Source organism: Amblyomma mixtum, chromosome 7 (genome assembly GCF_055824585.1).
Source record: "Amblyomma mixtum isolate Tamu chromosome 7, ASM5582458v1, whole genome shotgun sequence".
Lineage (NCBI taxonomy): Eukaryota > Metazoa > Arthropoda > Arachnida > Ixodida > Ixodidae > Amblyomma > Amblyomma mixtum.
This window is the reverse complement of record NC_143018.1, coordinates 131,987,163-132,047,993: the sequence shown is the minus strand read 5'-3', so window position 1 is coordinate 132,047,993 and position 60,831 is coordinate 131,987,163. Positions and strand designations below refer to the sequence as shown.

The following is a 60,831-nucleotide window of genomic DNA, read 5'->3' as shown; positions in this document are numbered from 1 at the left end:
TTTGCGCTCCATTATCGACCGCCTCAATTCCACTCCGTCTGATCCCTCGATGCGGCGCTTTGTGCTCTCTGACGGAATCTTGTACCGCCGCAGCCTCAATCCGGATGGCCCCAACCTTCTACTAGTTGTCCCCAAGCACCTTCGTCCTGCTATCCTTCATGAACTCCATGATCTCCCCACTGCTGGCCACTTGGGTGTATCGCGTACATACGACCGTGCGCGACGTCGCTTCTTTTGGCCCGGCCTGTTCCGCTCCGTACGCCGCTATGTTGCAGCCTGTGATGAGTGTCAGCGCCGGAAACGCCCTGCTACTCTCCCAGCTGGCACACTTCAACCTATTGACGTGCCCCCAGAACCTTTCCATCGCGTCGGCTTGGATCTTCTGGGTCCGTTTCCAGAGTCCACCTCCGGCAACAAATGGGTTGCAGTTGCCACGGACTACGCCACCCGTTATGCGATCACGCGGACACTGCCAACCAGTACAGCTACAGATGTTGCGGACTTTTTGCTATACGACCTCATATTGCACCATGGTGCTCCCCGCCAACTTCTTACAGACCGCGGCCGCTGCTTTCTGTCCAAGGTTTTCTACGACATTCTTCGGTCCTGCTCTACTAAGCACAAGCTCACCACCGCCTATCACCCGCAGACAAACGGACTTACTGAGCGTCTCAACCGCATTCTGACCGATATGCTCGCTATGTACGTTTCCCCCGATCACCGCGACTGGGACCTCGCTCTCCCGTATGTTACATTCGCATACAACTCCTCCCGCCATGATATGGCCGGTTACTCCCCTTTTTACCTTTTATACGGCCGCGAGTCCCTATTGCCTTTGGACACGCTACTGCCTACTCCTGCTGCTCCGTCCTCTGAATACGCCCAAGACGCCATTGCCCGTGCTGACTACGCCCGTCAACTTGCACGCTCCCGACTTCTCGCCTCTCTGGCCTCCCAGCAGGAGTTCTACAACCGCCGTCACCGCACAGTCTCTTTCTCTCCTGGCTCCCTCGTCTTGCTTTGGTCCCCATCTCGCCGCGTCGGCCTCTCCGAAAAACTTCTGTCCCGTTATGTTGGCCCGTACCGTGTCCTGCGCCAGGTAACCGCTGTCACTTACGAGATCGCTCCGGCCTTCCAGCACGCTTCCTCCCGCCACCTTCAACGTGATATCGTCCACGTCTCTCGCCTGAAACCCTACCTCTCGCCATGCCCCTCAACGTCATCCAGTACATCGTGATGGTGTTTTTCCGGACGGGGGGCCATGCAACGGATATTCACAGAAGACGATGAGAAGGAAGTGCCTGACTGGTGTGCGCGCGCTAGTGTTCGGTGTCTCCTGTGTTGTTCGCTCTGCGCTCCGGTCGCCCTTGCTTGTGACTAGCCTTTCGGGCAACGTAACAATATGCTTGGATCAAAGGTCGTTGATTTTTTTATTATCACTTAAGGATGCCTGTGAACATAAGGTCCTGAAAACACAGCGGCAGGACTACTAAGGTCGCAGGGCAAGTAACTACGTCTGTTCAGCAGCACTCGAGCAAAATATTGTCCATTTAGAAATCGACGAACTTTAGGGATCGAATGCAGTGTGAAACGCGCAGGTAAAGAATTCGAAATCCTTTAAGGCTAGCATTTGAAATGGTGACGCAAACGCTGATTAAAATCTCTATGATTCAAGCTTCTCCACTGGAAACTGCGCCTAGTGTGAGGGCTCATGATTTTGTCATCGGAAGTATCCGTAAATTTCAATCCATAAGCGCTTGCTTTGAAATAAAAACCAATGCCACCAAAGGCAAATCCCACCGAGAGTTGTTTGCCAGCATCAAACGAAGCACGGCAGGGTTTGGTTGACGGCAGCGGCAATCTGAAATTTTTTTCCGTTAAGTGACGCCGAACTTGCCCGCACTTCGCCAGTGCTTTGTGAAGAAGCCTAAAGTTAACTGTTGATCACGTCACTTTTTTGAACACAAGCGCAAAAGCACTTGTCATACTTAAGCTACAGCCTATATAGATTTGTGTCTTTGAATATCGGGCAATTCTAGAAATGTAGTGCAGTTGCTCTTTAAAGCGTATGTGGGCCGTTCCTGCTGTGTGGATTCGAGGCCCGTCGTGAACGAACATGACTTTAATCGGGATAGCTGCAGACAGTCCACTGAGGGCAGTTTAGCCTCTCTTGACTGCCAGGTCGGTAACCTTGCGGCCGTGAAATTGCACTCTAGTGTCGATTATTACCATCAAAATACACGCTGGCCTCTGAGTAGGGTCCGTGCAGCGTCGCGCATCGAAACATGACTCGGGCATGTCGCCCTAGTGTTTCTGATTTGCACCATTTGAGACTTCCTTCACGTCACTTTCACGCTATATTTCATGTGCGGTGTTGTCGCAGTGGAATGAGGCATTGCCATTCGTTTTCCTCGGGGAAAAGTCTTGAAAACTCAGCTCTCGGGAGCCGCAAATCACGCAAGCAAACTCGAACCCGATGACTGTCACAAAACGCCCCAGGCGCAGTTCAGAGATAAGTGATTTTAATTGCAGAGCCCGCAGATCCACTCTAGACAAATGTGATCGATACAGTTTTTAACAGACTGTCGTAAGCGATAGCAACTAGCGCATTCTACGGTTTTCAGAGACCACTGCCGACAACTGCTCTCAGACGCACCCAAAATTTAAAACTGCCAAGAGAACTTTCGAAGTAAGGTCGCAATATAATGGCTTCTACCTAGCACGACTTCAAAGCGCTTGCGCATAACTGCAATAACTCGAGATAAAAGCCGCCGCCGTGGCTCAGTGATTATACGCTCGGCTGCTGACCCGAAAGACGCAGGTTCGACCCCGACCGCAGCGGACGAATTTCGATGGGGATGAAATTCGTCCGGCCGGTGTATTGTGGAATATCAGAGCACGTTAAAGAACACCAGGAGGCCGAAATTTCCGGAGCGCTTCCCTACGGAGTTCCTATAGGCTTAGTCGCCTTGGCACATCAACCACATAAACCCACTCGAGATAAATATGGTCGTGCCTTGCGTCATAAAGTCAAAGCCCCGTAACAAGGTTATGAAGACACAAACATTACAAAAACATCGCGGTATTCACGGTACACTAATAATGACGCAGCTTCTTCCGTTCGCTTCGTGCTCTAGAATTCTACCAGCCGCAGCTAAAAATATACGCCGAGTTTGCAACGCTCGAAATGGCTCGCTGAGCGAAAGCTGATGCAGCAATTTTTTAGTTGAAAGAATGCACATTTCCGGTGCTTTCCACTTTTATTCCGCACCGGAATTCTCGAGAGTAGTTGTGCAGAAAATGCATTTGATGAAATCTGCCTGGATGTATACAGAACGCGGCTGCTAGTATAGGGCACGTAGGAAAGAGTGCGCCTTTCCGCGAAACACGCACAATAAACACCAACCGAGCGATGTGCAAGAGAACAGATGTACTCACGAAGGGTCTCCCCAGATTAGCGTCTTCAGCGTCCTTGTCCTGCTTGGTCGTTCAAGGTAAAGTGGGCGCTGCACAGCGAGGTAGAATGGCTTTTGTTAGTTGCCTGCGAAAAGCATAGCCAAGTTGTGAGAGCGAAAAAGTTCATTTTTCGACTGCTGCGCCACACCAAGGGCAAGGAACCAGAAGCAACACTGCGGTGCGCGTGTTAGGCCACACCTCGTTTTGCAGACGTAAACTGGGTAGGAATAGCTGGTGCACTTTCCAGTGGTGCTCCAGCCATTTCAAGTTCTGGAGCAATTTTTGGAGCAGACAAATATCCATTCTGGAGCACATTTGTATCAGAACGATAACCCTGGAGCAATATGGGAACAGCATGAGCGGAATAAAGGAGTCACAAAGAGTTTGTTCCTAACGAGATAAGGTTCAGCCATGCGTAGCGAGGAAAAAAACAATCACAAAAACAGAGAAAATATTTTATTAATGCTCACACTGCCTTGCACGCAAGTTCAACCAAACGTGCTTGGCTAAAAGTCCAGGGAAGATATTTACTAGAATCATTCTTTTTTCATGTTGGCTCTACAGTTAAACGTGGTCATAACGAAATTTTTTAAAAGTCTGAGATTTTTCTTTACATCCAGGTTTTCGTTACATGTAGGTATCGCGAAGTGAGTCAAAAGGACACTGCAGAACGGGAACCGAAATAAGAAATAAAAGTAGGTGCAATCACCTTGAAAACATTTACACAAAGCATTGTTACTCGAAAGTCATAAACGTGGAGCAACTTTTTGCGATCACGCTCATAGTGCGACTGCAGCAGCAGCTGCCGCCACCTCCGCCGCGACCCGCGCAAGGCGGGGGCACCGCGACCGAGCTGGAGAGGAACGCGTGCGGCCGTGCCGCTGCCGTAGACCAACCGCGGAGGTTCTTCCCCGCTGCTCCCTCGCTGTAGCCTCACCTTGCGTCGCCGGCGATCTCCGCCGTCCCCGCTCCTGACACGCCAAAGTTATCGGCACCGGAATCGCGCGAGCAACCACGCGGCAGTCATGGCCACGCACTGCTCGTGTCTTTTTTTTTTTTTTGCTATGCCCTATCATTTTTCGCTGCTTTTGAGCATGAACAGTTGTAACGCCACGAGGTATGACGTTCCAAAAGAGAAAGAGCCGGAGATGCGCCAACGGCGCTGGAACACGGCGCGTTGCGCCAACGGCAGCGGCTCGATGCGATAGGCGTTCCTCTCATGTCAGTTCGTGCTTTATCGTCACGGAACTTTCGCGTGGTTCTAACAAATTTTGAGTGGCTCAGCACTAACATATAGAGGGCGTAGCCAGTTCGTTACATCAATGTAAACTCCCGCAACACCTTTACTACATGAAGGTCTGAAATACACGCACTTCAATGGGGGCTGCGATGGTCTTTATTACCAGGCTTCACCAGACACTCCCTGCTCAGTTTTTTTCCCTACGGCAGCCTGTTTCAAAAAATGTGAAGTAACAACCTCTCCCGAGTTCTTTCCTTCCTCCATAAAAACTGGCTGCTAAATTCTACCACAAGGCAGCCCAAAAAAACGCCCTAGGTTGCCAACTGCGAAAACGTTTTAGTGGGTTGTCAACCGAAATCCTGAATGGCTCTAAATATAGTTGCTTTCCCGCGACTGTGTCTTCTTATTGGAGCAGCTAAGGCGCAATATTGATCAATTTGCCACTTTTGGAGCAGACTGGTGCAGCAAAATGCAAATGTATCAAAATGGAGCAAATGGAGGAGCTGGAGCACCACGGACTTTCATAAAACAGAGCGAAAAGGACGGGCATATGAGCAGATAGACGGAAGAAACGCTGATTTCGACCATACCATTTATGTCATCTATCGGCGCTAGAAACATAGCTATAACGCAACCCGAGCACAAAAAAAAATTCAGGGGGCACTTTGACTGTCTAAAGTGGGTAGAGGCGGAAGCGTTTTCCGCACCACCTTCGCTTTTTCTGTGGCACCGGTGGCGTCACATATATTTGAGTACTAATTACTAAGTGATGACAAATCACTAATTAATGGTAAATTACTGATTAATGCCTGAATACTAATTAACTGCTAATTAATGAGGCTTAAGCTTCGCCTTTAGGAGTGGAACGCGACAGCGCGTTGTAGCGCTGCCAGGGAGTCCACAGAACACCACCCGTTCAGCGCGATGCCTTGCCCTTTGAACGCAACGCTTTTTGAGGAAAGGAAATGGGGCAGTAATTCTCTCTCATCTCGGTGGACACCTGAACCGCACCGTAGAGGAAGGGAGGAAGTGGGAGTGAAAGAAGATAGATAAAGAGGAGCCGTAATGAATAAAATGAAAATTGTATTTGAGGAAAGGAAATTACGCAGTAACTGTCTCACAAAATTCAGGGGGTCCCCCTCGCTCCGCGATCATATAATTTGGCAATGCCCTGGATCCCCGGGTGCTGAGGACAATATTAAGAGTAGAGAAGCCTGGGAGGCCCTTCTGCGAAGCGAGGTCCCCGCCGACCACAAACGAGCTGTCCGCCTGGCGGCTGAAGCCGCGAAGAGACAATGTATCTTCGCCAGTCTTTAGTCGCGGAGGTCCCGTCCCCCGTCCCCTAGGCCTGCCTGCCAGGGACGGGGAGTAGGGGGCCTCCTACATCGGTGGAAATAAAAGTTGTTATCACCATCATCATCACAAAATTCAGGGGGGCACTTTTTTGACCTAAAGTGTGGTCACTGATGCCCCTAAGAGTGGAACGCGACAGCGTCTTGCAACGGTGCCAAGGAGTCCATAGAACGCCATCGCCCATTCGGTTCTACGCCTCGCTCGTCAGTAAATTGGTTTTTGAGGAAAGGAAATGTATCTGTCTCTCATTTGTCGGTGGACACCTAAACCTCGCGGGAAGGGAATGGAGGAGGATGAGAGTGAGTGAAGACACCGTATTCACTAGACGCGCCTTTGTTCATTCCAAACCATCGAGCAGGCATGGCGGAGTGGTCTTCACTTCCGGCCACCGCAGTGTTCGGACGTGCGATCATGGGCTCCGTAGGAGCGGCTTCAGCGGCCTTGTCTGGCCGCGGAAACAGGGTTACTGAACAGGAAAGTTCCTACCAGGTTGTTCTGCCAGGTCTGCCTACAGGGCGTTTTGTTTTAAACACCGTTTTTTTGCACGCGGACATCACGGCCCGTCCTTACCGGGTGGAAGATTTCCGAGACGCGTTAGCCCAGCATGCGCTGCTCCCTGACGTTATCGCCCTGGGGCCGTATCGCATGAGCCACGTCTGGGCTATCACAATGAAGGATGCCGATGCAGCGCGGAAGATTGCAGGCGTCGGTGAGCTGCTCGTGAAGGAACGCCGCTGCTTAGTGATCGACCCGACGAACCAGGACGTGCGCCTCAAGCTCCATTGGCTGCTCCATAACGTGCCCGACGAGGATGTGCGTGTCGCCCTTGCGCCGTATGGGAAGGTCGCAGAAGTGGCCCGGGAACGCTGGCGCGTGAAAGGCGTCTCAGAGAAGGGGTCGACCACAAGGCTTGTCACCCTGATGTTGAAGGCCGGTGTTAAACTTGACGATTTGCCTCACCAGCTGATCGTCGGAGGTGAGTTGGCACTTGTTGTGGTACCCGGAAGACCCCCTTTGTGTCTTCGCTGCCGAAGTACGGGCCACATTCGTCGGGAGTGCCGAGTCCCGCGTTGCGGAACCTGTCGGCGTTTTGGCCATGAAGTTTGGCCATGGCTTTTTGGCGTTTTGGCCAGTGTTCTCGCACTTATGCAAACATCGTAGGATCTGGGACCAGTGAAGATGCGTCCGAGCATCTGATGGATGAGGCGGACGCGGAAGAGGCAGCCAAAACAACTGGGCAACCAGTTGTGCAGGATGGACCTACGTTGACGCCTCTTCAAAAACAAGTGACGACGTCGACCAGTAAAGTAGCAGCTGCAGCATCAGTGGAGCATGGCTCTCAACAGGACGACAGTGGCCGGGAGACGGACGCGACGGAAGTCGCGTTCGACACCCCGAGTAGCGTGGAGAGTGATGACAACGTCGCCATGGACATAAGCAAGGAAGAGGCCGCTATGACAGCTGCGAAGCGGTCGCATGACGATAGCGTAGGCGAGAAGATGCCGCCTGATGGAGGCAATGATGAACCGCCGCCGAAGACATCGGGAGTCAGACGCTCGACGCTACGGCCACGGCCGCACTTTTCGGCCGACACGCGGCAGGCGGGTAAACCGCCTCCGTAGCTCTAGTGAGACCATGTTGGTGTGAATGTTACCTCTTTGTCGATAATCTTCAAGATGGTCCGGCAGCGGCGATGTGTCTGTGTCTGAAAAAAAAAATCGAGCTTGCTCCTCCGACGTGCTTCCAATCGCCACCGGACGTTACTTTGGGAAGCCGCATGGTCATGCGGACGCTGCGGACCTTCCACCGACGAAAGCCACACCGACCACGGAGGTAGGAACGCGACGGCCAGAAGCGTGTTTTCTCTCTCTATAACACATAGTATTTAAGCTGGACACACCACTTCGTGTAGCTACACTGAATGGCAGAGGGCTTGGAGCAAGAAGGCGGCAGTACCAGCTTCACCGCCTCCTTTTAGACAATGATCTAGACCTGATAGCAGTCCAAGAGTCTAAGATACAGTCAGACGAGCATGCCGGCCGCATGGTGGTTCCTTTTCAGGCAAATTTTTGTGTGTGCGTTTGCCATTCTGTAGGTGCATCTGGTGGATGCCTCTTATTTATACGCAACACTTTGGGTATATGCGTGGAGTCGGTTTTTTCTTGTGAAAGTGGCCGTCTTTTGGTTGTTGATTTCACCTTTTCGAAATTATGTTGGCGTGTTATTTGTGTATATGCTCCGAATGTGGAAAGAGAGCGTCAGAATTTTTTTGAATCCTTGGAGTCATGGTTCAAGTGCGACAAAATTTTGGTTGTTCTTGGGGACTTCAATTGCGTGTGCATGGCTGTTGACAGAGCTAAGTGCAGAAAATTTAGAGATAAGAGTGCTGAAATGCTGACCGCATTTGTTAGTGACTACAGCTTAGAGGATATTGGAAGTGTGTTCTTCACTGGGAGCTGTCCGGAATACACGCATTTTCAGCGCGATAGTCATGCGCGATTGGACAGAGTATATGTGTCAGTTGATCTTGTTCCCTTATGCTGTAGTTATCATGTACAACCAGTGACTTTCAGTGATCATTGTCTTGTGAGTGCCACTTTTGGAAAAAAGAGCAGGAAAGCACACTTTAACTGGCACTTGTGGAAACTGAATGCCAAACTTTTGGAGGATGAAGAATTCGTGATGAAAATTAAGGCTGATTTTGAGAACATTCTTATTGCCGAACCAGTTTCTTTTGCAATTGAATGGGAAAGATTCAAAGAGCAGGTGAAGATTAAAGCAATAGAAAGGAGCAGTGTGATTAGGTATAAAGAGAAAGAAAAAGAAAGAACCCTGCGCGCTGAACTGGAATGCTTGCTGAACATGGAAAGCACAGCTCCTGGAATGTTCACAAAAGAAATCAGAGATGTGAAATGCGAACTGCAACGCAATGACGCAGAAAAATATAAAGCTGCTGTCGTACGTGCAAGGTCCGAAAAATTTTTGGCAGGCGAAACGCCTACAAAGCGAGCGCTCGCGGACGAAAAACGGTACGCTTGCCAGAAAGAAATCAGAAAGATAAGATACGGAGACGCAATTACCAGCGATCCAGGAGATATTCAGAACGCCTTTGTGGACCACTTCACAGAACTTTTCAGTAACAAGCGCCAGACTTTAGAAGGTTTTCATGTAAACTTCTTACAATTGATGCCAACACTTGGCGATGAAATCAAGCAGTGCCTAGAGCTGCCCATTACTTTGCAGGAGATAGAAAAAGCAATAGACGACCTACCATCTGGGAAAGCCCCTGGGCCAGATGGGTTGAGTGCTATATTCTTCAAAACATTCAAACACTACGTCGCTCAACTTATGCTCAAAGTATTAACAGAAGCTTATGAAAATAATCAAGTTCCATTGTCTTTTACTACCTCCCACATTGTTTTAATTCCCAAGACTGATGACACGGAGAAACGTATGTTGGTGGGGTCCTATAGACCAATCAGCCTCACAAATGTGGATTACAAGGTGTTCGTGAAGATTTTAGCCAGCAGATTGCAAAGTGTAATCACCAAGTCAGTTGCGCCGCATCAAACCTGTGGCATCAAAGGTCGCAGCATTGCCACAAATATACATGTTGCACGAAGCGTATTAGAATGCGTTGACGCGCTTGGCAGTCAAGTAGCTATGATGCAGCTAGATTTAGCAAAAGCTTTCGACCCTGTTTCTCATGACATTCTTTTCTCCATTCTAGAGCATGCCAACCTGGGTAACGTAATAGTAGAAGGGGTAAAAATGGCTTACGCAAATTGTACGACGAGAATTATAGTTAACGGCGAACTTACCAACAGCCTCATAGTACGCTCGTCGGTGAGACAAGGATGCCCGCTCTCTCCCCTGCTTTTTGCAGTATATCTCGAGCCGTTGTGCTTGGCCATTCTTAACAGTGACTGCATTTCTGGATTCAAGCTTCAGGCAACCGAAGTGAAAATCCTTGCATACGCGGACGACATAGCGGTATTTTGCACAAACAGAGACATCATTCGTGAAGCTACGAATGTGGTCGAAAAGTTCTGCGACCAAACTGGATATCAGATAAACTGGGGAAAAAGCTCAGGATATTGGCATGGGGAATGGTATATTTCACCAGATTTTTTTTCTCGACTGCAATGGACTGACCTACCGAAGCGGTACCTTGGGGTGCCCCTAAAAAGTTATCGCGATCCCAGCACACACTGGAACGAGGAGACGTTAAAGGCAAGAGAGAAAGCGGACGCGTGGCAAGGAAGGCAGCTGTCAATCTTTTCACGTGCCTTTGTGTGCAATGTTTTCTTGATTTCTAAGATATGGTACGTGATGAATGTGCTCTGTGCGTCGCGCAGCAATATTCAAAAAATCCATCGAGTGTTTGCAGTTTTTCTTTGGGCGTCGACCTGGGAGGAAACCAGGCGAACAAACTTGTTTATTTCAGTCAAAAGCGGTGGCGTTGGACTGGTTCATTTGTTTTTGCGTCAAGTGGTGTCACCCTTTATTTTCCTTCGTGATCAAAATCACATATTTTTGCGAACTGTTATGCAAATGCGGTTGCAAAGGCTGCTCCCCGGAATCATTGTGTCATCGTGTGAAAGCATGTGTGGTGCTGTAAACGGATATTTGCGTGAGGTTGTCCTTTCCTTCAGGTTGTTGGAAGTACGTTTCTCACTAGAATACCTGTATAACGTTCCCAAAAAGAAGCTGTATAAGGATCAGGTTGATATTATGCTGCCGCCACCTTTGTATCGTGCGCCTTACCGTGGAGGGCCAGGGCAGGATATTTTAAAACGGGTGAAAATGATGCCGGTCCGGCCGACAGTGAAAACATTCTTTTTCAAATTGCACTCTAATACACTACCCGTTAAAACTTGGCTCCATGAAAAAGGAATATTTGTCCCATGGACAACAAATTGCCTGTTATGTAAGCAGCCGGAGACAATGGAACATGTTTTCCTAGACTGCTGGGACGCCATACTTTTCTGGGATGTCCTGCAGAGAACCATCAAGAAAGAACTACCACTGCACCCTTATGGGATCAGATTTCTACCCGTTGATCGCAAAGAGGTACCCTATGACTTATTAATGCTTCTTGGCCTCCACAGCTTGTGGAAAACGCGAATGCAAGTAAGGCATGCTGATATAAACACTCGTAGTACACGTGAGAACTTCGTTGAAAGTGCTGTTTATCTGCGGGAATGTTACCAGGCGCAGCGTGACCCACCCCAGTGGGTAACACTTCTAGATGATCTAGTGAAACTTAAGAAATTTTAACTTCACCCGTATCAGCTCAAGTGTAGCTGAAGTTGTCTTATTGTTTTCATGTCAATCTCGAAAATAAAGAAAAAAAAGCAGGCATGGCGGAGTGGGTAGCATGCTCGTCTCTCACGCCGAACACCGGGGTTCGATTCCTGAGCTCGACCAATTTCTTAATCGGTTTTATATTTTATATGGTCTGACTAGTAAAGCTAATTAGGCTAATTGGGTAACTAAGCAATTAACTAAGCTCAGTCCCACTTACTTGGAGCATCACTATACGATCCCTTCAATTGGTTGCATGGTTACTAGCCAAAGTACAATTGGCCCGGTTTGAAATTCGCGCACTGTAACGTCACGACCGTTTCCACCAATTGAAAAGCGTGACATTTTCTGTCGACAACTGCTGCTTGCAACGATGAGACATTAAAGGCTTCCGCCTTAATACAGGAGGTGCACAATGCGTAAAAGACTCACACTCTTTCTGCCTAGAGCTGGGTTTTCGGCGTTCAAGTCCTTCTCAAAGCAAGTTTAGAACTGCGTCACTAAATAACCAGTGTACCCGCTAGACACCATCACGTATGTTGAAAAGTTCGTTGCCTACCTGTTGCGCCCCGTACTGTTTGTCTGAGCACCACGCCCCCGGTCTCTAAAGTTTTTACTGTGGCGCCATCAAGTGGCAACCACGAGGAACAAGGCTGCACAATGTGCTTGCTTTTCTCCTTTTTTTATTTATCACTGCCCGCCTCCTTTTGGTAGCCAAAGCAGGAGCGCGTGTATGACGTGTACAAATACATGGTCTATAACAGATAACAAACAACAAGAAAGGCAAGGAAATGGGCATACAGTCAAATTTCTGCGGAAGAAGTCAGCCCACAAACAGAAAGAAAAAAGCGCCGCAGTTACATGCAGGGCAGGAAGCATAAAAAATCGTTCCAATAACGAAGCGAAGTACATAAAACTTACTGGCTTCATCTTACTGCAGATAAAAATGATTCGGGTGATGATAGGGTGGCCACATCACGAGTAAACAATTCTAATAGGCTATCGTACTTGAAAAGAACATCTCGTACGCACTTGTTCTGACTGAGGGACTGCAATTGTTTTGTCATATTGTGTTATACTGCATATAAGCCTGAAATTCTTTTTTTGAATGATAATTGACGGTGGTAAAGAACATTATCAAATGATGCATTTTTCCGGAATATTCAAAGGTAGGCAAACCCGAGCGGCTGAGAAGTTGATAACGATACCTGTTTTCATGACATATAAATCGCAGGGTTTTTTTATCACCCCTCTTCATCCCCCCCCCCCCCCCCCCCCGCAAGATTTCTGGCGTCCCCTTTTCCTATGCGGATACCATTCCAAATCTACACGGCGTTGTGGGCAAGTGCTGTAGAGATACCTAATACAATCTAATTAAACACACCAAAACGGAGCCTCAAGGTGATAAAAAAATTATGGGGCCGCTTAACGCAACTTAAGTGGGCAATGCGATAGCTATGTGCGCTGCGTCCATTGCACACGGATAGAATTTTGTGAGAACGGCGACATCAAAAGTACACAGATTGGCAAGCACGGCAGTGTAGACTGGAACATCAGATTGGCAGTTAAACACGCGGGATGTGGAGCTGCTTCCAATGTTACTAGATTAATTTTTTTTTTTTTGCGGCGATGGTGTAGTCGTCTAATGCAGGGGCCACTGAAGCCGTTCTATAAGTGCCACCGCGAGTTCGAAACCCATTCCCAGCCATGAAGTCTTCATTTTATCTGTTTACCCCCCTCCTCCCCCCCCCCTTGTTCTACCTGACACGCCCTCGCTAAGCTTGCCCTCTCCTATAGTGATGTCGATACTGCCGCAGCGTCCCAGCTCCTTCGGAGGTGATGGGTTTTGAAATTTAGCTCTATCCTGTGATCGGTTCTTTGATGCCACGTGACCTTAATGACTGCACAACTCTCTCCATCAATCACTGAATTCTGTGACACAAAACGCCAGGGTTTTGCATCCACGTCAGCTTAAATAGTACCGCTTAAGTGAGACAAGAAATACCAAGCTGAACCTAAGTATTTATTACATGCAACGTGGGATATGTACTGCTCACAAAAACAGGAATCCCACTTGAACCTTTGGCTTATGTGTACGGCTTTTGATCCCATGGACAGTGGATAAAATTGCGGCTGCAGCGTCCACATTTAGTTCAAGCGAAAAGCAACGACGCCTATTTACTGTGTTGTGTTGCCACACGGTAAACTTGCATATGCAGTCCGAGTTTTTCTGAAGCCTACAATACAGCGACCCTGTCAACTATCTGTAAACTTGATGCCGCTTGTTACATACGACAAAACGGCAAAACACTATCCAGAGTGTCCTGGCTAAGATCGACCAATATTTGTAATGCAGACTGAAAGGCAGTGAATCTTGTCAGCAGCTATGCAAAGTGCTCGCTGGTATAATTTTTTTATTTCGCTTACTTTAACAATTACTACACAATAATTATTTAACTTCTTAAATGCTACTCCAAACGCTCAAGCGTTACTAGTAAATTTGCCCAGCACCATCAGAATGGCCCAACCATGTTCTTGCGACTAAGTACCCTTAGCATAGCTTTTTCTACTGCACAAAAAAAAAGGCCAGCGAAATTTAATCAATAGCGCATAACAACGCGCTCCCCGCGCCACGATGTGCCATCATTACAGCGCTCTCGTATGCGGCTTCGTAAAGTGTCCGTCTTTTGTGCTTTCTTAGCTGCGTAGGAAGTAGCTTCGCAGTGGGCCTGGTTCCGAGATAAGCGCCAGCAGATGCAGACTGTAGAGGAAAGGCTGCGCAAAGACAGTACACTTGGTGGTAAACGCTCAATTATGCTGGAAGAATGCACTCAGGAGTACAGTGAAAATATCGTCTATTTGCAGTTATACAGCGCGACAGTAACGAGCAGCGATGCGCATTAACGTGAAGGAAAGCAATCGGTAAATGCATCGTTTCTTACGAAAGAAAAGAATGACGACATAGCTATGACTTGGCGTTTGCTGTTTTTTGTCGTGGGTAGGGCACTTTTAATTTCATTCTACGTCATTTTGCACGAACCTCTGTAACAGACATGGGTTCCACGGAGCCTTAAGCAGCGATGTTTGCATGGAGAGTGTGCACGGATCCCCCGCATTTTGTAGCAATCAACAAAGGTACCTGTGAACACGAGGTTGCTGATGAGACTACGGGGTATCTCGTTGCAGTGTTTCGCAATTTCAGCCTTCAGGCTTGTGGCGTAGTTGTCAGGATGCAGTAGACATGGTGATTCAGATAAGCCTTCAGAAATCTAAAAGATTGATGTCAGGTAACGTTGCTGGCCAGACCACTGTTCATTCCACCCGGTCGACTGGTTTTGAAAGCTCCTTCAAGCCAAGCTCATGCAAGGCATTTATTTTTGACGGCAGGATTCGGTAAAACGGTCGCTTCGTCGTAAATGTGTCGCTTTCCTACTCAATTTTAGGCCCAAGCATTCGTTCAGAGGGCGGGTCTCACCAGGGGTTGGAGGTGCTCTTCCAACTCTGCGCTTACCAGATATGCGGGGTTTTCAACAGAGCGTCCGAATTTTCAGCACCTCTTCATTCGTACATACCTAGTTTCACTTTCACAGTTGTTCGTAGTATCTGAAATACAGTCTTCAGTGCCTAATGCAGATTTTGATGGTAGCACTACCCAGATTCTAAATAAGCGAGCGTTCGTTATAATGCGGTTGTTATGAGCGGGCTCTGCTGTATATCTACGGCATAAAGTATTCTCAATGGGTGCGTGTACGGCGCGCGTAAGGTAAGAGTGACGGTACAGCGATGCCTGCAAAGGGCGAAAGTGCGGGCGTGCGCCGTAAGGAGTTCCAAAACGTACTTTTGACACACTTTCCCATGTACCCCAATTTTCTGTTCGCCACTGTACTTAACAGCTTCGCGGCGGCGATAGCAACAAGTGCATTTTGCTGTCCTCGAAGAACAAATGACCTCTGCTCTCAGGCGCGCTAAATTTAAGAGAGAGAGAGAGAGAGAGAAAAGGACGGAAAGGCAGGGAGGTTAACCAGGCGATGCGCAGTTGGCTACCCTACACTTGGGGAGGGGAACAAAGGGGAAAAAAGGAAAAAGAGCAGCAATGAAATGAGTTTAAAGCTCACAGTAGACTTTCTAGGTGAGGTGCAAAACGTAATGGCTACAATTTCGCGCCATGTACAACCAGCAGCGCATAACTGTTATTATCTTCGCAGCAATATTGCTACGGGTCGACTCAGAGAAGATGAGGCAGACGAAGTGAGAGGGCGCTTGGCGCGTGCTCGGGCTCCTGTGGAGTGGCCTGTGTTTTGGCATCCGGTGCGCCCTGTGCTTGTGTTCTGTTCAGCGTGAGTGCACCAGTGTTCTGCGTGGTGTGAACGCCTCCTGCCACGTAACATCTTGGTGGAGGTGAGGACTTTCCGCTTCCTCTCGTTCTGGCCTATTCCATCACGGAGCTTCGCAGCGGTCGCTACACCGAGACCGCTACAATGACGCAGCCCGGTGACTCGCCAAGTCCCACTGCCACTACATTCATGGTCATGGCTCATCCCCGTGACCCCGACATCTTTTCCGGTGCCTCAACTTAAAACGTCGAGAGATGGATCTCGATGTACGAACGTGTCAGCACCCTTAACAGGTGGGACCCCACCGTCATGCTGGCAAACGTAATTTTCTGTTTATCTGGCATAGCAAGGCAATGGTACGACACCCACGAGGACGAATTAACGAGTTGGGACATCTTCAAGGAAAAGCTTCGCGCTCTCTTCGGACCTCCAGATGCTTCGAAGCTCGCAGCCCAAAAACACCTTGAGTCGCGTGCTCAGTCCTCCAGTCAAGGTTACGTCACGTACATACAAGACGTCCTTGCCTTATGCCACCAGGTTGACAACTCCATGTCGGAAACCAAAAAGGTGGGCCACATCCTAAACGGGATCGCGGACGACGCTTTCTATTTGCTTCTGTGCAAAGGATGTGATACCGTGGATGCCGTTATTAAGGAGTGCCGTCTCTTCGAGCAAGTCAAGAGCCGGCGCATATTTCCACAGTTTGAACGACTTCCCCATACGGCCGCCACATCTTCGTGTGTTTTCCAGCAGCCACCACCTAGCCCACCTCCCACTTCGCCTCTCAACATCACCGACGTAGTCACCCAGATCGTTCGCCGCGAAATGGAGGCCTGTGCACCTGCGGCCCCTCAACCTACCACCCCCAGTCACCCCTTGCCCGATGTGTCCAGCAGAGTGGCGGACGCCTGATGATAGCCCAATATGTTTCAACTGTTCCTGTGTCGGCCACATTTCCCGGCACTGCCGCAATAGATGGTTTCCGACTCCTCGCACCGAGCTTTCCTATGCCAACCGTTCATATATGCCCCCCCCCCCCCCCCCCCCACGTTTTCCGCCCCGACCCCCTCATGACCAATCAGATTCGGCCAATGATCTCGCCAGCTCCGGACCGCGTCGTTCTTCCCGCTCTCCATCTCCACGAGGCCGTCGTTTCCGATCCCCGCAGCCCCTTCGATCCTCGGCTGCAGCCTCATACGACCGTTTTGACTTAGAAAACTAGCTGATGCAGCTCCCGGAGGTGACGCTGCATCCACGACCAGGCCCGCAAATCCTCTACAGACCTCCCACTTGAACCAACTAGACGTATGTGTTGATGGTGTCCCCGTGCGTGCGCTTGTCGACACTGGTGCGCATATCTCTGTCATGAGTGCACAACTTCGTCGTCGTTTACGTAAAGTTCTCACGCCGGCTCGGTCTCGAGTGCGTGTCGCGGACGGCGGAACAGTTAAGGCGCGTTTATAGTCCGACGTGGTCGGCGCGCGCAAGCGTCGCTCGCGGTCAGCCACGCTACGCTGGTTTCGCTACGCCAGACAAAATGCGAAAGACCAGATTTTTGAGCCTCTCCTGGGCGCGGCCATTTTGCACCGACTGGCGCGCCGCGGTGCGGGCGTTTCTTTGGGGACTGCGGGGCTGCGGCAGTTCCGCGGCCGCGCCTGCATATAGCCGCGCTTCGGGCGCTAAAAAAACATTGTCGAGCATACTTCCGCTGCGTGGCTGTGTTGCAGGAAGTATTTACGTTATCAAAGCGATAACATTGACGCGTTTTAATGACATTTAGTTTGACATTCAGGTTAATTGTGCCGGCGCTTAGAACGCGCTCGTGCTTAATCGAATTCCGTCTTGGTGCTCCACCGCAAAGAAACTTTTTATTCAATAGCAAGAATTAGGTGTGCGGCTAGTATGCAGTTCCAATTCCCATGCACTCTTATTCCTTCCTGCCGGCCATAAAGCCCCCCCCCCTTCCACAAACGGCTTTCTTGTCGCCGCGCCAGTTTATCAACAAATTACCGCTGTGAGCTCAACTGAGTCGCAGCGCCAACAGAAAACAAGTTTTGTCATGGTTTATGCAACCTGGTGCATAAAAACGTACTTCCGCTTAATTTATAAAAGCTTGAATAGATATGAGCAGCTAATCCAGCTTTCACTAATTCTGAGGTCCGAAGTCGCGTTATTTTATTCAGGAGCTCTCGCCGCGTGTGAGAGCGTTGCGTAGGCGTTTGGCTACGTGTGGAAAATGTAATGAAATCGCGCATATTTTCCTATGAATAATGTAGATACCGCACCGCTGCGGTGGCTCAGTGGTTACGGCTCTCTGCTCTGGCCCAAAAGACGCGGGTTCGATCCCGGCCGCGGCGGCCGAATTTCGAAGGAGGCGAAATTCTAGAGGCCCGTGTACTTTGCGATGTCAGTGCACGTTAAAGAACCCCAGGTGGTCGAAATTTCCGGAGCCCTTCACTACGGCGTCCCTCATAGCCTGAGTCGTTTTGGGACGTAAAACCTTAATAAACCAAACCAAGCTAAGGTAGATACCAACAGCAGAAAGATACTACAGATAAACCTTTACCCCCCAGATACCTCTGACATGCGTGCGGAAAAAGCAGCTGAAATCGGTAGCGGTCGTGCTTACAATCCTGTGCATGAAATGTTCTTAATGGGAACAAGAGCAAGCTCAGCGCAAGGATGCTGAACACGTACTGGTGATCGAAAACGCGCTCCGTCGGGACAACCTTCAGTCTGCAGCTCGCCTATCCAGTTACTACTCCACTGAGTCAAGTCAATAGATCTACATTCTGATGCATAATATTATCATAGATGATATCGCACGTAAAAGGCGACAACAAACGACACGACAGCGCAGAAATCTGCTTCGAAGTGCCGGTTTCCAGTCCGTACACTACCTGGTCGACTACCCTCGGATGTCACGTTAACGAGTAACTGCGCACAAGATAACCGCAGCACTGTCTGGAAGAGGGCAAATGTGAGTAGTGACGCACAGCACACACCCTCATACGTTAGCTGATGGAGCACAAAACGGCAGAAGCGAACACGTAAACATGCGTTCTATGCGCGGCGCCGGCGCGACCCGCAGTCCCCCGGGCCGCGCGCGCCGACAGATGGCGACTGGCGTTGAGAGTAGGCGCGCGTCCGCAGCCTGCGTGCGAGGGTAAAAAAATCTGGTCTATAGACCAGATTTTTTTACCCTCGCACGCAGGCTGCGGACATAGACCAGATTTTTTTACCCTCGCACGCAGGCTGCGGACGCGCGCCTACTCTCGACGCCAGTCGCCATCTGTCGGCGCGCGCGGCCCGGGGGACTGCGGGTCGCGCCGGCGCCGCGCATAGAACGCATGTTTACGTGTTCGCTTCTGCCGTTTTGTGCTCCATCAGCTAACGTATGAGCGTGTGTGCTGTGCGTCACTACTCACATTTGCCCTCTTCCAGACAGTGCTGCGGTTATCTTGTGCGCAGTTACTCGTTAACGTGACATCCGAGGGTAGTCGACCAGGTAGTGTACGGACTGGAAACCGGCACTTCGAAGCAGATTTCTGCGCTGTCGTGTCGTTTGTTGTCGCCTTTTACGTGCGATATCATCTATGATAATATTATGCATCAGAATGTAGATCTATTGACTTGACTCAGTGGAGTAGTAACTGGATAGGCGAGCTGCAGACTGAAGGTTGTCCCGACGCAGCGCGTGTTTTCGATCACCAGTACGTGTTCAGCATCCTTGCGCTGAGCTTGCTCTTGTTCCCATTAAGAACATTTCATGCACAGGATTGTAAGCACGACCGCTACCGATTTCAGCTGCTTTTTCCGCACGCATGTCAGAGGTATCTGGGGGGTTAAGGTTTATCTATAGTATCTTTCTGCTGTTGGTATCTACCTTAGCTTGGTTTGGTTTATTAAGGTTTTACGTCCCAAAGCGACTCAGGCTATGAGGGACGCCGTAGTGAAGGGCTCCGGAAATTTCGACCACCTGGGGTTCTTTAACGTGCACTGACATCGCACAGTACACGGGCCTCTAGAATTTCGCCTCCTTCGAAATTCGGCCGCGGCGGCCGGGATCGAACCCGCGTCTTTTGGGCCAGAGCAGAGAGCCGTAGCCACTGAGCCACCGCAGCGGTGCGGTATCTACATTATTCATAGGAAAATATGCGCGATTTCATTACATTTTCCATACTTAGCCAAACGCCTACGCAACGCTCTCACACGCGGCGAGAGCTCCTGAATAAAATAACGCGACTTCGGACCTCAGAATTAGTGAAAGCTGGATTAGCTGCTCATATCTATTCAAGCTTTTATAAATTAAGCGGAAGTACGTTTTTATGCACCAGGTTGCATAAACCATGACAAAATTTGTTTTCTGTTGGCGCTGCGACTCAGTTGAGCTCACAGCGGTAATTTGTTGATAATCTGGCGCGGCGACAAGAAAGCCGTTTGTGGAAGGGGGGGGGGGCTTTATGGCCGGCAGGAAGGAATAAGAGTGCATGGGAATTGGAACTGCATACTAACCGCACACCTAATTCTTGATATTGATAAAAAGTTTCTTTGCGGTGGAGCACCAAGACGGAATTCGATTAAGCACGAGCGCGTTCTAAGCGCCGGCACAATTAACCTGAATGTCAAACTAAATGTCATTAAAACGCGTCAGTGTTATCGCTTTGATAACGTAAATACTTCCTGCAACACAGCCACGCAGCGGAAGTATGCTCGACAATGTTTTTTTAGCGCCCGAAGCGCGGCTATATGCAGGCGCGGCCGCGGAACTGCCGCAGCCCCGCAGTCCCCAACGAAACGCCCGCACCGCGGCGCGCCAGTCGGTGCAAAATGGCCGCGCCCAGGAGAGGCTCAAAAATCTGGTCTATACTTCGGCGCTGCGCGCCGTCGGCGGCACTCTTCGGAGCATGCGCAGAACGATCGCAGACCCGCGCGCCAATTTCCGACCCGCGGGCCGTCTGCATTCCGTTCGCGCATTTTTCTTCGGCGGCTCATCCGTTTCGCTCCATCCACGGCATCGCGGCTACTACTAACCATGGCTAGGATGTTATCTGCACGACAGAAACTTGCTCTCGCGTTATTAGTACGCCGCCTGCGGCGAAAGCGCAGGCGCTCGATGTATGTGAGAGAGATTTTCTCTGAGCGGAAAAGCACAGGCGAGTACCACCAGCTTGTTCAAGAACTGCGGCAGAAGGACCCAGAGTACCATCTCAAGTACTTCAGGTAACCATACCGCACAAAGGGTGCGTTTTATTCTTGAGTAGATTTTAGCTCGAGGTGAAGTATGTGAGCAGCTTTTTATTTCTATAAAAATGCACGAAGGAAAATGGAGCCCTGTTTTATGCTTTAGGGCCGAATGCTTTCACACTATGTAATGCTGTTTGGCCCATTTTAAAAATATGGCTGTACTGTATGTAACCTGTCGAAATGGGATTTGGTGTTGCTTTGAACATGCTTAGTGCATGCTTGAAAGCCGTTATGTACAACGACCTCCCGCGCAGGATGACCAAGGCCTCGTTTGATAAACTCCTGAGCCTTGTCCATGACCGCATCCTCCATCCGCCTAACCACAAGAACCCGATCAGCCCAGGAGAAAGGCTGGCAGTCACGTTGCGGTAAATATTTTGGCTTTTAGTTGTGTTCAATAGTCTATTTACCGAGATCCACTTGTTTTTATCTGTCATCATGCTCTACCTACGAGGTTATCGTGTGTTTATCGCTGTGAATAGTATTTCCTAGATCTCCAGATGAAAGTAAGCACATAACCTCCTGATAAGGTTTAGAAAATTTTTATTCTTTTGATCTCTCTTGTTTTTATGCAGTGAAATAGCAGGGAAAACAATGCTGTGTCGTCTGACCACTTCTCGCGCTGGTCTTTCCAAACGCACATTTTCTTTCCACCTGCATACCGCGCATTTCATTCTTTTCCGTGAAAAAACAGCACGTCACAAATGACTGAACGCTTGAACATAGCTGAAGACAGCTGCGTCGTCACCCCCTCCAGCTTAATCGTATATTAAAACTCCTTTTCAACTGAGTGACACTTTACGTGCGTGCTACCCGAGTCCCAATTCTGTTTCTGGGAACGAACAGCACTGTTGCATTATGATTCAATTTTTATGTTTGTACCCGTCCCAGGTTTCTGGCAACCGGCGGCTCTATGATCGACATTGCTATGAGCTATCGCATGCATGTAAGCACGGTCTCCGGCATTCTGAAAGAGACTCTGCCTGCCATTTGGGACTGCCTTTCCCCAATTGTGCTGCGACAGCCGACCTCAGAAGAATGGCAGCTCATCAGAGAGGGGTTCGACACCAAATGGAACTTTCCCAATTGTGTAGGGTGCATAGATGGCAAACACTTCGCTATTACGTGCCCTGATGAGAGTGGTTCGGAGTATTATAACTACAAGGGTTTTTACTCGTTACTGATGCTGGCGGTCGCAGACGCAAATTACCGCTTCACACTGGTTGATATTGGTGCCAAGGGCCGACTCTCTGATGGCTCTTTCTTTCGAGAAAGCCCCATCAGAAAGAGCTTTGAGGAGAACACACTTAACTTGCCTTCGGGGCATAACGGGTGGCCACTGTGCATCGTGGGAGATGCAGCATTTCCCCTGCAGCCTTACTTAATGCGCCCTTACCCCGGCAGGCAACTTAATGACACAAAACGGGTGTTCAACTATAGGCTGTCAAGGGCACGTCGTTGCGTTGAGAACGCATTTGGAATTTTGGTTTCACGTTGGCGCTGCTTCCTAGGAACCGTTAGTGGTGATGTGGAGTTGTTAACGGACATGGTTAGTGCGGCGGTGTGCCTGCACAATTTTCTGCTGTCGGACAATGCCTATTGCCCTAATGATTATGGTGACAGGGTCAGTGGTGACAGAGTCCAAGAAGGCGGCTGGAGGCAGACCATAGCACACATAAACCATCAGGGTACTCGCAATGGCAGCCGCTCAGCTTCAGATGCCATGAGAATTCGAGACTCCATTGCAGAGTACTTCATGTCCCCAAGGGGTTCCTTGCCATGGCAACTGACGGTAGTCAGGCGATGCTAATGCACAGCACGAAGTTGTTGCCTCTCTGTCTGTAAACTGCGTTCTTTTCCATGTAAAACAAGCAAAAGTCACACGCCAGCTCAAAATGTGAAACTTTATTTAGCAATCTCGTGATCATTCAGTTCAGTAGTTGTACATGGATTGCACTAATGACATGCCACACGTGTGTTGCAACGGTTCTTGTAACATTTGTGTTGCTGCTTTTTGTACACGCATACCAAATAAAGTTGTGTGCTTGTTTTATACACCTTATTATTGAACTGTTTTCGTGTTTAACGTTTCATTTGAACACATCAAGGCATGTAGGATTGATTATGTTGCGGAAGATGTTTGATATATAAATCAACATGCCATGTGAATAAATATATGGTGGAAGTTCAGCAGTGGCCCTCTTTTTCTTCTTGTTTCCAATCAGTATAAGTCTCGAAGCATGAGATCACTTGCAAGAGTATAAAGACATGCTATTTGGTCTCAGTGATTCGAAAACATTTTTTCAGTGAAAAATTAGAGAGGGTGTAGGAAAGAGACACACCCAGGACAAACACAGGACACGGCATTTCTGCTGCGTGTGTCCCTTTCCTACATCCTACCTAATTTTGCACTGAAAAAAATGCTTTCAAGTTACCATCACATCACAGACAGCTTGCATTGCAAAAAAATAAAGTGGTGAAAGAGGCAGGAGACTACTAACCACATTGAAACTTCCAATAAGTACAATGAAACAGTTCAACAGTCTAATAACAAATATATCACAGCTATGCAGCTGACTAAAACAATAGGAACATGAACACAATGATATCAAAAAACTGCGCTGCATGAGAGGAAATGCAAAAAAATGAACTCAAATGCACTTAAGGTTATCTAAAGAAACAAAGCGCAGATATCTTTGCTGTTACCTACGCTTCAAATGGTATATGTTAAAATTAAGCATCACACTGGTCAACATCTGCTATGAGTTCCATTATTTTCACTTTCAAGCGAGAGGAAATTCTCGCTGGCATCCTGTCAAGGCTCATAGCAATGGACTGCCCAAAAGCCTCATTTTCTGTGCTGTGCTTGCCCAGCTGTGAAAGGAGCTGCTGCTCGAAAGTGTCACAACCCCTTCCTTTCCTTGGCCGTTTTGAGGGTGGCTCGCTCAATGTGATGTCTTCCTGAATGGCAGGTTGACCAGGACTTGATGCCAAGGGCTCCAGGTCTTCATCAATATTGGCGATGGGCGACGGTGCTGACGAATTACCTTGAATTGCGTTAAAGATTACTTCTGCTGTTGAGGCGCTGTTATCACCTCTTGGCAGGACACCTGAGCCCACGTTGCAGGTAGTCCTGAAAAAACAGTTTTCACTCCAGTTAGTTCAGTCTTGTCGTTTCACTTTTTTATTTTACTGCAAAAAGAGCGCCAGTGTCTTGTCGAGTGGAACAGCATTTTTTAAAAGCGTACGTTGTTGGGCTAGTCGGTCAATCATGGTGAATACAAGGGGGGTACTGCGCACAAAAAGACAAGGACAAGAAGATAACACAACAAGCGCAGTTGTGTTATCTTCTTGTCCTTGTCTTTTTGTGCGCAGTACCCCCCTTGGAACAGCATTACACACAGGGAAGACGAAAGTAAGACAAACATATGAGCTTTGACTTCAACTGATGTTTGAAATTCAGTTGAAATTCAGGACCCATGTGTTTTTCTTGCCTTCGTATTCGTGCCGGTGAGTAGGGCTGTTCCAGTAAGCAAAATACTAAACCAACTGCTCCAATTGTCCCCGTTAGTATTAGTGTCACAAAGTGTTGTCCTCAAACTACGATGAGCAACGCCTCTACCTTCCAGAAGCAGGAGCCACCTCCCCGACCCATGTCCTAGGCAGGAGGCTGCCCACAGACCCTATGCAACCCTCGACCCACCCTCAGCACAAACAGCAAAGACACAGGCCGAACAACCAAGCAACGAAAAACCAATGCACATGCCACGTTAGCCCAAAACAAAGTTTACGCGAGTTCCAAGAATGCAGCTGAGCCAAACCCATGAAACCAAACATGCAAAAACACACAACACCGAAGCAGAATCCGAAGCTCGAGGATTCACAATTTTCGCAACAGATGTCTGACCGTCCGGCAAGTTCATTTGATAGCATCTTTGGTATTACTCTAGCTTTTCAAAGCTGGCCAAAATTTTATCTGATTTTATTACGGATTGAGTCCTCTCATTTCTGAGCCGCATAAAAGCTGCGAAACGTTCCGAAAAGACCAGCAATTGTCCACACGCTTCTCCAGGGTCTTCCCCTGAAGCTATGCTGTTAAACGTAATACAGCGCAATAGTTCATAGGCAGTTACATGCAACAAAACAAAAAGCAAAAAAAGGTACTAAATGCTCCCACAAAGACGGTGAAAGTCACAGTAAAAAAGCATAAATTAACGAAGGAGGCTCAGTGAACAACATGTGCGTGAACGTAGCACACAATTCATGCAGTACAACCAGCACATTTCATGCTCGTAACTCCACGTACCTCGAGCCGCGAAAACAGGCATTCCAAAACAGAGAGAAAACAACTCACTTTCTTGGACCACCACAATTCTTGTAAAAGTTCATCGTATCGGCAAACTCCCACGTCTGCCTCGCAACGTAGGCGCTGCCGCTCCTTGTTGCGAGCTCGATTGCTTTGAGTTCACGGGTAAAGCGATCTCGCAGCTTTTTCCACAACTTGTGGCACTCTGCAACTACAAACAGGATCAAGGGACAAAAAAATAGGTCAAACATTACGGCGCAACCAGCAAGTGGGATTGGGATGCTTCGGCCGACAAACGTACAAATGAAGCCGAACGCAGCAGTCGCTAAACACCTCACCTGTGGAGAGACCACTGCGTTGCCGTATCTCTTCCCACGCGTTTTCTTTGCGCGGTAGGTCCCTGAAATCGAGTCGCTTGGTATCATACACACAGGGGTGCTGTTTTATCGCTTCAATGAACCTCTCCACCACGCTATCCGACGCAAGTTCGACGTTTGAGCCGCTGGCGACACTCATGCTGCCCGCAAAGACATCCGCCATCTTTGTCTGCGCGATGCATTGTGGGTCGACGCGGTCGGCGGCGCCGGCGCGCGAATGAAGCAGAAGCCAAATCTGCGCCGGGCTCGTCGGGGCGCGCTGGCAGCCGCCGGTTACGTCGGCGCTGCAGTGCGTCGGACTATAGGAGGAGTTGTTTTCGGCAACGTAACGCAGCGTGTGCGAGCGCGCGCGCGCGCGCGCGCGTTACGTCGGACTATATTCGCGCCTTTAGTGTTGACGGACTCTGCACTGCACGCGTTAGTGTTGCTGGCCATGACCTTCCGGTGCAGTTCACTGTTTTGAACCCTTGTGCTCATGACCTCATCCTCGGCCTCGATTTCCTGTCAGAACAGTTAGTTAGTTATATGGGGCTTTATGGCGCATAAGCAACTACGGCTATCATGCGCCAAACACAAGGTTAGATGATGTTATGTCAAGTGTGCAGAGGTTACATTATAATAGATTTAAAACATTGGCTTTCTTTAGAAACTTACAAACAAGTGAAAACTCGACAAGTGTTTGCTCGCCTAAAAGCAATGCGGGATGAAATGGAATGTGTTCATGGTAAAATACCGTAAAAAATTTTTTTCGAAGTTCTTCGAGATGCGAACAGGAAATTAAAATGTGATTTACTGTGAGCTCCTCACCACACATTTCACACACATGTTTGTCTTTTTTTGTTAATAAGAAGTTATGGGTGATGTGTGTGTGATCTATGCGTAAACGACATAAAATTACTTCGATAAAACGCTCTTTATGGCGGCATGATTTCCATTCTTTTAAAATGGGCTTTATGGTATGCAGCTTGTTGTGTCCTTCATTTTCCCAAGAAGCTTGCCACTTGGCTCTTAGTCTGCTATGCACTAACTTCATGTAATCCCTGGGAGGCAAATTCACATGTTTTATTTCCATGGTTCTGGTTTGTGCAGCACACATGTCGGCTCTCTCATTGTGCCTAATGCCAACGTGACTGGGAACCCAGCAGAATTTTATAACATGTTTTTGTGTTGTTACCTTTACTATATTGTGTATGATGCTTCCAATCAGTGGTTCCGTTGCATTTTTTGTTTAATGCTGTAAGGACGCTCAGTGAATCTGTATAAATGATGCTCTTTCTGATGTTTTCATTTGTTATTTTCTGTACCGCAACATTAATAGCATAGCACTCCGCGGTGAAAACTGTAGCACATGAGGGAAGTCGTACTGCATTTTCATTTTTTCCTTGTATTACTGCGCTTCCCACATGAGCATGAGTTTTTGACCCGTCAGTATAAAATGCAGTGTAATTTCTATATTTTTCTTGCAGTGCTAGATATTCTTGTATTATATGGTCGTGTGGTGTACAGGTTTTTCTGAGGCGTGTTAGTGTGACGTCACACACTGTGGGGAGAGTGTACCACGGTGGTAGCGCTTCGTGTCTTGGGGCAATATTTTTAATTTCGTTTAGTATGTTCAGAGCTTGGCATTTTTCTTCGAAGCGCAAGAGCAACGGCTTAATCGCGTTAGGCTTGTTGTTGAAGAGTATTCGGGATGGGCATTCCGTCAGAATTGGGTAACAGAGATGTTTGGGCTGAGACAGGATTTTGAGGATGTATGTACAAGTTAGTGCAGTTCTTCGATCTTCTAAGGAAGGTTCATTCGTTTCCACATACAGACTTGCTATTGGTGAAGTTCTGTAAGCACCGGAAGACAGCCTTAAACCAAGATTGTGGATAGGATCCAGTCGTTTTATGTAGGATGGTCTTGCTGAGCCATATACTATGGACCCATAGTCTAACTTAGAGCGAACCAGAGAACGATATATATGTAACAGGCATGCCCTATCAGACCCCTAGCGTTTTCTTGACAGTAGTTTCAGTATATTGAGGGCCTGGGAACCTTTTTTCTTTAAGCTATTTATATGTGGTAAGAAAGTGAGCTTTTTATCGAAAGTTACTCCTAGAAATTTATGCTCTTGTTTGACAGGCAATGGGGTCTGCTTTAGATATAGTGTGGGGTCGGCCTGTAGGCCTCGTCTCAAAGAGAACAGAACCGCTACTGTTTTCTGAGGAGAAAATCTAAATCCGTTTCTATCTGCCCAGGTAGCCAGTTTATTTATTGTTATTTGTATCTGTCGCTCACAAGTAGGTATGCTGGAAGACGTGCATGCTATTTGGAGGTCATCTACGTAAACTGAATACATTATGGATTTTGGGATTACTTTTCCTATGGAGTTCATTTTGATGATGAATAAGGTCGTGCTGAGGATGCACCCCTGTGGTACGCCAGTTTCTTGAATAAAAGTGTTGGAGAAGGTTGCGCCTAGGTGGACTCGGAACGTGCGGTTGGTTAGGAAGTCGTTCAAACAGCTCAGCATCCTGCCGCGGATACCTAGGTCCGCTAGGTCACGGAGGCTACCGAACCTCCACGTGGTATCGTAAGCCTTTTCCAGATCGAAGAAGACCCCGATACAGTGTTGCTTGTGGATGAACGCTTCCCGACTGTGTTCTCAAAGCGAACAAGGTGATCGGTTGTGGAACATGTTTTTTAAAACCGCACTGGTGTATATCTAAAAGTTGCCGGGACTGAAGTATGAAGGTTAGTCTGATGTTTAGAATGCTTTGGAATGATTTTGCTATACAGCTAGTGAGTGCTACTGGCCTGTAACTAGTGGGACTAGTTGGTGGTTTGCCAGGTTTTAGAAAGGGTACTATGATTGCTTCTCTCCATGCTTGGCGGATTTCTCCACTCATCCATATTTTATTGAAAAATTTTAGGAGAGCCTCTATGGCAGTCTCAGAGAGGTGAGCAAGCATGGCATAATGTATATTGTGTGGGCCTGGTGCTGTCTTTTTACCGGATGTTAGTACTGTGTTTAGTTCCTGCATTGTAATAAGCTGATTGTAGTCTTCATGTATGCATGTTCTGAAGGGAAGTTTTTGTTTTTCTACTATTGTTTTGTGTTTTTGAAAGGAGTGTGTGTAGTTGGACGAGCTTGAAACTGTAGAAAAATGCTCACCCAATATGTTGGCCTGTTCTTCTAATGTTGTTTGAGTACCGGGTGTTGTTAGCATTGGAAATGTGAAAGGAGTAAAATTTCCAGTGAATTTCCGCACCTGCCCCCACATTTTTTTGGATGTTATTGAGCTGTGTATCGAGGATATGTACTGTTGCCATGATGCCCTTTCTGCGTTGCGTCTGATGTATCGTGCTTTTGCTCTTGCTTTTTTAAAGTTTATGAGATTCTCATGTGTTGGATATCTCCGAAAAATGCCCCAGGCTTTGTTTTGTTTCTTTTTTGCATCTTTACATTCTTTTGTGTGCCAGTATTTGTGATTTTGTTTTACTATTCCAGAGGATTGGGGAATAGCTAAATGTGCGGCAGCTAAGATACAATTTGTGAACTTTTCACTGATCTCATTGATGTCAGTATTTTCTAAAACTATGTTCTCTAATGTGGCTTGTGCACTAAAAAGTTGCCAGTCAGCTAAATGTAGCTTCCAACACCGTGGTTTTGTGGGAATATCTGTTAGCGAGGATGAAAGACTTATTACGACAGGGAGATGATCACTTCCATATGGATTGTCTAAAACACTCCAGTTAAAATCGTTAAAAACAGACGGTGAACTAAAAGACAAATCTAAAACACTCATTTTCCCCGAGGTTGGAGAGCAGTATGTAGGTTTATTAGAATTGAGTAAACAGACGTCATTGCATAAAATAAAATCCTCTACGAGATGGCCTCTAGCGTCAGTTTTCTCGCTTCCCCAAAAACATGAATGTGCATTAAAATCTCCAACTACCAGGTATGACACTGGTAGCTGCTCTAAAAGATCCTCTAAGTCATGTAGTGTTAAATTAAAGTGCGGATCAATATAGACTCAAAAGAAAACATTCGACAGAAGTCTGTCTGGTTGGGAAATTTAATGTTAGGAGAAGGTAAGTGACGCCAACCAAGTAAAATACAGAAAAAACACCATTGTATTGGAAACGGAAGCTAACCCACGCAGGAGGCTTCTACTCGAGTCGTGGCACATACAGCAAACACGAGAGAATGTTAATCGTTCCCTGGGGACTCTCCCCTCATCCTACGTCCATGGGCTGCGGCCATTGACCCGCAGGTCCTCCACACAGGGGCTTAAAAAGCCAAGCTGCGCTCGCCCGTAGTCACACCGTGAAGAAGGGGCCGAGCCGGTCCCGAAACGTCGTGTTTTTTCTGTATTTTACTTGGTTGGCGTCACTTACCTTCTCCTAACGGATCAATATATAGTGAGCACACAGTGATGGTTTTATGGGCAACCAGAGTGGCTGCGGCAGCTTCGAGTCTTGTTTTTAGTTGAAGCTCTCGTGCCGGGACACCGTTTTTCACTATGATGGCTACGCCTCCCGACAGCCGGCTCGCCTGTACCCGATCGCGGCGGAAAACAGTGTAATTCTTAAGAAAGTTATTTTTTTGGGGACCTAAATTTGTTTCTTGTAGACATAAGACGACAGGAGCGTGTGCTCCTAGTATGTCTTTTATGTCCCTGTAATTGTTTAAAAGTCCTCTACAGTTCCATTGTATTATGAAAGCCATCTTAATTTTGTGTTTCTATAGGATGGAAAGGTAGATCAAGTTGTTGATGGCCCCGTGACTCGGGGCCTGTCTTTTTTGATCGATCCAGAGAGCTCCGCCGACCGTCTGACGTGGACGGTGCGGGGCTGCCCGGGGCCGTGTCCATCGCCTCTGCGGAGGCGCTGGACGACCGTGCAGAAGGCACGTTCGCGTTCGAGTTTGACCTCGACCTGTAAGAAGAGGTCTTGAGGCCCGCCGACCCGGGGGTTTGCGCAGCCTGACTTGCAGTTGGCGGAGCAGCGTTAGCTGCTCTGCCTTGGGGCGCGGATGGCACCGCCACAGGCTCACTGCGAGTGACCTGGACGGGTGCCGAAGCCTGGTGTGGTGCGCCGCGCCCACGCACCACATCGGCGAAGTTTGTTTTTGCACTGAAGGAGAATGTGTTTGTTTGAGCATATCGCCTTCTTGCTTCCTTGAAAGAAATGTTTTGTGTAGTCTTGAGAGTAATGATTTCTTTTTCTTTTTTCCAAGAAGGACAAGCTCTGGAATAGGCAGCATGGTCTCCTTCACAGTTTGCACACCGCGGTGTAGCAACACATTCTTCAGTTTGGTGTTCCTTTGACGAGCATTTTGCGCAAGTTTTCCGGCCGCGACAACTCTGTGAGCCATGGCCGAATCTCTGACAGTTAAAACATCTTCGTGGGTTGGGTATATATGGTCTTACATTTATTTTCAGGTAACCAGCTTCAATGCTTTCAGGCAGTGTGCTGGTATTGAAAGTGAGGATCAGGTGCTTTGTGTCTATTTCCATGTTATCCTTCCGGATCTTTATGCGCTGAACATTTATGACATCTTGGTCAGTAAGGTCTTCAAGCATTTCTTTCTCAGAGAGGTGGATAAAGTCGATTTCAGATATGACGCCTCGGACAGTGTTCAAAGATCGATGTGAAGTGACAGAGACTGGGATTTCCCCAATGGATGCAAGGTTTGAGAGTTTAGAGTGTTGGACAGTGTCACGAAGTTCGAGCAGTAAGTCACCGCTGGCCATTTTGGATACCTTGTACCCGAGGCCCAAGGTGTCTGTAAGGCACTTTGCTACTAGGAACGGGGATATCAGTCCTGCTTGTTATCCTTCTTCTTCGCTATGGACAACATGAAATTTTGGGAAAGATAGTTTTCTTTTCTGAAAAAAATCATCTGCATCGTTTCGCCCTCTTTTGAGAGAGCGATCTGGTTTGGAAAATGGGGGAGCCATAAAATATTAATGTTTTTCGGTCATGGTGCCAGCCACCCACCATGGAGCTCAACAAGGGGACGCGACAGGAACTTGCGAGCAAGTCCTGCCCACGCCAGCTGTACACCTTAACTATAACCTAATATGACCCAACTCAAGGTAGTTGGTCACACACGGTTAACCCTCGCCGCCAGGAAAAAGAGGAAAAACGAAGAAAAAGGAGGAGACAGGAGAGTTGTAAGAAAGAGATAGGAAAGTGAAAGATAGAGGGGAGGATAGGAAAAGGCGACTGCCGATTTCCCCCGGTCGGGTCAGGCCGGAGGTGCCATCTACAGGAAGCTGGGGCCAAAGTGGTGTGTTGCCTCCGCCGAGGGGCCTTAAGGGTCCAAACGCTCGGCATCGGCTCAACCACCAGGATCCCCTTTTCCCCGGACACGGCGAGTCCACGCACGGCTAAGCGCGGATGCTCGGGTCCGTGGTGGCGCATTGTTCACCATCATCCCCCTGCGGGGATGTCCCTGCGGATGCTCGGGTTAACCCCGTGGTGTCGCCACTCACCAACGTCTGCATGCTGCAGACGCCTCCCTGCGGGGATTCCTGTCAGAACACTCCGCCCTGATAGACTGCTCGCAAGGCGTCCTACACCTCGATCTCCCAACCATCGATCCTGAACCCTTGCATTTTCCCCGACTGGGCGTGTTCAGATAAGAACGGTAATCGAGGTCCCATGACCATTTTTTGTTTTCAATGAAATTTTTATATATGATGGGCAAATGTGTCCACACAAAGGAATGAACCTTAGTTTTGCAAGAAGCTTCGTAGTTTTTTCGGAAAAAAATCGCACGTGACAAGAGGTGGAGAATGTCGTTTTTGGCACTTCGCAAAGTTGCAAGTTTGAAGCCTCATTCCATGCACAAAAAATTTTTTCCGCGCATCATTATTTTTTCAGAACCTCTTTACAACCTGTACAATGCGAGAAAATAAAAATTGTTTGCTTGCTTTTTCAACCTTCCGAGTAAAAAAATTGCAAACTTCGGTTCTGGAGCTATGAGGTGCAAAAAAGGCACTTTTCAGGGCAGCCTTAGGGCAAGATGCCTAAAGATCTTCCCACTGAATATTTTTCTAAGTATTTTTCAGCTGTTTTTACGCACTTCAGGCAAGTTCTGTTGCTCTAGACTTGGCAGATAGTTTTCAGTACGGTCTCAAAATTGGCCGAAGTTCACAAACGCCAAAAAAGTGACAACTTTGACTTGGGTTTAAAAAAAAACACCATCATCGAATTTTCTTAAAATTTGCCTGAATAATCCTCAATACATGATAATTTTAAGGCACTAGAAAAGTGTTGCATTATATTGTTTTAAAATACAAAAATAAACACAAAACTGAGTTCATGTTTTTGTTATATAGAATTGCTTATTACTGCCTCTTAATAAATAGTAGCTGCCAGAAATCTGATTTAGCACTCATTGAACGTGGTTACATTTTATTTACCCCAATATCCGAACCATTCTCAATGCTTACAGAGCTTCTATTCGCTTGTTAGCGGCGCTCTTAATGCGTGAAAATGAGAATAAATTCGCTATTTTGCCTGATGTCGTAAGAATTGGCTGGTGGCGGTCAAACGTTGTTTGTATTTTCTAATTTATTCTTCGTACGCTCTATTGGTATATATAATCGATTCATGAAAGATATTAGATCATTTTTCGGTTCTTAGAAAAATTTTTGTATATAAAAGTTAATATTAATGCGTTTCTGAAGTCGGCGTTTTCGAACCTGCGTCTATTTACTTCTGTGTTCAATGTTTCTACAAGGCACTGTCAGGACGAGACAAAGCGTCGTCTCCTGAGGGGAACGATTTATCTGCAAGGTTTTTAATCAAGGGGAGTTTTAATCCGGAGGCAATTTAAAAATGGGATTCCGCTTCATGTGCACATTGCAATTCAGAAAATCGTAACAAGAATTAAACGGCGGCAGTTGATTTCGGTTTTGCGCACAGTATATTGTCCAGCACGAAGCACTAACCAGATCACAGCGTCTTCCATTCCGAAGCAGCGGTGGAGGCCACGTAGGATGCACTGCCTTCAGTTGACTGAAACAACTTCCACAGGTGGAGCGTCTGAACTCCAGGCACTTTCTTTGCCAGTTTCCATTGTTCCTTCTTCACCACGAAAGTCTGCAAGCTCCCTCTGTGGCAGCTCCAGAATGGTGATGTTCTTTAGTGTTTCTTGAATTACGTCTACGAAGACTCCGGCTCTGTGTATGGCCTCACTTGCAGGCTTCCGCAAGTTGTGGTTTGATGCTCAATGTTTCACTAGCCCACCAAAGCCGTCGCAAGCATTTTTGCAGTGTCCAGAGGCCGAAAACATCAATATCGTCCGTTGACATTCACTGCGCTGCACCTCATGAAACTGGTATTTATTCCTGAAGTGAGCGGGAGCCCGTCGCTCAAATATATTATCTTGGTGTAGATTGGCGCGTTTTCTTCGAAATGTGCTTTGACTCTCGACAGAGCCAAGCATGCATGAGCGGAATCATGAGACATATCGTCGAAATTAACGGCGTAGTTAAGAGTCGATTTTCTTGACATGACAACGCAGGTAAACACGGTTACCTGCTTTTTCTGCCAATGGTACGCTTGTACTGAGTCTGAAAGCACAACTGTTCATTTTTTGGCGAAATCAAAATGTAAAACAATTGCACGTCTCTTGCAGCCGTGTGTTTTTACATGTATTGCTCTTGCTTGCACAGATATAATATAGTTGTAGGGAATGCATTTCATGGCCACTCTTAGAAATTCTCTCTTAAACGATGAAGCGGTCAGAGTTTCTTTAACTTGCTCACCGTATTCCCATGTAGCAATCAGCACCTCATCCTCGCTGCTCATTTAAAAATTTTCCGAAATGAAAATGCCAACATGTGGATAATGGCACAATTCCAGAGGAAACATGACGCAGCATACCACCATTGAGCTTCGAACCACAACTTGCGAAAGCCTGAAAGTGAGGCCATACACAGAGCCGGAGTCTTCGTAGACGTAATTCAAGAAACACTAAAGAACATCAGCATTCTGGAGCTGCCACAGAGGGAGCTTGCAGACTTTCGTGAAGTGAAGAAGGAACAATGGAAACTGGCAAAGAAAGTGCCTGGAGTTCAGACGCTCCACCTGTGGAAGTTGTTTCAGTCAACTGAAGGCAGTGCATCCTACGTGGCCTCCACCGCTGCTTCGGAATGGAAGACGCTGTGATCTGGTTAGTGCTTCGTGCTGGACAATATACTGTGCGCAAAACCGAAATCAACTGCCGCCGTTTATTTCTTGTTACGATTTTCTGAATTGCAATGTGCACATGAAGCGGAACCCCATTTTTAAATTGCCTCCGGATTAAAACTCCCCTTGATTAAAAACCTTGCAGATAAATCGTTCCCCTCAGGAGACGACGCTTTGTCTCCTCCTGACAGTGCCTTGTAGAACCATTGAACACAGAGGTAAATAGATGCAGCTGGGTTCGAAAACGCCGACTTCAGAAACGCATTAATATTAACTTTTATATACAAAAATTTTTCTAAGAACCGAAAAATGATCTAATATCTTTCATGAATCGATTATATATACCAATAGAGCGTACGAAGAATAAATTAGAAAATACAAACAACGTTTGACCGCCACCAGCCAATTCTTACGACATCAGGCAAAATAGCGAATTTATTCTCATTTTCACGCATTAAGAGCGCCGCTAACAAGCGAATAGAAGCTCTGTAAGCATTGAGAATGGTTCGGATATTGGGGTAAATAAAATGTAACCACGTTCAATGAGTGCTAAATCAAATTTCTGGCAGCTACTATTTATTAAGAGGCAGTAATAAGCAATTCTATATAACAAAAACATGAACTCAGTTTTGTGTTTATTTTTGTATTTTAAAACAATATAATGCAACACTTTTCTAGTGCCTTAAAATTATCATGTATTGAGGATTGTTCAGGCAAATTTTAAGAAAATTCGATGATGATGTTTTTTTTTAAACCCAAGTCAAAGTTGTCACTTTTTTGGCGTTTTTGAACTTCGGCCAATTTTGAGACCGTACTGAAAACTATCTGCCAAGTCTAGAGCAACAGAACTTGCCTGAGGTCCGTAAAAACAGCTGAAAAATACTGAGAAAAATATTCAGTGGGAAGCTCTTTAGGCATCTTGCCCTAAGGCTGCCCTGAAAAGTGCCTTTTTTGCACCGCATAGCTCCAGAAGCGAAGTTTGAAATTTTTTTACTCGGAAGGTTAAAAGAGCAAGCAAACAATTTTTACTTTCTCGCATTGTACGAGTTGTAAAGAGGTTCTGAAAAAATAATGATGCACGGGAAAAATTTTTTGTGCATGGAATGAGGCTTCAAACTTGCAACTTTGCGAAGTGCCAAAAACGAGATTCTCCACCTCTTGTGACGTGCGATTTTTTTCCGAAAAAACTACGAAGCTTCTTGCAAAACTAAGGTTCATTCCTTTGTGTGGACACATTTGCCCATCATATATAAAAATTTCATTGAAAACAAAAAATGGTCATGGGACCTCGATTACCGTTCTTACCTGAACACGTCCATGACTGTATTCGCCCGACCAAGTTTCTCTGCCCTCACTAGCCGCCTTATTCGTTACCCTACGTCCTACCTCATCGGTCGCCGATGGTGACTACTTAGTCGCCCCTATTTCAGATGTCTTGCTGCACCGCAACGTTGCACTGCCCCATACTGTCGCTACAATCTGGGGAAACAGCGTGTCACTACCGTTAATTAATTTCAGCCATTCAGCCCAAGTCCTTCCACCTGGCATATGCGTGGCAACGTTCTCACCTATTGGCTCCTGCCCAGTTGCCCCATAGGACCCTGCCCATGCATCAGCTCCTGCAGACCCTGTTCACGCCCCTACTTCGACTGACGCGATCACGGCAATGATGCCCTCCGATTTTCTCCCTGCCCAATCTTGTCAGCTGCGTGCGCTTCTCGAGTCCTATTCCGACATCTTCGACCTCCATAACAGCGCCCTCGGCCAAGCTCTTACCGTTACGCACCGCATCGACACCGGCGACGCTCCTCCTATCCGGCGCCGACCATACCGGGTCTCACATGCCGAACGACAGGTAATCCAGGCGGAAGTGGCAAAAATGCTGGAGAAGAACATCATTGAGCCCTCTCACAGTCCTTGGGCTTCGCCCGTCGTCTTGGTCAAGAAGAAAGATGGCTCGTGGCGCTTCTGTGTGGATTACCGTCGCCTGAATAAGATCACTAAAAAAGATGTCTATCCGCTTCCTCGTAAGAAAAGAACAGTAGCGCAACCAAGAAGAACACAAGAGAGCACCACACAGGACTAGCGCTAAACTTCATCTGACTTTATTCACTAACAGCGCAGCAAATATAAGGAAAACCAGGATACGTGCCGACAGATACCAGTTTCCACACCACACTATCTACAGAACCGTTCAAGATACGCCATCTCCGATTTGTAGAGGTTCATTGACGTATCGCTAACCATCTAGCCCAACAAAAAGTTCTTCTGAACCGCTTCCTCGAATCGACGATGCCTTAGACTGCCTCTACGGAGCCAAATTCTTCTCGTCCATAGACCTACGCTCTGGTTATTGGCAAATTGCTGTGGATGACCAGGACCGGGAGAAGACTGCTTTTGTTACTCCTGATGGATTATATCAGTTTAAGGTTATGCCTTTCGGCTTATGTAACGCCCCTGTTACTTTCGAGCGCTTGATGGACTCTTTGCTGCAAGGATTTAAGTGGTCCACTTGCCTGTGCTATTTAGACGATGTAATTGTGTTTTCTCCCTCGTTTTCGTCCCACATGGACCACCTCTCACAAGTTCTTTCCCTCTTCCGTCATGCCGGGCTGCAGCTCAACTCTTAAAAATGCCGTTTCGCGCGTCGTCAGCTCAATATACTAGGCCATGTCGTCGATGCTACGGGGGTTCGTCCCGATCCAGACAAGATCCGAGCAGTAAAGGACTTCCCAGTACCCCGTACGAGCAACGACGTCCGAAGATTTTGGGTCTTTGTTCTTACTTTCGTAGACTAATTCAAGATTTTGCCGATATTGCTCAGCCGCTCACCGATCTTCTTAAAAAGGATGTCAGTTTTTTCTGGGGGTCCTGCCAAGACCACGCCTTTGCCCATCTTACAAGGAAGCTTACCACTGCACCGGTCTTGGCACACTTTGATGTGTCAGCTCCTACGGAAGTCCGTACTGATGCTAGTGGCCATGGAATCGGGGCAATCCTTTCCCAGCGTCAATCCGGCACACATCGCGTAATTGCCTATGCTAGCCACCTCCTATCCCCTTCCGAGAAGAACTACTCCATTACCGAAAGAGAGTGCTTGGCCCTCGTCTGGGCTGTTGGCAAATTTCGACCCTACCTATATGGCAGGCCATTCACAGTTGTTACAGATCATCACGCACTTTTCTTTAACTGCGAAGTTTCTGAGAAAGCTGTATAGCTTTCCTTTGTAGCCGTATGGCTACGCTCGGGTGGATGGCAATGAGTAATTACTCCCTTATTAAAAATCTACTCCACCTTGGGGGATTCCCCTAAACATTTGACCAACACTGTTCCCACTTCGAGTTATTGATCAATTCGCTCTCGCCCTATCATAAGCTTGTCATCCTGGTTAGCTCAGTTGGTAGAGCGACTGCTCCGGTGAAGCGGTGGTCCTGGGTTCGAACCCCGGACCAGGACGAATTTTTCTTTAACTGCGAAGTTTCTGAGAAAGCTGTATAGCTTTCCTTTGTAGCCGTATGACTGCGCTCGGGTGGATGGCAATGAGTAATTACTCCCTTATTATAAAAAAGAGCTATAGCGTGAATCGTCCACAAACAAAAATATAAATAAACGGAAGGCGTGCAATGCGCAAAATAACGGTTTTACTCACACAGGGTCTCCCTAAAGTTGGGCCATCGGCGTTCCTGTCCTGCTTGAACATCCAGTGGAATCCGGACACCACACACCGGGCTAAAACTGCTGGACTAAGCAACCAGTGCAGCAGCTGGACACGGTCACAAGTGGTAAAAAGTTCCCTGGTTCTGTTTTACGCCCCGTTCTTCTTGCCTGAGCACCGCGCCCACAGTCTCTCAAATTTTTATATGGCGACACCAGGTGGTAACCACGAGGAACATGAATGCGTGATGCGTTTTTTTTTTTAGTGTTCATTTGTAATCAATAGTGCTGGTTGCCTTTTGGTGGCCATGGCAGAAGTGGGTGCACTATGCGTACAAATGCTTGGTCTATCACAGGCAACAACTAGAAACGGGACCATATGAGCTTACTGTCAAGCTTCAGCGCAAAAAACGAGCTCGTAAAGTAATTAAAAAGGGGTCATATTTCGATTTAGGCGTACAAAGCATCGAAAACCTACATTCGAAAAATCAAACCAAGTACATGAAACTTGCTGGCTTGATCTGACTGAAGATAAAAATGCTTTCTGTGATGATAAGGTGGCCACATAGCGAGGTAACGTTTTCTAGTCGGGTATCGCTCTTGTAATAAACGACAGTTTGTTTTCATTAGCTCTGCACTGAGGTTTTAGTGTGGCTTATGTCATGCTTGTGACGAGTCTGTCGCATTCTGTTGCGCTACATAAAAGCCTGAAATTGTATTTTTGTATGATAATTGATTATGACGAACGACATTATCAAACGATGCATTTGCCTACGAGATTCCAAGGATAACTGTGTTCCGTCGCACGGACGGAGGTTGTGTGCACTCACGTCGCGTCGACCCTTTGGTTTCCTTTTCCTCAATGCATTCTTTTTCTCCACATTTTCTATATACGCCGACGACATGTTATGGACCAACTCCTGATCCGATGGAGAGATTCCAGTGTCATTACAACGTGCTATCGGCACGGTAGAATCTTTCGTGCCGGGAAAGAGCCTTGTGTGTTTATCGGCTGAATCAAAACTGTTAGTTGTAGTTGTAAGGAACAAACAATCCTCACAGACCGAACCCGACCCTCGAGAACCCATCGAGTTCCTCATCGACAGCCATCCGATACTCGCGGTAGCCACGATCAGGTTTCTTGGCATGTTGATTCATAATAATAAAATACGGAATCAACACACCGGCTTAGCGTCAGGCGTACCAGTTGGCGGGCTGGCGACGCGCATTGCCACCCGACGCGGGGGAATGAGAGAAGCCCACCTGTGCAGGATCATGCAATCCTTCATCACAAGTAGAATCACGTATGCTTGCCCGTACTATCTGCGCCGCAGGGATGACTAGGCACTTAACAGCATCATTAGAATAGCATATAGTGCAGTCCTTGGCCGGCCGGCATACGCCAACTAACACCGACTGCTGAAATTTAGAATTTTTACGGTTTATACGGTTTATGGGGTTCAAAGTCCCAAAACGACGAAGGCTATGAGGGACGCCCTAGTGAAGGGCTCGGAAATTTGGACCACCTATGGTTCTTTAGCGTGCACTCATATCACACGGTACACGGGCCTCTAGAATTTCGCCACCATCGAAATTTTACCCCAGGGGCCAGGATCGAACCTGCGTCTTTCGGGTCCGCAGCCGAGCGCGATAACCACTGAGCCACCACAACGGCAGGATGGTTTGTAATGTTTTAGGCACCAAACCAACTCACGCTATGAGGGACACTGTATAGCGGAGTGCTCCGGGTAATTTTGACGTCCTACGGTTCTCTAAGGTGCACTGAGGTCGCGCACTGCACGAGCCTCCCGAATTTCGCCTCCATCGAACTGCGACCGCCGCGGCCGGGATCGATCCCGCATCTTTCGGGCCAGCAGCCGAGCACCGTAACCACTGCGTCACCGCGACACACACGCGTACACGTAGCCAGCTTTTCTTGTAATGGGACTAGCACTGATTTCTCATTAAAAGCTGGTCTTTCGCTCCTACCCACTCAACTCTAAATAAGGTGCCGAGGCGGCTACGGATGGCAGTCCTCTCGTAGCAATTTCGTCGGAGTGTAGGTCTTCTCTTTATAATTCAGAGATTTATAATTCCACACATGACCGCCCGATTTATTAACTCATCCGTTCCGGAGGGCCGAACGGATTCTAGTACCGCCTAAGGTTCGGCAGCAAAGATATTTTGCCGCTATGAGAAACCCGGCAGCCCAATGACCAACAGCTGTCCCAAATAACTGCTCATGAATGTGCTGCGCAAATCGGGTCCATCTTGGTGCTGGCGGAATGATGCATGATTGCGTCGTAGTGCTGTACCAAACGTATGACCCCAAGCAGTATCTGGCACGGATAACTAATTATGCTCAACTTGCTTTTTTAAGCCGAAGCTCTTAACCGCCCCTCCCCTCTTGAGGTGTTCGTCTACAGAGCCGGAGTACTCGGGTTTGAACCCAACTGCGGCGGCCGCATTTCGAGTGAGGTGACACCTGTATGCTGTGTGAAGTCAGTAGCGTTAAAGATCCCCAGGTGGTCGAAATTATTTCGGAGCCCTTCACTTCGGCATTTCCTTCCTTCCTTCCTTCCTTCCTTCCTTCCTTCCTTCCTTCCTTCCTTCCTTCCTTCCTTCCTTCCTTCCTTCCTTCCTTCCTTCCTTCCTTCCTTCCTTCCTTCCTTCCTTCCTTCCTTCCTTCCTTCCTTCCTTCCTTCCTTCCTTCCTTCCTTCCTTCCTTCCTTCCTTCCTTCCTTCCTTCCTTCCTTCCTTCCTTCCTTCCTTCCTTCCTTCCTTCCTTCCTTCCTTCCTTCCTTCCTTCCTTCCTTCCTTCCTTCCTTCCTTCCTTCCTTCCTTCCTTCCTTCCTTCCTTCCTTCCTTCCTTCCTTCCTTCCTTCCTTCCTTCCTTCCTTCCTTCCTTCCTTCCTTCCTTCCTTCCTTCCTTCCTTCCTTCCTTCCTTCCTTCCTTCCTTCCTTCCTTCCTTCCTTCCTTCCTTCCTTCCTTCCTTCCTTCCTTCCTTCCTTCCTTCCTTCCTTCCTTCCTTCCTTCCTTCCTTCCTTCCTTCCTTCCTTCCTTCCTTCCTTCCTTCCTTCCTTCCTTCCTTCCTTCCTTCCTTCCTTCCTTCCTTCCTTCCTTCCTTCCTTCCTTCCTTCCTTCCTTCCTTCCTTCCTTCCTTCCTTCCTTCCTTCCTTCCTTCCTTCCTTCCTTCCTTCCTTCCTTCCTTCCTTCCTTCCTTCCTTCCTTCCTTCCTTCCTTCCTTCCTTCCTTCCTTCCTTCCTTCCTTCCTTCCTTCCTTCCTTCCTTCCTTCCTTCCTTCCTTCCTTCCTTCCTTCCTTCCTTCCTTCCTTCCTTCCTTCCTTCCTTCCTTCCTTCCTTCCTTCCTTCCTTCCTTCCTTCCTTCCTTCCTTCCTTCCTTCCTTCCTTCCTTCCTTCCTTCCTTCCTTCCTTCCTTCCTTCCTTCCTTCCTTCCTTCCTTCCTTCCTTCCTTCCTTCCTTCCTTCCTTCCTTCCTTCCTTCCTTCCTTCCTTCCTTCCTTCCTTCCTTCCTTCCTTCCTTCCTTCCTTCCTTCCTTCCTTCCTTCCTTCCTTCCTTCCTTCCTTCCTTCCTTCCTTCCTTCCTTCCTTCCTTCCTTCCTTCCTTCCTTCCTTCCTTCCTTCCTTCCTTCCTTCCTTCCTTCCTTCCTTTCTTCCTTCCTTCCTTCCTTCCTTCCTTCCTTCCTTCCTTTCTTCCTTCCTTCCTTCCTTTCTTCCTTCCTTCCTTCCTTTCTTCCTTCCTTCCTTCCTTTCTTCCTTCCTTCCTTCCTTTCTTCCTTCCTTCCTTTCTTCCTTCCTTCCTTCCTTTCTTCCTTCCTTCCTTCCTTTCTTCCTTTCTTCCTTCCTTTCTTCCTTTCTTCCTTCCTTTCTTCCTTTCTTCCTTCCTTTCTTCCTTCCTTTCTTCCTTTCTTCCTTTCTTCCTTCCTTTCTTCCTTTCTTCCTTCCTTTCTTCCTTCCTTTCTTCCTTTCTTCCTTCCTTTCTTCCTTTCTTCCTTCCTTTCTTCCTTTCTTTCTTCCTTCCTTTCTTCCTTCCTTTCTTCCTTCCTTTCTTCCTTCCTTTCTTCCTTCCTTTCTTCCTTCCTTTCTTCCTTCCTTTCTTCCTTCCTTTCTTCCTTCCTTTCTTCCTTCCTTTCTTCCTTCCTTTCTTCCTTCCTTTCTTCCTTCCTTTCTTCCTTCCTTTCTTCCTTCCTTCCTTCCTTCCTTCCTTCCTTTCTTCCTTTCTTCCTTTCTTTCTTCCTTCCTTTCTTCCTTTCTTCCTTTCTTCCTTCCTTCCTTCCTTTCTTCCTTCCTTTCTTCCTTCCTTTCTTCCTTTCTTCCTTTCTTCCTTTCTTCCTTTCTTCCTTTCTTCCTTTCTTCCTTTCTTCCTTTCTTCCTTTCTTCCTTTCTTCCTTCCTTCCTTCCTTCCTTCCTTCCTTCCTTCCTTCCTTCCTTCCTTCCTTCCTTCCTTCCTTCCTTCCTTCCTTCCTTCCTTCCTTCCTTCCTTCCTTCCTTCCTTCCTTCCTTCCTTCCTTCCTTCCTTCCTTCCTTCCTTCCTTCCTTCCTTCCTTCCTTCCTTCCTTCCTTCCTTCCTTCCTTCCTTCCTTCCTTCCTTCCTTTACTCAATCCTTTATCCCTCCCCTTACGGCGCGCTTCGGGCGTCCACCGAGATAGGTTGATTGCTTTATTGATTGATCGATTGATTGATTGAACCAACTTCTATTTCCGACAGAAAAGGGGCGCCTCCCTCCTGCCCCGGTACGCAGGCCTGGGAAGATGGGGAGTCGGGCGACCGCGGATTAGAGGCGGCAGGCAGTCCTTCGCTTGTTGGGGCCTCTTCCGCCACATTGATGGTGCGTCGCTGTTTAGGAGGGTCCGCGCTTTGCAGCAGGGTCAATCGGGCTTCTCTACATACTATATTTTGACACACCCTTGTGGATTGTGGGCACTCCCAAATTATGTGGTCTAGTGTCCCTCTCGCCCCGCAATGTTTTCGCTGATCGTCGTCCCTAAGCTCTGATAGCACGTGAAACGCCCAGACCAGGTTCATGAAGATAGTTTGCAGCCGCCTCCACGAGACAATTTTTTTATTATTTAGGCCAACATCTGATAGGGGTACCAGTCTGCGTCCCAATTTATAATGGTTGATGATTGCCCCGTAATTTTGCAGACGCTCGTCTTATGACGAGTGAGCGGGGGTCTCACGAGCTAGCCCAGCACTCTACTACCGAGATGTTGAGACAGATACTGAGTCATTTCCTTTCCTAAAAAAAACGAATTAGCCTGTAGCGACCGGCGTCGCCGACAGGGACAAGATGCCGAAGAGGATGAAGTTGCTGGCGCGCTCTACGCAGAACGCTTGGGGCGTTAGCCTCGGCCGGACGCTGCCGCCGCTGCTCTGCCGCTACCATCTCTCCGGCAGCTTTCAAATAAACGTGGCCGCGGTCGCCTCCTGGGCGACCTCCACATCGACCTCTACAAGCCCCTGTTTCTGGATTCCTCATCGTAGTCGTCTATTTCAGAGTTGGCTTAACACACCACTTGGCAATCATGGCAGGTAGCAGCAGAGCGAAATGCCACCTGCCAAAGGGAGAGCGGAAGAACGGAAAACCCGAAAGTGGCTGCCACGGGAAGACCCCGGAGGGTCGCTAGCAGTGTAACACGGCACTATGCAGCGGTGGCAGGTGGCGTGTGAAGAGCTGCGCTGAAATTTCACATTACCGGCTGTCGTAGTCACCTGTTCATTTCTGTGGTTTTATTCATTCATCTATAACGAAGAATCATTTTTATGCTTTCATATGACTCGTCGCATAAGCTAGAAGATCGATGCTCTGGATATGCATAGTGCACTGAAGCAAGTTTGAAAACTGTTCGGCATATCCAACCAATGTCGAGTGGTCAGATGATTTTCTTCTAATACATTCTTGAGACAAGTACTGAAAAATATGTTCTTTATTTGAATGTCGAAGTACAAATGAGCTGCGTAGATACAACGGCAGACACCACAGGCCGAAGTCAACGGACGAGCGAGCTGTGGTAATGTTGTTGCAACATGCAGAATGTCCGCAGCATTCTCACTGTAAGCAAGTATTCGGAAACGAGCTCTGCGTAGCGACACTTAATTGGGCTGCAATTGGCAAGGACATTTTACACCAAGTGACGCTCTATTAGAAACAAGGCGAGCGCTGAGCGGCCAAGGTCGCTGTAGTCTGCAGTTTGTCAATGCGAAAGCACTGTGTGGCTCATAGGGAATGAAATTCGGGGTCAGCGTTGACCAGCAGCAGTGGTCAGAAAACTGGCAGACGACGTCACCGTGGTGTACAGAGGAAAATAACATTTCCTCCGAAGATTTTAGACTTTCGGATTGCGAGGCAATCTTCCAACCTATAGGCCAAAGACACGTTGCTTCTTGGCGAATAAAGGCGCACGTAAAATATGTGCTGCCTGAATACTCTATGCTAACGAATCGGTGTCTAATTACAAAGGAAGCAAATATAATGAAAATGTATATAAAAATAAAAAATTAAAAATACGAAAAACGATGCTTTCAAATTCAAAGCACGTAAGCCCTCCCAAATATTTTATTCATGTCTGCTCCAGTAGTGAAACTTCTACACTTCGGATAAAAAAGAAGCACTGATGCTGTGCGCCGTTCTAAAATATCTCTTATCAGCAAGACAAAGCAGCAATACGCATCGAGGAATAAAAAATAAAACGTGCGAGATGTGCAGTCTTAAGTGGCCTCCCAAATTTTTGCTTTATAACTCCTCTAGTATTCAAACTTCTACACTTCGGATAAAAATCAAAGCACTGATGCTGTGTCCAGTTCTAAAATATCACTTATCAGCAAGACGATGCAGCAATACGCTTCGAGGAATAAAAAATAAAAGGTGCGAAATGGGCAGTCTTAAGGGAACTCCCAAATTTTTGCTTCATATCTCCTCCAGTATTCTAAGTTCTACACTTCGGATAAAACTCGAAGCACTGATGCTGTGTCCAGTTCTAAAATATCACTTATCAGCAAGAAAATGCAGCAATACGCATTGAGGAATAAAAAATACAACGTCCGAATTGTGCATTTATCTCCCTGCATTAGGAACCAAGTCGTAGACTACGGATGTCCGTTGGATCTTGAGAACAATGCGTCTCAAGTCACGACTCATCGAAAACATAGGACTGGACTCAAGCAGCAAGCGTGTTCTTTGACATTGACGCGCCCATCTGAAGATTTCACTGCCCATGACCGGTCGCGTGCTCTCTGAGGTCATCTCTATTTGAACTTGTGAATGAGCACAGGGTACAGCGATATCCCTCTGCGATAGCGTGCGTCAGCATATGACACTTTAAAGTGTCTCGTCTAGTCGCTGCCAAAGCGCGTATGTCACACTTGAAGGGTCTTTCCCCAGTGTGAATTCGCTTGTTCTGAACTAAGTTTGAAGAGGCCGCACTTCGGAATGGGCACACATCGCACTTGAACGGTTTTTCTCCTGTGTGCCTACGCTTATGTCGAGTGAGGTCGCTAGCCTTTTTAGCTATAAAAGGACACATGTCGCACATGTAGGGTTTCTCGCCAGTATGCGTTCGCTTGTGCACAGCTAGAGAGTAAGAGCGAGCAGTTTTAAATTTACAGATGTCGCACGTGAACGGTTTTTCCCCAGTGTGCATACGCTTGTGTCGAGTTAAGGCTCGAGAGTGTTCAGTTGTGAAAGGGCACATGTCGCATTCTAAGGGTTTCTCACCAGAGTGGGTACTCTCGGGTGGAGTGACATTTGTACAGTGTGCAGCTGTAGGACACGTGTCGGGATTGAAGGGATTTCCGCCAGTGACCATACTATCTTGTGGAGTAACATTTCTCGAGTCTGCATATGTAGACGGACGCGTGTCGCAATTTAAGGGGATTTCGCCAGTGTCGATGCTATCGTATGGAGTGACACATCTAGACCCTGCAGGTGCAAAAGGACCCGTGTCGCGATTAAAGGGGCTTGCGTGGGTGTGCGTACTCTCTTGTGAAGTGACGTTTCCCGAGTCTGCATCTGTAGATGTAGGCGTGTCGGGATTGAAGGGGCTTTCGCCTGTGTGCGAACGTTTGTGCCAAGTTAGCGTTTTACAGCTTTCAGCTGTAAATGGGCACAAAACACTCCGATATGGCTGTCCTCCTGTTTGGCACCGCACATCTCTCATACAGTCACATTTAGCAAGCACCGCTGGGTCCTCGGAGCATTTAAATGGCTCTACTCCTGTTTCATGGTGCATGTGTCTCGTAACATCTCCAAAGTTCGCTGAAACGTAGTCGCAGGAGGGGCAGCTGAACACGTCTCCTTTCAATGCAGGTGTCTGCCGCCCGAACGAATTCTGTTCCATAAGTGAATACGGCGCTAGGGGTACACCACTCTTCGACGATTGTCGTTGTCAGAACACAACTTCTGTCGTGGTAGGCAGGAAAGCACACCGCTTCTGGAAATAAATTAACAGAATTTGCGGCATTAGGAAAATTTATTTTTTTGTCCACTAACTCCGCAATATTTTCCTTGCAATGGTTCAAGCAAGCCAGATTGTTGGTATTCTTGGCAAAAAGGCTAAAAAATCGACGCTAAAATAACACACAGGAGGCGAAGATTCTCAGAAAACGCACCAAGTGAACATCTCAAGCAAATTAATTGAATTATTTCCCCAGTGTCACCTGGGCATGGCCGAGTATAAAAGCTGCAAGAGCAGCTAGTCGAGTGTTTCAACCTCTATAGAGTGTGGCAGCAGACAGCAGTGCTGAAAAATAAGCACTCTGATACAAAACATACAGAGCTCAAAACAAGTCAGTCATCCCTGCATTTGGAGGCAGCAAAAAAAAAACGCAGAAAAAAAATGAAGACACAAGTGCGCGAAAATAAAGGGAAGAAGAAAAACAGTTTGAATGTAGTTACAGGGGTACAATCAATTTAAGACTAATTTGCCCGAAATTTCAGCAATGCTCATATCAACACCGTTTAGTGTGTTCGAAGTACGTGGCAATGTGTTTTTATACTTTATGTCCGTATGTATTAGATGTTATAACATATCAGTGTTCAGGGTGCCTGCTGCGGGATTGACGAGTGTTAGTACAAAGGTCTTCTAAGTGGCGGAGGTGGTTGGTACTATTCCGAAAGGATTTTTTGCGTCAAGAGTGATTAAACGAATGGTAATAATTGAACGAATTAAATGGTTGAATCAGTAAACTACTAATAAAAATTGAACTATCTTAATTGAAACAACGATTCAGTTCTTGCAGATATATATAAACAATTTATTCAATTACATTGAAATCACTCAAATAAACGAATTGAATGAATTGAATGAATTATAGGGCGAATAAATAACCGACGTAGATAGTGACTTACATCACACACGGATGACTTAATTACTGAATAAAGAAGTAGTACTTCGGTGTGCTTACTACACGCTCTAGCAACAAGACATGTGAACATGTGGTAGAATCGAATCAGTTGTATTGAGAAAAATGCTTTCCCATTAATGCACCCAAGAAAACTTAAGTGCACCTCTGGTGTTTTTTCTAACTAGGTCCGTTGTGTAAGTGTCGAGCGGTCTTAAGTATTAAGGCCATATATTTAGCCTATAGTGATCAAAAAGCTCAGCTGTGCGGGCGAAGAAACTCTGGATACATATTGCACGTAAAACTTTCTTCTGAAGCACATAAATTTTGTTCTTATGATCTAATGGTTCTTGCCCACCCAAGCTAGCAGTAAGTCAGGTGGGATAAAAAAAATATAGATTGATACAACAGAAGTTCCACACTAAATATATATATAGACGGCTGTACCGATTTGTAATGCGTGTGATACGAGTAAGCTTTGTTATTATTGCGGTTACATAATCATCCCAGCTCAAATAGCTCGTAAAGTGGACTCCTAACACACGAATGCTTCCCACAGCATCAATTAGTTCTCAATCTAAGTGAAGATCAGATACAAAGGTAAGGAGTAGACTCTGCAGGAGTCTAGCTCCGGAGTGTACTCATGAAAGCTTTAAAAATAGAGCCTGTAGTACATCATTCATCGTATGTTGATTTATGCTGTTTTGCACAGCGTGTTATGGCAGCTCTGGTATTACACACAATGTAGCCAGCGTCTTCCATGGCACTGTGCTGGGAGAATCCACAATGTGTGGTGAAGTTTATCGCTCACATCTTTTGAAGCGGTAGCTTTACTACTAGACGTCCCTGGCTGAGATCGCCATGCGTTGCCGATGACCTTCAATGCTCAGCTAAGGTCAAACCTTCTGTTTAAGTTTGGAGAACCAGTGGGTGGTCAGCGGCCAGACCAATGGTCAAGCAATGGACATGTCAAGGGTCAAGGTCAAGAGGCAAGAGCAATGTGATTTCAAGGTCAATTCATGTCAAGGTCAGCAAGTAAACAAGAAAGTTGGGCTAGTTGGTGCTGGGACACGGTCCTGTCTGCTTCTCTTTATATGGTCGAAGTCAAGCCGGGGACGCCAAGGTCAAGTAAAGGTCAGCCAAAGTTTGGTCAGGTGATCGACTTTGGACTTGCCGAAGAGCCTAAACGCGGCGTTTACCTGATAGGGCTTGACGTCACGCCAACTTTAGCCTAGTACATGATGAGAGGAGCACCGTCGCGCCTAGGAAAAATTTAACGGTGCCTTAGGTTTGGTTAAACATACTGAGAAGCAATAACTTCGCGAAGGTTTAGCCTAGAAAGTGTTGTTATGGTGTTTGTTCAGGGTTTCTTTGGTATTTTACAGGATAAACCATCGTGAAGGTTTGGTTTATGGTTTGGGGGGGGGGTTTAACGTCCCAAAGCAACTCAGGCTATGAGAGACGCCGTAGTGAAGGGCTCCGGAAATTTCGACCACCTGGGGTTCTTCAACGTGCACTGATATCGCACAGTACACGACGCGGTAGAATTTCGCCTCCAACGATATTCGGCCCCCGCGGCCGGGATCGAACGCGCGTCTTTCGGGTCAGCAGCCGAGCGCCGTAACCACTGAGCCACCGCGGCGGAGGATCTTTCAAATTAGAAATGCAGCGTAACGCCTGATGGACGCCGACATCCTTGAATGGTCTTGCGTACAGGTAAGGGTGGAGTTTGTACGTACAGAAGATGATCGTGGGACACTAATTTTCAGTTGAATACTCACCATGTGCGTCTCGTACCAAACTGCTCACATAGGATAATACTCTCTCTAGTCCGCCCTTAGGTTGAATGACCAAGGTGTCAAGTTTCAAGGTACCTGTATCAGTACTAATGAGGGCTACGGCTTCTTCATTAAAGTGGTGGTGGTGAAAAAATTATCTAAAAGCCTAAAAAACTGCCGACGATTAAGTTACTTCCTAATGCGAAATTTGAGTGCAACTCATCACCTGTTCCAGCTTTTCGATAAATTGAGGCAAAGAATAAGGGAAAGACATGTATGTACAATTCCAGACTTTTTTTTTTCAGGCATATTCCTTCTTCAGGAAACACTCCACTCACAGTTCTTGATTGTCATGAAGGAAGCTTTGTGGTCGGAGAAATGAATACATGCTCGACTTGCTGCCCCAGTGCCTGGTCCTCAAAGACGAGGTCTATGCAAGTATTAAGGCGAAAGCCTTTAATGTCTCATCGTGGTAAGCAGCAGTTGTCGACAGAAATGTCGCGCTTTTCAATTGGTCGAAACGGTCGTGACGTCACAGTGCGCGAATTTCAACCAATCGCAACAATTAAAGGGATCTTATAGTGATGCTCCAAGTGGGACTGAGCTTAGTTAATTTCTTAATTACCCAATTAGCCTAAATAACTTTTCTAGTCAGGCCATTAAAATAAATAAAACCGAGTAGGAAATTGGTCGAGCTCGGGAATCGAACCCCGGTCTTCGGCGTGCGAGACGAGCATGCTATCCACTCCGCCTTGCCAGCTCGATGGTTTGGAATGAACAAAGGCTCGTCTAGTGAATGCGGTGTCTTCGCTCACTCCCATCCTCCGCCCTTTCCTCCTGGCGAGGGTTAGGTGTCCACCGAGGTATGAGAGACAGTTACGTTTCCTTTCCTCAAAAACCAATTTACCGATGAGCGAGGCGCAGAACAGAATGGGCGATGGCGTTCTATGGACTCCCTGGCAGCGTTGCAAGACGCTGCCGCGTTCCACTAAGAGGCGAAGCTTAACATCTTAACCACACATCAGTGACCACACTTTAGGTCAAAAAAGTGCCCCCTGAATTTTGACGGCTGTCCATCGAGATATGCGAGACAGTTACTGCGTAATTTCCTTTCCTCAAATACAATTTTCATTTTCTTCATTACGGGCCCACTTTGTCTTCTTTCACTCCCACTTCATCCCTTCCTCTACGGTGCGGTTCAGGTGTCCACCGAGATGAGAGAGAATTACTGCGCCATTTCCTTTCCTAAAAAAGCGTTGCGTTCACAGGGCAAGGCATCGCGCCGAACGGGTGGTGGCGTTCCGTGGACTCCCTGGCAGCGCTACAACACGTTGTCGCGTTCCAATCGTAAAGGCGAAACTTAAGCGTCATTAAGAAGCAGTGAATTAGTATTCATGCATTAATCAATAATTAAGTATTAATTAGTGATTTGTCATCACTTAGTAATTAGTACTCAATTATATGTGACGTCACCAGTGCCACAGAGGCAGTCAAAGTGGTGCGGAAAGCGCTTTCGCCTCTACGCACTTTAGACAGTCAAAGTGCCCCCTGAATTTTTGCGCGAGGTTGTCACAGCCGTGGGTGGTGGTGGTGAAAAACATTTATAGTGCAATAAATTTTTACAGAGAGGTGATTGGGGTAGGCCCTATTGGCCCTTTCCCCTAACAATACTAGGTGGAGCCCCTATTCCGGGGCCCCATTGGCAAGCAACGCCTCTCTGGTGGGGTTGGGGGGGATAGATGGGTTGGATTGACACGCCCAAACCATGTGGAAGGTGTCAGCCACCTCCCCACAGAACTGGCACGTGCCATCAAAGGATGCGTTGAAATGTTTAAGTACCGCCGGGCACAGTACAGTGTTAGTAAGAATTTTGATGAGGAGGCGCTCGTCAGCGCGATCCAGTCCCTTACAAGGGGCCGGGTAGCGCCGGTGCTCCTCCTTGTAGTATACAGTGATGTGTTTGAATGTAAGGGACAGATTGTCTGATTGGTAGTAGGCTTCCAAGGACAGGGAGATAGCCCGGGGATAGAGTTCGCGGGCGACCTGATCGGCCTGTTCGTTTCCCTGTAGGTCCTGGTGACCGGGGGCCCAAATCAGGTTGCGTGGAGTTGGATCTTTAGATCGACAGCTATATTCCAGTATGCGCCAGGCAAGCGGGGGAGCCCAGCCCAGCTCATAGTTCCGACAGGCCCCTCGCGACTTGGTGATGATGTGTTTCGACTTGGGAGTAGTGAGAGTCAGAGCAATGGCAATCTCCTCCGCGTGTGTTGCGCTGTAGGCTTTGAAAGTGAGCCCATTAACTGTGTTTGTGTTGTGTACGATGCGGCCGTGTACCACACCCCGTGGTGTGGGCCGGCAACGTCCACATAATACACATGTTGTTGGTTACCATAGCATCGTGCCAACGCTTCCGCGCGCGCCTGGCGACGACCGCTATGGTCTTCTCTGGACATGTTGCGGGGAAGGGGTCGGACCCGGAGGGCGCGTCTCCAGGGTTCTGGCACTCTCTCCCTTTCCTCAATATGGTAGTCATGTTTGATGTGTAGCCGGTCCAAGAGGCGGCGACCGGACGTGGTCTGTGCAAGACGCGTGTATTGGTTGACTAAGTGGGCTTCTCGAAGCTCCCGGAATGTGTTTACCACGCCCAAGGCCAGAAGTCGCTGGTTGGACGTGGTGACCGGGAGGTCGAGAGCCCGCTTGATGACTTTCCGGTGGATGACCTCCAGTTGGTCATCATCATGTTTGCGCAGGTGCAAGTAGGGGGTTGAGTAGAGGATTCTACTCGCCACGAAAGCATGGGCAAGCCGCAGTGCATCCTTGCTTCGTAATCCGCCCCGCTTGTTGGAGACCCGGCGGACCATGCGGCCCACCTGGTCTCCCACTGTGCGAAGTTTGGCTAGGGTAGTGTCGACCCTGCGTTGATGGTGTATGAAGTGACCAAGGACGTGGATCTCCTTGGACTCCCGGATCGGTCCCGAGGGGAGACTGATGCAAAGCGGAGTTGTGTCCCGAGGGGAGGGACGTATGTGCACAAATTCTTATTTAGATGGGGCGCACTGGAGTCCGCAGTAGGCCGCGTAGTCGTCGACTAGGGTCGCCGCTGCTTGCAGGTAGCATTCCATGTGGCCCACGTTACATTGCGTGGCCCAGATTGTAATGTCATCCGCATAAAGAGCATGATGTATCCCGGCCAAAGAAGACAATTTGGAGGGAAGATGAAGCATTGCCAAATTGAATAGGAGGGGAGACAGGAGCGCTCCTTGAGGTGTTCCCCTCGAGCCGATGGTGTATGGCCCGTGTTCCGCATCTTGTATGCGTATGTAGGCTTGACGGTCTGTAAGAAATTGTTTTATGTAGTTGAATGTTTTGTGGCCACAGTTGGTGTTACTGAGGTGGTCCAGGATTACTTCGTGTTTGACGTTGTCGAATGCGCCTTTAAGATCCAAGGCCAGGACCACAGGCGTTACGAGCGAGAGGAACGGGATATTATCTCGCACAAGTGGTAAGAAATTCCTGTTTGTCTTTATATGTGCTCCAAAGTCCCAACTCACCCTGGCAGGCGGCAGTTATTGGTTAGATAGATAGATAGATAGATAGATTAGATAGATAGATAGATAGATAGATAGATAGATAGATAGATAGATAGATAGATAGATAGATAGATAGATAGATAGATAGATAGATAGATAGATAGATAGATAGATAGATAGATAGATAGATAGATAGATAGATAGATAGATAGATAGATAGATAGATAGATAGATAGATAGATAGATAGATAGATAGATAGATAGATAGATAGATAGATAGATAGATAGATAGATAGATAGATAGATAGATAGATAGATAGATAGATAGATAGATAGATAGATAGATAGATAGATAGATAGATAGATAGATAGATAGATAGATAGATAGATAGATAGATAGATAGATAGATAGATAGATAGATAGATAGATAGATAGATAGATAGATAGATAGATAGATAGATAGATAGATAGATAGATAGATAGATAGATAGATAGATAGATAGATAGATAGATAGATAGATAGATAGATAGATAGATAGATAGATAGATAGATAGATAGATAGATAGATAGATAGATAGATAGATAGATAGATAGATAGATAGATAGATAGATAGATAGATAGATAGATAGATAGATAGATAGATAGATAGATAGATAGATAGATAGATAGATAGATAGATAGATAGATAGATAGATAGATAGATAGATAGATAGATAGATAGATAGATAGATAGATAGATAGATAGATAGATAGATAGATAGATAGATAGATAGATAGATAGATAGATAGATAGATAGATAGATAGATAGATAGATAGATAGATAGATAGATAGATAGATAGATAGATAGATAGATAGATAGATAGATAGATAGATAGATAGATAGATAGATAGATAGATAGATAGATAGATAGATAGATAGATAGATAGATAGATAGATAGATAGATAGATAGATAGATAGATAGATAGATAGATAGATAGATAGATAGATAGATAGATAGATAGATAGATAGATAGATAGATAGATAGATAGATAGATAGATAGATAGATAGATAGATAGATAGATAGATAGATAGATAGATAGATAGATAGATAGATAGATAGATAGATAGATAGATAGATAGATAGATAGATAGATAGATAGATAGATAGATAGATAGATAGATAGATAGATAGATAGATAGATAGATAGATAGATAGATAGATAGATAGATAGATAGATAGATAGATAGATAGATAGATAGATAGATAGATAGATAGATAGATAGATAGATAGATAGATAGATAGATAGATAGATAGATAGATAGATAGATAGATAGATAGATAGATAGATAGATAGATAGATAGATAGATAGATAGATAGATAGATAGATAGATAGATAGATAGATAGATAGATAGATAGATAGATAGATAGATAGATAGATAGATAGATAGATAGATAGATAGATAGATAGATAGATAGATAGATAGATAGATAGATAGATAGATAGATAGATAGATAGATAGATAGATAGATAGATAGATAGATAGATAGATAGATAGATAGATAGATAGATAGATAGATAGATAGATAGATAGATAGATAGATAGATAGATAGATAGATAGATAGATAGATAGATAGATAGATAGATAGATAGATAGATAGATAGATAGATAGATAGATAGATAGATAGATAGATAGATAGATAGATAGATAGATAGATAGATAGATAGATAGATAGATAGATAGATAGATAGATAGATAGATAGATAGATAGATAGATAGATAGATAGATAGATAGATAGATAGATAGATAGATAGATAGATAGATAGATAGATAGATAGATAGATAGATAGATAGATAGATAGATAGATAGATAGATAGATAGATAGATAGATAGATAGATAGATAGATAGATAGATAGATAGATAGATAGATAGATAGATAGATAGATAGATAGATAGATAGATAGATAGATAGATAGATAGATAGATAGATAGATAGATAGATAGATAGATAGATAGATAGATAGATAGATAGATAGATAGATAGATAGATAGATAGATAGATAGATAGATAGATAGATAGATAGATAGATAGATAGATAGATAGATAGATAGATAGATAGATAGATAGATAGATAGATAGATAGATAGATAGATAGATAGATAGATAGATAGATAGATAGATAGATAGATAGATAGATAGATAGATAGATAGATAGATAGATAGATAGATAGATAGATAGATAGATAGATAGATAGATAGATAGATAGATAGATAGATAGATAGATAGATAGATAGATAGATAGATAGATAGATAGATAGATAGATAGATAGATAGATAGATAGATAGATAGATAGATAGATAGATAGATAGATAGATAGATAGATAGATAGATAGATAGATAGATAGATAGATAGATAGATAGATAGATAGATAGATAGATAGATAGATAGATAGATAGATAGATAGATAGATAGATAGATAGATAGATAGATAGATAGATAGATAGATAGATAGATAGATAGATAGATAGATAGATAGATAGATAGATAGATAGATAGATAGATAGATAGATAGATAGATAGATAGATAGATAGATAGATAGATAGATAGATAGATAGATAGATAGATAGATAGATAGATAGATAGATAGATAGATAGATAGATAGATAGATAGATAGATAGATAGATAGATAGATAGATAGATAGATAGATAGATAGATAGATAGATAGATAGATAGATAGATAGATAGATAGATAGATAGATAGATAGATAGATAGATAGATAGATAGATAGATAGATAGATAGATAGATAGATAGATAGATAGATAGATAGATAGATAGATAGATAGATAGATAGATAGATAGATAGATAGATAGATAGATAGATAGATAGATAGATAGATAGATAGATAGATAGATAGATAGATAGATAGATAGATAGATAGATAGATAGATAGATAGATAGATAGATAGATAGATAGATAGATAGATAGATAGATAGATAGATAGATAGATAGATAGATAGATAGATAGATAGATAGATAGATAGATAGATAGATAGATAGATAGATAGATAGATAGATAGATAGATAGATAGATAGATAGATAGATAGATAGATAGATAGATAGATAGATAGATAGATAGATAGATAGATAGATAGATAGATAGATAGATAGATAGATAGATAGATAGATAGATAGATAGATAGATAGATAGATAGATAGATAGATAGATAGATAGATAGATAGATAGATAGATAGATAGATAGATAGATAGATAGATAGATAGATAGATAGATAGATAGATAGATAGATAGATAGATAGATAGATAGATAGATAGATAGATAGATAGATAGATAGATAGATAGATAGATAGATAGATAGATAGATAGATAGATAGATAGATAGATAGATAGATAGATAGATAGATAGATAGATAGATAGATAGATAGATAGATAGATAGATAGATAGATAGATAGATAGATAGATAGATAGATAGATAGATAGATAGATAGATAGATAGATAGATAGATAGATAGATAGATAGATAGATAGATAGATAGATAGATAGATAGATAGATAGATAGATAGATAGATAGATAGATAGATAGATAGATAGATAGATAGATAGATAGATAGATAGATAGATAGATAGATAGATAGATAGATAGATAGATAGATAGATAGATAGATAGATAGATAGATAGATAGATAGATAGATAGATAGATAGATAGATAGATAGATAGATAGATAGATAGATAGATAGATAGATAGATAGATAGATAGATAGATAGATAGATAGATAGATAGATAGATAGATAGATAGATAGATAGATAGATAGATAGATAGATAGATAGATAGATAGATAGATAGATAGATAGATAGATAGATAGATAGATAGATAGATAGAACTTTTATTCACGTCAATTGCCAGACAACATAAATCAGGCCTACCAAAGCCTCAAAGGGCTTGAGTGGCAGCGCCTGGCAGACAGCTAACATTGGCAAAACAAAGGAAAATAGAGACGTTGCAATGAACTTTGCAAAAAAAGAAAATGGTCACCAAACAGAATGAAACAAATATATAACTATTACAACATCAAGAAAGATTACAGTGATTTGAAATTAATACAGTAAATAGCTGAAATAACTACGGGGCAGGAAGCAACACGGAGACATACCGCAAAGTTTTTTTCAGGGTGTATTTAGTTTTCATGCGGAGTACAGTAGGAGGCAAGCTATTGAAACAGGCAGGTACATAGTAATGACGTGTGCGCTTACCGTACCGGGTTGAGGAGCGAGGAATGCAGTAGCGGTATTTTGGTCTTAAATCCCGAGCAGGGACATATGGAACGGTGAACTGACTGTACCAGAAGTGTTTTAGCACAATAGTTTCTGTTAATAAAGAGTTAAAACTTGGAAGCTTTAGTCTTCTAAAAATATCAATGTCATTACCAATGGACAGGTCGTAAGCAATATTCTTTAGAAGCAAACGCAAAAGCGAATTCACCCTATGTTGCCAGCGAACCGTGCAGTGACCATAAACAGTAATTCCGTACCTAAGTACACTATAGGCTAGAGCATGTACAACACATTTACGGACAGAAAAAGGCATAAAATATCTAATGTTATACAGGACACACGATACAGCACGAAGCCTTTGGCAAACAAAAGAAAGGTGCGATTTCCAAGAGAGATCACTGTCGAAGGTCAGGCCAAGATATTTGACCGAATGCGCATATTCAACTGGTACACAGTTGCAATTAAGACAAGAGGAAGTATGCAAATAAACAAGGTCAGTTAATTCAACTTGTTTTAATGGGTTATGAAAACAGATCAGTTTTGTTTTAGAAGTATTAACATTAATAAGATTAAACTTAAACCAGTCCATGGCTTTAATAGCAGCTATCTGTAATGCTGTAACAGCATCAGTGTATTTCTTTGCACATGCAACAATAACAGTGTCATCAGCATACTGAAACAGCAAAGATGGCACACTGTTAGCAAGGTCGTTAACGTATAGATTGAATAATAAAGGACTTAATATAGAACCTTGCGGGACTCCAGAGGCAATTGCCGTGAAATCGCTATGGAATCTTGAAATCGACACATATTGGCGCCTATCTTGTAAAAAGTTAGTAAGCAGTTCCAAAAACGAACCTCGAAATCCCAGCGCAGAAAGTTTATCAAGCAAAAGAACGTGGCAGATGCTATCAAAAGCCTTGCTTACGTCCAGAAAAAGAGAACATGCGACTTGATTCTTATCAAAAGCTGAATTCAGCACGTCAGAGAATTCTTCAAGAAGAACCGTTGTTCCTTTTCCTGCTATAAAGCCGTACTGACAAGGTGATAGAACACTGTGCGTATTCAAAAAATTCGTCATGGTGAGTAATAGATGCTTCTCAAAAATTTGGCCAATGCATGGTAGAATAGAGATAGGTCGGTAATTACTCATAATGTTTCTGGAGCCACCCTTGTACAAAGGTATAACTTTAGCAGTTTTCATTGAAGCAGGTATTATACCAATAGAAATGATAGTGTTAAGGATAACTAGTAGAACACCTTTAATCACTTCAAAATTTCTGCACAATTCAGAAATCGTGAGGCCGTCATGACCAGGAGATTTGCTACGTTTAAGACTGAAAAGTATACACCTTAAATCACTTTCAGTAATATCAGGAAGGAAAGCAGATTCCATCACACTGAGAGGCATAGGACAGTCGGTAGGAGGGGTTCGAGATGCACCAGAGACCAGAGAAAAAAAATTGTTGAAGTCATTCGCAATGCTCTGTCCATCTTTATGAAAATGCGAGATGAAATATGTATCATTGTAGATAGCAGCGCTCCCTCCTTTCAGACTATTCACCAATGACCATGTTTTCTTGCTGTTAAAACGTGCGTCATTAAACTGAGACCTAAAGTGGTTGCGCTTGGCCAGACGGATCATGGCGTTGACACGGTTTCGTTCATGTTTAAACTGCAGTCGTAGCTGAGAACAGTTTGGGGCACGTCTTGATCGAGCCCAGAGCAGATCCTTCTCTTTAATGGCTGCCAATATTGCGGGAGACATCCACTTATTGTCTAAATTTCGTTGTTTAACATTCACCATGCGGGAAGATTCTGCTTTGTGTGAACGAAAAACATCGACGAACCGATCATATAGGTCCGCAGGGGACACACTGTGTATAAAAGAATCCCAATCATGCTTTGCTATTCTTTCGTCAAGACGCTTATAATCAAGTACTGAGACCTTTTGCTGGCTGTGCATAGATGCAGGATGGCTGGAACTATCTGTTAACGAGCAACAAATGAAATAGTGGTCTGCAAGCTTGACCTCAACCACAGCAGACCGCACCGACAGGTTTTGAGAACGCACGTTGATGTGGTCGATGCAAGACGCGACCAGCTGCCCAGCTAAGTATTCCTCACGTGTAGGGCTGTGGATTGTAGTCGCTAGCCCCCACTTTGATAAAGTGTCCAGATAATCTGCGACCGTTGACACAGTGGGGCGTAAAATATCGATATTCATATCACCGATAATGCACACGTGTTCTTCGCGGGAGAACGATGATAATGCAAAATCTAGCTCAGCTAAAAAGATTCGACCGTTACAACACGGAGGGCGGTAAATTGTGAGAAGAACCAGCGACAACCAAGGTGTACTTAGGCGGAGCGCAACTACTTCTGCTTGAGTGAAAGGAACACTAATTTCAGAAACGGACCAAGAATCCTTAACAAAAACTGCGATTCCTCCTCCCATTCTTTGTAAACGAGTGTAAGAATATAACTGGTAGCCTGGCAGCGAGAACTGTAGTAACACGTCTGACGAAGCGTTCACTTCCGTGAGAGCAATGACGTCAAAACTTAAGTGAAAAGGGTGAATTAACGCACAAAAATGGTCCCAGTGTTTCCGTATACTGCGAATATTAACATGAGTAAACTGAAATGAATTGCCTGTTTGATACTGAAAGAACTTCCGGACTTCAGAAAAATCGGAACACTTCACGAAACCTGTATCAGACATGGTTATGTTAGTTTCTCAAGATCCGAAAACTTGTTGATGCGAATGAGAGGTGCGCCTTCGGACCGCTTTGCAAGGACCTTCCCATTTTTGGTCCAGACGAACTCAAAACCCTTTTGTTTGCCCCGAGACCTTGCTAGTCGGAACAGCTCGCGATTAACCCGAGACAGGTTATCGTTAAAAAACAGCCGAGGAGACTGGTCGTCTTGCACCAAATCAGGAAGGCCCTTCCGAGCTCCGAGCCATTTCTGCTTAACAGAAACCGACTGAGTCTGTACTAGGATCGGTGGGATATAGTCGCCTCTGGACGGTAGCCGATGGACTGCTGAGATATCTGCTGGTTGAAAATCGGGAATGTTTAGTTTGCCTGCTAAGGTACTTAAGAAAGTGTGCAAGTTTTCATCAGATTTGACCGGAAGGCCGTGAATCTCGAAGTTACATCGTCTGCTGTATTGTTCGAGATCATTTATCTCTCCACTCATCCTGTCAATCACTTCTTTCTGGGAAACTACTGTTGAAGACAGTGATTGAACTTGTGACCGAAGATCTGCAAGCTCAGCCTGATTAGTGGTCACTCCAGCAAGCACAGAGTCATACCGTGACGAAAGGAAGTCAATAGCTGACTGTATGTCCTCGACTGCTGAAGCAACCTTTTCACTAGCTTCCTTGAC

The 60,831-nt window shown here is 45.9% G+C and overlaps 1 protein-coding gene across 1 annotated transcript; it reads left to right on the top strand.

Moving 5' to 3' along the window:
- The first annotated feature begins 6,412 nt into the window (after positions 1–6,412).
- On the top strand, positions 6,413–40,908 carry LOC149337618 (uncharacterized). The gene is made up of 3 exons (XM_089553470.1): positions 6,413–7,150; positions 7,183–7,882; positions 38,467–40,908. Exons 1-2 carry the CDS (start codon positions 6,461–6,463, stop codon positions 7,669–7,671), a joined length of 1,179 nt encoding a protein of 392 aa, XP_089409596.1. The 5' UTR covers positions 6,413–6,460; the 3' UTR covers positions 7,672–7,882; positions 38,467–40,908.
- The last annotated feature ends 19,923 nt before the right edge of the window (positions 40,909–60,831 follow it).

Bases quoted from the DNA above. Each gene is read 5' to 3' on its own strand.
- LOC149337618 (XM_089553470.1), top strand. From the start codon at position 6,461: ATGGGCTCCGTAGGAGCGGCTTCAGCGGCCTTGTCTGGCCGCGGAAAC. The intron at 7,151-7,182 runs GTTTGGCCATGG...CGTTTTGGCCAG, and splicing joins GTCGGCGTTTTGGCCATGAA to TGTTCTCGCACTTATGCAAA.